Here is a 72089-nt window from a genome sequence, read left to right on the forward strand (position 1 = left end):
GTAAAAAAATCACGCAGACTGATTATAAATTGCGGCACAATTCAGTAGCACAAATGATCCATTGGAATTTGTGCAAAAATTATAATATTAAAACAGCAACAAACTGGTGGGAACATCAGCCTGAAAAAGTCACCGAAAATCAGATGGTCAAGATCTTGTGGGATTTCCGTATACAAACCGACAAAATACTGGCGCATAATACACCAGACATCACACTGGTTGAGAAAAATAAGGTCACAATCATAGACATCGCAATACCAGGTGATAGCAGGGTCGCCGAGAAGGAACATGAAAAAATCGCAAGATACCAGGACTTAAAAATCGAAATTCAACGACTATGGCACAAACCAGCAGTGGTAATTCCAGTGGTAATTGGCACACTGGGTGCTATTCCAAAAGCACTGGAATTACATTTAAAACAGTTAAAAATTGACAAAATCACCATCAGTCAAATGCAAAAAGCCGCACTGCTTGGATCTGCACGCATATTACGAAAATACGTTACGACGTCCTAGGCCCCTGGGTGGGGCCCGACTAGTAACCAATGCCAAATCCGGCGAAACAACTGGCTGCTGTGATACAATTGTACAATAATAATAATTCATTGACAAACACAGTCCGAATATTCAGCACCGATATTTCAATGCAGTTTGGCATGGAAAAATGCGCCACTGTATCCATAAAAAGGGGCAAAATCACTGCATGTGAGGGAATTGAAATGCCCAATGGCCAATTAATTAAATGCAAAGAAAATGAAGCCTACAAATACTTAGGCATTCTGCAGTTGGATAACATCAAGCATGGAGAAGTAAAAACTATTGTCAGGCGAGAGTACACCAACAGAGTTAGGAAAATTTTGAAATCTAAATTGAATGGTGGAAATACAATCAAGGCCATAAATACCTGGGCAATACCAGTTATAAGATACACAGCTGGTATAGTTAACTGGACACAAGCTGATTTGGACCTTTTGGACCGAAAAACCAGGAAACTAATGACAATGCACTACAGTTTACATCCACGTGGTGATACTGATAGACTGTACCTGCCCCGAAAGTCAGGTGGCAGAGGATTATTACAAGTGAAGCAAACAGTTGAAGAAGAAAAACATGCACTGGCTGATTATTTAAAAGAAAGTCAAGAACATCTATTAATCGAAGTAAAGAACAAAAATCTACTGAAGGCCCAACAGACGAAACAAGAATACAGAAAAGATGTGATAAAATCAAGAATGGAGAGTTGGCAGAACAAAGCACTGCATGGCCAATTTCTGGAAAAAATAAAAGATAAAGTGGACAGTGAACAAACTTGGTTATGGTTAACAACAGGTTCATTAAAAAAAGAAACAGAGTCACTAATCCTGGCTGCGCAAGAACAAGCTATCCGCACAAATGCCATTAAGGCCAAAATCGAAAAATCCTCTGATGATGCCAAATGCAGACTTTGCAAAGAAGCTGATGAAACTGTTGATCACATACTCAGCTGCTGTAAAAAAATCGCGCAGACTGATTATAAATTGCGGCACAATTCAGATGGTCAAGATCTTGTGGGATTTCCGTATACAAACCTACAAAATACTGGCGCATAATACACCAGACATCACACTGGTTGAGAAAAATAAGGTCACAATCATAGACATCGCAATACCAGGTGATAGCAGGGTCGCCGAGAAGGAACATGAAAAAATCACAAGATACCAGGACTTAAAAATCGAAATTCAACGACTATGGCACAAACCAGCAGTGGTAATTCCAGTGGTAATTGGCACACTGGGTGCTATTCCAAAAGCACTGGAATTACATTTAAAACAGTTAAAAATTGACAAAATCACCATCAGTCAAATGCAAAAAGCCGCACTGCTTGGATCTGCACGCATATTACGAAAATACGTTACGACGTCCTAGGCCCCTGGGTGGGGCCCGACTAGTAACCAATGCCAAATCCGGTGAAACAACTGGCCGCTGTGATACAATTGTATAATAATAATAATAATAATAACAACAATAACAACAACAACAACAACAACAAGGACAACAAACAACAGTGATAATAATAAACGAATAAACTTTCAGTTGCATGTATATGTGTTACACTTCATTTGTTCTGGCTCCATAGAGTTCATTTTGTGATGGCTGATAAACTCATTGCTTCAAATAAAAATTGCCACAAGGAGCAATGGAATCAGCACTTTGATGAGCTTGGGATCATGCCAAAACTTAGATTCTTGTCACCTTCTTTCTCTGAGGATTCATTTGCAAGACTGAAGAGAACAAATTACTTTAAGGAGTCTTGGGTGAATTGAAACCTCAGTTCTAAAAGCCTTGAAAGCAATTTTGCTGTATTTCTAACATGCTTTCCAAAATAAGCCTAATTAACAAGGGGGAAGAGGGGGATAAGTGTAAAAGGAGTTGGAAATAAAAAGATTTTTTTATTTTGTTTACCTGGAATTATGGAGGAAATACAATTACAAGCCACATTTTTTTATCATTCAGACCAATGGTTGTCTGAATCTAACCTAACACATAAATTCTCAAGTGTAAATAACCATATATTTGAAAACACACAGCATTTCTCTAATCAAATCAGATCTAGTCCTCAAATACCAAAGTCAAAAGTTCTTTTTTTCTCCCTATTTTGTAACAAATCCAACAATGGCCTCCAAGTCACAACAAACTATTGTCTCTAAGCAAAACAGTCAATTTCATTATCACTGCTAGTTCCGTTAGTTTCAAAGTCAATTCTTCCACTGTGACTGTATTTCCTTCTTTCCATCTTTGGCTATATAGCAACTTTGCAGTTGATGTCTTGCATAAAACCAAACTCCCATGTCTTCTTTCCACCATCTGCTACCCCTAAAGGAATAACTGGTTGATTCCAGAAGTTCGTTCAGTGAATAAAATAAACATTATTATTTGAATTTCTCTCCAAATAGTGTCAAAGGTGAATAGTAGACTTCCAAATTTATTAGAGTTGCTACTTTGACAGGGAAGCCATCCATAATAAGTCCAAGTTGTGTTTATGTCTGATAATCATATGTCTGGTCAGTCAGATATTTTTTTCTTATTCTAGACACTGGCATGACTAGTACAAAAACAGAGTTGGATTTCTAATTTTAATCTTATCAATCCACGATAAGACACTGATATCTTAAAACACATAGACATTTTCCTTGCCTTGGCAAGCAGTGGCAACAATCATTTCTGGTTCTACTGTAAGATATAAAGTATATCTAGTGAAAACATTATTTTCCCTGTGTGAAACCACAGGGCCAGTCTTGGCTTTTATTTTTCAACTAAACTTAGAGAGCAGTGATACTTTGGATGGATCTTCCCATCAGCCATGTCAAGACTGCTCTCTAATCACATTATTTTTGTGTATTTTATCCTGGCTTCTGATTGTGGAAAACAAATCTCCATATTCAAGAATGTTGTTTTCTTTTAATTTTGATTAGTGTGGTCTTGCATGCTGACAGTATTTTTTAGATTTCACAGGCTATTTTTTAATTGCTATTTAAAGAAACGTTCTAACTTTCTAACAAGTCTGGAGGCCCTTTCCATCAGCCCAGCTGCACTATGAGGGTATTTTTCTCCCTGAGCATAATCCTTGTTTTTGTGTTCTTTTCTCAATAGCAACTTACCTGAGGCTAATTTTGTACTTCTATCTTATTGTTAAAACAGCTGGTTTTAAATAATATTTGTTGATTTCGCTGAATGAATGACACCAAGCCCTTTTTTTTGGCAATATAAATACATTTGTTAGACAAGAGCCCTAGAGGAGCTATGGAAATTTCTAATAACAGATAAATTCAAGAACAAGAGAAATTCAGCAAATGTTTCTTTTGCGTAATAATTTGGTACTCAGAAAATAAATACTGGAATAATTCTCTTTTCCTCTTAGCTTACAAACAACTGGCAGAGGGAGAGTAGTGGGGGGAAAGGTTGGACTAACACAATGACACACCCTTCAGACAAGTCATTCATTGGTCATGGCGAGATTGCATAGGGCTGTCTTTGAAGACTACCCACATGCTTCAGCTGATCAAAAATACAGCAAGATTGGGAGTTATATTACCAGGCCTCTGCACTAGTATGGGTAAAAAAATGGATAAACCTGAGACACAAAAGATTATTAAGCCGAGGTGGCGCAGTGGTTAGGGTGCAGTACTGCAGCCACTTCAGCTGACTGCTAGTTCTGCAGTTCGGCGGTTCAAATCTCACCGGCTCAGGTTAACTCAGCCTTCCATCCTTCCGAGGTGGGTAAAATGAAGACCCAGATTGTGGGGGCAATATGCCAACTCTGTAAACCGCTTAGAGAGGGCTGAAAGCCCTATGAAGCGGTATATAAGTCTAACTGCTATTGCTATTAAGTCTGGAGGGATACTATGGTCTCCAATTGGGATGGCATGGTTTTCTGTGGTATGGGAAAAACAAAATACATGGATATTTTCAAAGACACTGTTAGAAATGCTTTGTTGCTAGTATGGGAAAAAATCAAAGAAAGACATTATATGAAAATACCAGTCTGGCTTTCCACGATGGAGGCACTGATATATCCGAATGTGATTAATATGGAAAAAAATGTAAGATATAGTGACATTTTGAATGAAAAAGAGGAACTTAAATCTAAACAAGAACTTGCCAATCAAGGAATTGACCTAGCATGGTGGCCACATGTACAAATACAATCAAAATATGAGAAAGACACAAAAATATATAGTTTTTATAAAGAACCAATAGAATTAGATCAGATGAGGGGAGGGACAGATGAAAAAAATTAAACGTATTGAGTATTAAAATGGAAGAGCAAGAGAAAGAAACAATGATAACATGGGAATGACCAAAATTTTTGATTATTTGGTAGAATTAGATAAATGGGATAAATTGTGGAGTAGAAATTGTAAAATAACAATGTCAATAGCATATAAGGAAAATCTATACAAAATGTGTTATATGTGGCATTTACCACCAGCGAGATTAGCAAAGATATTTGAAAATTTGTCAACTAAATGTTGGAAGTGTAATCAGGTACCAAGTTCATATTATCATATGTTCTGGACATGCCCAAAGGCAAAAAAATACTGGACTAAAATACATACATAGTTATAAAAATTGATAAAGCAATACAGAGATTTGAAACCAGGAATATTTTTGTTGTGTATATTACCAGAACAGCATAATAAAGGGAATGCATATTTAATTTTACATGTGTTAATGGCAACAAGAATTGTGTATGCACAACAATGGAAAAATGAAGAGATCCCTGCAGAGGAAAGTGTTATAAAAATATTAGAATGTGCTGAGATGGGTAGATTAACACTTAAAATACAAGAAAAGGAAGAAGCACGATACTTTTTAACATGGGATTTGCTTTACCAATGGCTAACCAACAGAAACAGAGGTTAGAAATGAAAAAAGATTAAAAGGATAATTAATTATATATTGAAACTTTTAAGCTGGATAAGCTAATCGTATTATTACTATATTATTAATATTGATATGTATATTATGATTATCATTATGATTATTGTTGTACCTCTACTCAAAACTAATTGTACCCAGATAATCCAGATAACAAATTCTTCAAATCGATACAGATATTTTAATGTATATTAAAAATGTATTAATAAAACATATATTTTAAAAAATACAGCAATATTGGCAGTGATGGGCATGCCTTGATATGCCCATGTAACACCTCTGCAGCTGGTTGTCAGTCTACTTTCTACATGGCACAGGACCTCGGAACTTGAGGAACTGCCTGTTTCCCATAGCATCTGTCCAACCACTTTGATCTGGCACTCTAGGTTCCATCGTTAAATACTGCCATCTTTTGGGACCCCAGAACTAACAGTGTCTGCCCTCTGAAATGAAATTGGCCCTAAGTGTCTGACTGAGATTCTCAGTCATTCAGGTCATAGTTGTCTCAAAGGTGCTTCTCCAAAAGGCAACTGGACTGTTCTTTTCCTGAGGAAAAAGAAAATGTTACACTTCTCATCTAAGAAGTTTTATCGGAGATTCCCCCTAAGATTTAAATGGCTCTCACCTTCAAAGGGCTCTGGAAATCTCACTCTTTGCCCAGGTCTCGGACAAGGACAACTAAGTCCCCCTTTCTCCTTTTTCCTTGTTCCCATCTGGGTTTTGTACCATTCTTTTGTGTTGGCTTATATTTCTTGTATTGTTATTGGTTTTTAATATTTTTACAATTTGTAAACCTTCCAGAATCAGTAAGAGTTGGGCTCCATATAAAAGCAATACATTGTTATTGTTGTTGCTCTGCTTTTGCTATTCTTGTGTAATTATTACTGCTTAACTCAAATCCTGACTGCTCTTTAGAAGGCCTGATCCTGAAGATGAAATTAAAATACTTTGGCCACCTAATGAGAAGGAAGGACTCACTGGAGAAGAGCCTGATGTTGGAAAGATTGAGGGCAAAAGAAGAAGGGGACAACAGAGAATGAGATGGCTGGATGGAGTCACTGAAGCAGTCGGCGTGAGCTTAAATGGACTCCGGGGAATGGTAGAGGACTGGAAGGACTGGAGGAACATTGTCCATGGGGTCACAATGGGTCAGACACGACTTTGTAACTAACAACAACAAAACCCTTTTATGAACGTTCCTATCTTATTAAGTCCCATGATTTTAGTCAAGGATCTAAAATATGTTACATTTATAGATTATGGGATTTGATTTGGACTCATGTCTTACCTTCTGCAAACAGGGATTCTTTTCTTTTCTTTTTTTACTTTTAAATGACTTTTGATCCAGTGACATATCACTACTGATACAACTGGGGAAGAGAGATGGAGAGAGAGAAAACAGCTTCCCTTTCTACTACAATTCACCAAAGTTCCTAGCAATCGATTTCCAATATTAGAAACTCTCATTATATGCACTGATAATATGTAAGTGATGCTATATCCACATATTATCTCCTCATTGATCTTTCACAAGCCATACAACTACGTACCACCAAAAATAATAACCTTCCTTATTTTTCTGTGAGCTGACATTTCCAGTGGGGAATTCTTAGGATAGCATCTTCCCTCTAGATCTAAAATGCACCCTCTACACACACACACACACACACACACACACACACACACACACACACACACCACATTTCATTTGCAGCTCATATTTTAGAAGTTAAAATAGAACAAGAAAACCCTGCTAGACTTCAGTATGATTTGCCTTGCAAATTACTGTGTGATGGAATTTTGCAAAGATAGCATTCACTTATCTTGCATAATGCTGTTAATGCTTTTAATCATATTTTTAAAAAGCAATTGATAAATTCAGAAATGATTCCGGGTTTTAAGCTTTTTGCAGCCTTAGAGTTTAATAAAAGAAATCTAACCCTTTTCAATGGAAAGGATGACCTGGAGAATCTTAATCAAACCCTTTTCTGTTAAAAAAATATGTATGTGCTTCACCCAAAAAACTGTCAGAACCTTCTGCTTTTGTGCCATGTGAATTTCTTGTTTGCAGTGGTGTATTCACTGTAAATTATGTCCAGCATTAACATGTTTGTAGTAAAACCACCAAAAAAGTTTAACAGGACCTTAAAGAGTAATCAATATATTTTTGCTTTTATTACTGTCTGTTTAAACCAGTGGTAGTCAACCTGGTCCCTACCACCCACTAATGGGCATTCCAGTTTCCATGATGGGCGGTAGGGATTTGCTGTAACTCTGCTTTATAAATTTTATAAAGTAAAGTTATTTCCCTACTTTATAAATCACCATCACTGTGGAACCGGTGGGCGGTTAGAAAATTTTACTACTAACAGAGATACAAAAGTGGGTGGTAGGTATAAAAAGGTTGACTACCCCTATATAGAACAAATCCTGAGAAAGGTATTTTCATATACAATGGACATACTATTTTTATATGTGAAGGGGATAGTAAAAAGGGAGACCAAAAAAGGTGAAACTTATCCAGATTGATGTTTAATAAAGCAGTACTTAAAGGTGATCTGAGAGCCAGTTTGATGTAGTGATAAAGGCACCAGGCTAGAACAAATAGATTGTATTATAATTTATTTGCATTTTTGCCAATAGCAGTTGAAAGACTCTTGGCAGTTTTCAATTTTTATTTATTTATTATTAAATTTATGTACCACCTATTTTGCCAATAAAGTGATAACATACAATTGGCCTGTTTTTCCCCTCAGCTGTTAGGATAGAAAACTGTGTGACTTAGTGCCCGGTTTTGTTGTTTCTAATGTTTTAATGGTTTTTTATGTTACTTTTACTTTTGATTGGGAGTCACCCAGATTTCCTTATAAGATGGGTGGCTATATACCACATTTTTCGGAGGGTAAGACACACTTTTACCCCTAAAAGAGGGTGAAAATTTGGGTGCATCTTATACACCAAATGTAAACCTGTCCACCAGCCAGCGGCCTCCAACCTTCAGCCTCCTCATGTCCTCTCAAACTGAGCTTTTGGAGGTTGAAAAGGGAGCCTCTCAAATGGAGAGACTCTCAAACAGCCTCCAAAAGCTCCATTTGCAAAGGAGCTTCTCTTTGCAAAGGCAGCCTCTCAAACACAGCCTCTCAAAGGCAGCCTTTCAAACAAAGCTTTGGGAGGCTGTAAACTCAACCTCTCAGATGGAGCTTTTGGAGGCTGTTTGAGAGGCTATCCATTTGAGAGGACATGCGGAGGCTGAAGGGTAGGGGCTGGTGGGTGGGCAAGGCTATACTCTCTAATGGAGAGCCTGTCAAACAGGCTCCAAAAGCTCCATTTGAGAGGCTGCCTTTGCAGCTTCCAAAAGTTCCGTTTGCAAAGGAGCTTCTCTTTGAAAAAGCAGCCCCTCAAACTGCTCGTGCTGAATCAGGCTAATGTGCTGAAGATGGCCAGGCTGTTTGCTAAGGCCGCCAGCCAGATGAATATCAATGGTTGCTGGTAGGAAGAGGCACATATTTTTTTTGCTTTTCTCCCCCAAAACTAAGGTGCGTCTTATACACCGGAGCATCTTATACTTTGAAAAATATGATAAATGTTTTACATAAAACATCACAAGAGCCATAATTCAATTAAAGTAGCACTAAACAATACTGCTGTTCCTCCAAACTGAACTACAGATTAAACGAAGCAACCAAAGATCAATGTTAAACGATGATAATACATATCAATAAAATAAATAATCTTGTTCACACTGATTTTCCGAGGCATAGTAAAGTATATAATCAGTATATGAGGTCATTTTAGTCTCAGCTCTTTAGTTTGATGTTTTATCTGTTTTTATGGTTTGGGGAATCCATTGAAGTTAGGTAAATGAAATAAAGGAAAGATAGATAGATAGATAGATAGATAGATAGATAGATAGATAGATAGATAGATAGATAGATAGGCAGGTAGGTAGGTAGGTAGGTAGGTAGATAGGTAGGTAGGTAGGTAGGTAGGTAGGTAGATAGATAGATAGATAGATAGATAGATAGATAGATAGATAGATAGATGATAGATAGATAGATAGATAGATAGATAGATAGATAGATAGATAGATAGATAGATTCTATTGATCCTCAAAAGCCTTGTTTCAGCCATTAGACGTGTCACAAAAGAGGTCTGTGATGGTATTGTGCCGCTTCTGACCGATTCGCTCGAACCAGTAGCAGAAATCGTGGGTGGCCCTGTCCACCTGCCCTGGTTCTACATCATCCCATTTAGGCCCTTTATTTAGCCAATGCACATGCATGGAAGGTGGACGCATGTGTGGATGTAGAATGTATGAGCGAAGTGAGTGCACACAAGCTCACATTTGCGAACTGGTAGGGAAGGTACTGGTAAGTGAATACCACTCCTGAGTCTGTGCACGTGCAATGCTCACATATACTAGTAACATTCAGCTTTAGGCAATGCCACAGAAGGCTGCAATGAGATATACCAGAACTGCTTCACATAGATCTCTGCCCTGTAGATAAACATATATTCCCTAATTTATCTATATATGCATAAAAGAAGATGCACTTTCTCAGAATTGGACTCTGTGAAAAGCTACATTTTCTCAGTGAAAATGTAGCTTTGTCAAGATAGATGATAACAGACTAGCTGCCTGAAGACTTCCATTTATTTTTGAATCACAGATTGGAAGGAATCATCACACCAGCCAGTCTGTATAACTGGTTAATCTATGTTACATACATTATGCAGGCTTAGAAATGACCTCCTAGTCAATATGATTTCTTAGTCTTAGGCATCTCTAAAGATTTAGAACTAAACGAGATAATAACAGCTATGGCATAAAATGATCAGGGTAATTTAACTCTTCATCCTTGAAACATCTCCATCTCCTCCTAAAACAGCCTAACAGGTTGCACAAAGAATTAATAGCTAGTCATGAAAGTTCACAAATAATGAAATCAAATGATGGCTTTCAAATCCTCTCTCTCTTTCTAGCTGGCTTTTCAAGATAAATGACCACATCCTATCCCCCTGCATACAGATCTGCATTTAAATCAGTGCTGTTAGGAAATTATAAGAAATATTTCTTTCTCTAATATGAGATTGCATAACACTGTACTTGGATATCTTGGAGAGGTCTTTGGACAGACTCTAGAGTCTCTTTTCTCATAGCCTTCTACCAGAAGGCCAAGACCATACATTGCCTTCCCTGATAAATGCCCATTGAATCACTAACAAAGTTTTTAAATCTATTTTTGCAGGTATGAAAATACCGTGAGGAAGGTTGAACAGGGTTTTTATGTATTTATGTACCAATCTGTATTATTATTTTTACAAACAACTCAAGATGGATAACATATCCATCTTCCTCCATCTGTTTTCCCCACAACAACACTGTGAAGTGAATTGGGCTGAGACAGTGATTGGTCTAAAACCATGATGGCGAACCTGTAGCACACATGCCCAAAGTGTCACATGAAGCCATGTCACCCGGCACACACGGGCTTGCCTGTTTGTGTTCTGAGTTTCTGGCGCACATGAGCACATGATGATTAGCTGTCCTTCATATGCATGGCAGTGCTGGAAACTGGTGTGTGAATGTGCACCGGCCAGCTGATTGTCAGGTGCACATGTGCGCCGGAACCCGGAAGTGTGGTTTTTCCAGAGTGCGGCCCTGATGCACATGACATTTCTGTGCGACCTTTTCAGCACTCGATGCTGAATATGTTTGCCATCACTTGCCTAAAGTCACCAAGCTAGCTTTCACGCCTAAGGTGAGACTATAAGTAACAGTCTCCTGGTTTCGAGGCCAGCATCTTAACCACTGGCTCTCACACAGAAGCATTTTTAGTCATATCCCCTTAGCTTTCTTCACACATATTAAATATATTACATGGAAGGATTAGGTACTGCCAACAAGATAGATAACAATGGAATAAAATAGCATATACTTATGCAAAAAGAACATTGTGTTTAACTCTCAGGATAGCTTTTTTAGGCACCATGGAAAATGCATCAAATGCTCAGTCAGTTAAACCAAAAGATATTTAGAAGCATGTTAAAATTGTACAATATAGGCTCATAATCAATGGCCCTTTAATCAAATGCTGATCATCTTCTCGGGGCATTTTTTCAGCTTGCAAATCTTTAACGCAAATCTCTTAGGAAAATTTAGACCTCGTGTCTTCAATGCTTCATGCTTGCTATGGATATTGCCAGGCAGATTTGCCTCAGAGTTAGCATTTATATTTATACTCTGTGCAATCTGAATTAATTTTTGTCCTGGAGCCAATGTAGTCCATTATTGCCCTCTGATGTAACTGAAAAATCCAAAAGGTGCTCCATTGGAGTTTGCAAAATGATGCAGTAAGCTCTTTATTATCATGATTGATGAATCACTACATAAATGAAGTTCATCCCTAAGCATATGTGCCAGACGTTAAGTATTTTGAATAATTGCTAAAAATGAACCATTCTAGCAAGGTCTTTTAAAGCAACGGGTTGCATGCCAAGCAATGGGCTAAACTAGCTTCTAGTTATTGTATGCAAGTGCTCAGATTAAGAGAGAGAGAGGGAGGGAGGGAGGGAGGGAGGGAGAGGGAGGGAGGGAGGGAGGAAGAATATCCTTCATTGTAAAATTCAATTTTCCTGATTAACATAATTTAACATATAGTTGATTACCCTTGTTAGTGTTCTGTGACAAAATAGGCAGCAACAAACTCCTTGTAATTCAGCTTAATCCATATGAATGCCTATGAACCTTACTGTATATTATTATTCTGCCCTACCCATAAAAGTTACAAAGCAACAAATTAAGCATGTTTCCCTATTCCCAGTCTCCATCTGGAATTCTACATGCAACATGTATACCTTATACTAGCTGCCACCGTGTACTAAATACTGCAAGGAAAAGAGAGGCAAGGGACAACCTCACTATTCAACCATGGTTTCTTTTTAGAGGCTTCTTTTAATATAGGATGTTGCCACATGTTGTTATGGGAAGCAGTAACTTCTCCAAAGAAGACCAATCAGTTTGCTACCAGACCCCTTTCCTAAGATATGAAGCGTTATCCCCAGCTTGGGAGTACTTACCATGGAACCAGATGGATGCTTTGCTCCACCCTACGGGTTTCCCCCTCTCTGAATTTAGTAGCATTTGTCTGGACTCAGAAGCTACGCTGAGCCAAGTTAGTAATTGGATGGGAAACCTCCAGAGCATATTAGAGCTTTAGACTAGACCAGAAGTTAAGAGAAGAGGAGAAAGATCGACAGCATATCACTTCCAAAAGCATGTTGTCAGTAAAACTTCACTGATCTGTCCATGAAGTCACCAGGAGTCAAACTCAATTTGAAGGAGATTTTTACCTTCAAGTAAAGTTGCTATAAATCTTGTTAAACCTTCCAAAAGATCGACATGAAATTGTCCCTGCTCTTTATACTTCACCCATCAGCAGCTTGCATTTAGCAGAATACTGTCTTGGCCTCTGAGGATTATAGTTAATTATCCAGTTAATAGCTGTAAAGTAACCAATTTGTTTTACTGGTCTTCCACAGCTGTATATAGTCTATACCTAAATATCTAGTGACTACAAAGTTAGGCATTGTTATGCTTTCTGCTTGATTTTCATTTGTTGTTATTGTTGTTTGCACCTACCGGTAGTCTCAATTTATGACCACAATTGAGCCCCAAATCTCTATTGGTAAGTGAGACAGTTGTTGAGTGAATTTTGTCACATTTTATTACTTTTCTTGCACAGTCATTAAGTGAATCACTGTAGCTGATAGGTTAGTACCACGGTTGTTAAGTGAATCTGATTTCCTGATTAACTTTGCCTGTCAGAAAATCACAAAAGGTGATCACGTCACCCTGGGACACTGCAGCCATCATAAAGCCGAGGTGGCGCAGTGGTTAGAGTGCAGTACTGCAGCCACTTCAGCTGACTACTAAGCTGCAGTTCGGCAGTTCAAATCTCACCGGCTCAAAGGTTGACTCAGCCTTCCATCCTTCCGAGGTGGGTGAAATGAGGACCCAGACTGTGGGGGCAATATGCTGACTCTGTAAACCGCTTAGAGAGGGCTGAATGCCCTATGAAGCGGTATATAAGTCTAACTGCTATTGCTATTGCTATAAATATGAATCAGTTGTCAAATATCTGAATTTTGATCGTGTGACCATGGGGATGTTGAAATAATCCTAAGTGTAAAAAACAATCATAAATCACTTTTTTGAGGGCCATTGTAACTTTGAATGGTCACTAAATATACTATTATAAATTGAGGATTATCTGCAATTCCAACTTCCTTCCACATTCTGTTAACATTACAAGTCAGGAGTTTCCACAACTCAACTGAAAAAAACCTGAAAGAGGACACTCATTGAAACAAGTGGCTGACCTATACTTTTGTCAAATTGAATGGTCTTTTGAGCATATAGGATTGAAGGTCCATAAAAGCACTTATTTCTATTGCTGGCATTGTATCTAGCAGTAGAGTAGTGTTACCCAACCTTGGGAACTATAATATGTGTGGACTTCAGCTCCCAGAATTCCCTATCAGCTTGGTGTCTACAGTCTTTAAGTTGGTAAAAGTTAAAAAACAGTGAGATATTTCTTGATCCAAGTTGCTTTCATAAGCAAAAATCTTGCAAAAAAAAGTATAGTGGAACAGGGATTTTCTTATACATTAAGTATTTTTAAATTAATTCTAGGGTGTGAATTGACCTTATTTATAAAGTTTAATATCCCTGTTTTTGTGACAAGCTTAATATACTGTATCTAATTTTTATTTCAAGAGAATTCAACAACGTTATTTCTATTATTCATCGTAGTCAATTCCCTTAGTTAATTATTTGAGAATAAATGTAATATACATTTTGGTGGTTTGAATCTCTAGTGCCACGTAAGGGAGTGAGCTCCTGTTACTTGTCCCAACTTCTGCCAACCTAGTAGTTCGCAAGCATGTAAAAAATGCAAGTAGAAAAATAGGGACCACCTTTGGTGGGAAGGTAAACAGCCTTTGGCATTTAGTCATGCCAGCCAAATGATTATGGAGACGACGTCTTCGGAGAATGCTAGCTTTTTGGCTTTAAAACAGAGATGAACACCACCCCCTAGAGTCGGGAACGACTAGCACATATGTACAAGGAGAACCTTTACTTACCTTTACATTTTCTTTTTAGTCTAACAGCCCAGTCAATAAGATAGAGAACTTGGTTCCTTTTGTAGTCATCTGCTCTGAATTATTTGGTTTTCTTCAACTTTTTCAATTCTACCATCTCTTCTTTATCCTCTAGTTTTCAATTCTGATTGGCTCCTGGTTCCTGTTTAGACATTCGTCTTTAAAGTAAGATGTTAGTTTCATCCTATAGTGTTGGTTCTTGGTTATTGTTTTATCTTCCCCTGCTGCCAGTTGAATGATAAATCTGGATTTCACTCCACATCATCTCCAACATTTGCTGTTTCATTTTATGCTGGCATCATCATTTCTGCCTGAATAATATTTGGCTCATCTCTGAGAAAGAATGAGAAAAATAGTACTTTCAGGCTTCCAATTAAAATATAATACAGATAAAAACTAAAAAGTTTTATTTCATGGCTTACTTTAAGATAAAAAAATTATGAACAACAAGATTAGTATTCTTAACCATGCCTGCAAAGGTCTAAGTTTATTAACAACTCTAAAGCTTAAGTAAGTAGATAAGACAACAGTAGAAAATGGTTTGCAATTTGGGGGTAATTTAGATGACATGGAATCTTAGCATTGGTGGAAAGGAACTTTTAATTCTAATACTAACCATTTTCAATCTAATAATATACCATATAGCAGGATCCGTGTGCCCTAATGCAGAACCAAGCCCCTCTTTTGCATGCTTACAGAAGATGAGAATATGCTACCAGCAATCAATGGTTAATTTAAGAACAATAATAGTGGGATTTTCTCTGTATTATTCCTGGGAAGTGAATGAAGTAAAGTGTACTAAAACTTACGCTTTGCTTAGTATCAATTTAAAAACAGAAGCTCCTCTCCCCCATTTTATTTTAAAAATAGAAGCTTCTTGAAATCTTTTTTTTAAAGTAATCCAAAAATGAGGGTGAAGGTTCACTCTCCGAGCTTGTGGGTTCGTTTCTGAACATCTCATTACCAGGCCAAGTAATATCTTCAGTGGAGTTTAGGAGAGTTTAATTCAAAAGTGCCACCAACTGCTAAAAATAATAGTTAACTTCCTACCCCAAAGAAGTCATTTTCCAAAAAGCTATTTATTTCTGTCCAACAGTGATGGAAACTTAAAACAAAATGCATACAGAAGGAGAAACCCCTCATTCATTATCTCCAAATAGGAGAAGGGAGTTAGTTGTTGTTGCCTGTTTCCCCACCCTCTTTATTTTGTAATTAGTGATGGCATTTATTAGAATGCTTTAAAACCCCAGTGCAGCTTCCTTAACAATATATACAAGGACATTCATCAGAGAACAGATGGTTTCCTAAATGCAAAACTAAACAGTTCTAGAATGATGACAATACATTTATCTTAATGTGTACATCTTCCAGCAGATATCTAATCCAGCAATAACAGATTTATATCACACGGACTGTTTTACATGAAAGTTTCTGCAAATTTGGTGTTTTGCTTTTATTTTTAAGATAAAGCAAATTTATTACCCTTTAGTGGTCAGGGCTCTCAGCAACAACAAGCAAATTCAACAGAAGGCTGAAGTAAAATCATGACAGCCCTCTACTGTGTCCCTGTGATAACCCGCAATGCACTAGTTCCACACTGCAGTGCACAATTGAAAACACATGAATTATTATTGGAGCAAAGGGAGGAGAGGTGATCAAGGTTATTTTTCTCCCACCGTGTTTGAAGATATATTTTCAAGTTCCCAGTTGAAAATTTGAAGGACAAGTCTCAAGACAACTTCTCGGGGTCAAAATATATACTCCAGTTCTTCTCTGATATCTCTTTTTCAGAAATAAGCAACAGTTCCTGGGCATCTTAGAAACCCTGTGGACAGCGACAAGAAAACTACTGAATCCTAACACAAAATTGCATTTTGAAAAAAGTTGGCATTTTTCTGAGCCCTGCCAGGAAGAGGCCAAGCTTTGCTGGGTATGCATGGTGCAGTTGTTCTTCACAACCAAGGATAAGAAATGAGCAGCAAGAAATTCATTATCATGCAAGAGCAAGAAAACAGATGCAAGATTTTAAATCTCTGGTTTTGTTACACATAGAATAGTGATGGCAAACCTTTTCAGCACCAAGTGCCAAAAAGGTTGCATGGAAACATTGTGCGTGCTCATTGGGGTCACACTTCAGAAAAGCCAAACTTTTCAGACACGCATGCTCAGGCCAGTTTTCGGCATGGTTCATGCCACAAGCATGAAGAACAGCTGAACCCAGAAACCCAGAAGGCAGAAAGGAAGGTGCATGATATAGCTTCACATGCCACTTTGGGCACGCGTGCCATAGGTTCGCGTGACATCATGGTCATAGAATGTTTAGCTACTTGATTGTGCAATAACTTATATGCATCATTAGCATTTCTTATTTATTTATTCATTTGTTCCTTATTATTTTTCTGCCTCTGATTGAAACAGACTGCCAGCAAATATCAGGCCACAAACTCAAAGGTTATCATACCCTCTTTGAATTGCAAGTTTGCAACCTGAATTGAATCAGAGCTACTTTAAACAAGCTCAGGGATCAAGGGAGGGTTTGAATGACCAACATTTAGGTTGTTATTTTTCTGGGTAAAATTTTATGTTAAGCTTTAAAACAGTTTGATTATAGCCCCTGACATTTATATGTGTAATCATTAAAATGTCTTTATCTATTTGCATAGTTTTTACAATCATAGACATTACCCAATATCCATTACAGTTCTACAATAATATTACGTGCATTTTCCCATGAATGTGTTGCTTTGAAATGCCATTATAAGATCTCAGCCTAACCCTAAGCCTGTGTTTGTTTTGAGAGACATACATTGCAATCCTCTAGTAAAAGCTTCCACAATTCTCTTTCCCAAAGAATTCCAAAAGGTACAGAATTCCTGACATAGGCTTTTTCCAGCATCAATTTTTTTCAGGAAAATATATAGAGGACACATTGCCCTGAATTTTTAGGATAAACTTTTATATAAAATGAAGCAGATATTCTTTTTAAAAAATGTTGTTACTTGGAAATACACATTGCCAAGTTTGTAATGAGAAAGTAGATGGTAATTTAGGTCCAATGAAAATAAATGTACCATACGTAATGTTTGTATGTCAACAATTCAACACGTAAAATGATCTTTTAATTCAGAAGTAGACAGCCTTTGGTCTCCATAACATTTAACTTTGCAGTGCACTCAACATGCACTTAATTTTGCAGGGGGGGGGGGGGATTCATGAGCCAGATGGGCTATATTATTCATTTAGATAGAGTCTGATATTTTTGTATTTTTTTAAGACTGGGAATTAACTGTGTTATTTAAGGACAACTACTTTATTGCCTCAAAAGAAAAGGAAACAGTACTACCAACATGTAACATTTGTTCCACAGATATTGAGATGACCTAACCGGAAAAGAAGATAGAAGAAAGAAGATAGAAGAAGAAGAAAAAGAGAAGTAGAGCTATAGGAATAGAGGAGTAGATATCAGAGGTGGAATAGAGGAGTAGAGAACAAAGGTGGGTTCCTACCATTCAGACCGGTTCGATTGAACCAATAGTGGTTTGCCAGCCTGGGTCACTGGAACCGACAGGCCACCAGGACTGCCACACCTTCAAACTGGTTCCCCAGTCAGCACAGCATGTTTTTTTTCCATTTTTCATGTTCTGTGCATGAGCAACTGTGCATGCACGCAGAGGGCACGTCTAGCACGCACACAAAATTTCACGTGCAATGAACTGGCAGTAATGCCAGCAGCAGCCCACCCCTGGCAGAGATGTAGAGGAGTAGAGATGTAGAGGTATGGAGATATAGAGAGATAAACATGTAGAAACATAGACATAGACCTTATGACAAATAATAATGAGTTAATAAGTAGCCCATTCCCACCTTCTGGCTTATATTAAGACAGTTAAAATAACAGTCTAACTGTGTTATATTTACGTAGCACATAGTCATGAAGCATTTCTGAGATCAATACAAGTCAATTTCCAAAGTATGTAAACCCAGAAGCTTTGTCTTGAAGAAATAACTCAAGACCACATTTCTGAGGCTTCCCTATCCCTATCCACCTCATTCCACCCCTGCACCACTAATCCATACTCTTTGGAGTGGCAGGTAAACAAATAAGGAATCTCAGTATTTTGATCAGAAACAGAAATTTTCTGAAAGTCACCTTCCTAACAAATTACATTTGCAGCAGGGGTGGGGAGCATCTTTCCTCTAGAAGTGAATGATTGTGTTCTATTGTGGATGATTTTTTAAATTATCTTTACATTTTAACAGACATGAAGAGAAATGTTTGTGTGTGAGAGAGAGATAGCATTGCCCTCAATGGCAGAAGAAATGTGTCATAGCTAAAGTTGCAGAACAAGAGTTCAAAATCAAAAGCATTGTTATCCTTCTAAAACTAGATGCCTTGAATTCAAAGAACATTACTAGCTTTACACAACCAAGAGATACTTAAGGTTGTGGACACATTTATTATTTTCTTTGCATGAATCAGAGAGAAAGAAAGAAGGCAAAGAAGAGGATCACATCTACTGTAGAATAACACAGTTCTCCTCTATTTTATTGACAAGTTAGGTGTCTTAAGCAATCACACAAAATGGAGAGGGAGCAAAACTGAAGCATTCAAGTTGTTATAAAATCTCACCCAGAATTTCAGATAGACAGTTTTCTTCCAGGATGCAGTTACCGGTTTCGATCTCCAAACTGCGTCAAGTTTCTGTGTCCGTTTTTAACCCTTCTCCAAGTACATTTAAATCCCATGTGTTGAGGCTTTCAATCAAAGTCACACAATTCTTCGGCTACAGGGTAACTGTCACTCAAAAACATCTAAGCCCTGGCATTTCTGTCTATGGTTTACACAGGGGGCAATAATTTTTAACCTATAACATTCACAAAGAGCTACGGGTTTTTGAGACAACAGCTGAACAAGTGTGATTTCAAACAACTGTGTTTCTGATTCACATTTTAACCCATAACGCATTGAACTTGCTTAGGCTCTGGGTAATGGTTTTATAATGTAATCCTGCAACAAGAATTGACAGCTTTTTCTTAAGAAATGTATCAGCTGCTTAACTATAGTGCACTTCTATTAAAATGGAAATCAGAGAATCTAGCACGTAAGAGTAAGGAGCCTTGGAGAGATTATCTAGTGCAACATTTTTCAAACTTGGCAGGTTTAAGATGTATGGAATTCAACTCCCAGAATTCCCCAGTCAGGATACTTCTTCTGGCATTGTTCCCTTCTTGAACAATTTTTACTATTAGTAAATTCTTCCTGATGCTCTAAAGAAAAACTGTTCCCTTGAAATTCAATTCCAATTGTTTTAATATCTACTTCTGAACAAGTCTATCCCTATGTTTTATATGACAGCCCTTCAGATACTTGTAGACAAATATCATCGATGATATTTAAGAGAAGACCTTCAACTGATCTTCACTTCTCCGGGATACAAATTTTCAATGTTTCCAATCAATTGTCATTTGTCAAGCTTGGACCTAAAATGTGATGTCTGAAATTGACTTAATATTCTAGGTAGGTTTCAACCAATACAAAATAGAAATGAATACAAAGTTCTGTTAATTTGAACAGTATGCTTCTCTACAGAGCTTTTGATTGATTTTTTATGTACCATACAGTCATGTCAACTCTTAGTGACCATATACTTAGATTTTCTCTGTGATTATCTGCCTATCTTGATTTTTCAGGTCTTCTAACAGTGCATTCATCACCATTGTAATTAAACCTACCCACCATGCTTCTGATCTTCCTCCTCTGTTTCTTTCTACCTTTCCTAGCATAGAGTCTTCTCTAGAGAGATAGGTCTTTTCATAATTTTAACCTGGTCATTTATGCATCAAATGAATATTTGGAGTTGATTTTTTTTTTAATGGAAGTCCAATTTTCACTTCCACAAATTTTCATCAGGAATACCATGGCTTCCACTGTTCTGATTCTGGTAGATACATGCATGGATATCTTTTCAATTCCTTTATGGAAACTCTATCCACATAATTCCATTTTAATCCCTTATCCAGATCATTTGTAAATACTAGATATCGGCCAGTAGTGGATTTATAACAGAGCTCTGGGGGTGCTACTTGTCACCATTTTCCTATATGGAGCCATTTAAACATATTTGATGGCTACTATTTTTCAACATCTTCTGTATCTATTTAATGGTAGTATGGTCCATATTACATTTTGATTTGTTTTTCCTATTTGTAGCCATGAACATTTTTATGATAGAGTTTCTCATTCCTGTGGTCAATAAAATTGGTCTCTTACAAAAAAGAAAGGAAAATAAAAGAAAGGAGAAAAGAAAAAGAAAGATCAGGTTGGTTTAGCATGACGTGTGTGTGATAAATCCATGTGGGCACTTGTATTCATTACTGAATGCTCAGAAACTGATTGCATAATAATTTGTTCCAAAATTTTGTCCAATATTTGTGTCAAATGGACCAATTTGTAGTTACCAAGATCCCCTTTCATTTCCTTTTTGACAATAATAACATTTTCTCTTCTCCAGTGCCCTGTCCATTTCACTACATGTGATTGTTAGTCAAAGATCATAGAATGAGTCTCTGCAAGCACCTTTATGATTTTCAAATGCAATTGATCTAGTCTTGGAGACTTCAACTTATTCATGATATCCAGGGGCTCCCTTATCAGCTCTTTACTTACCTTGGGTTGCCTCTCCTTACCTTCAGGGAGAAATAAAAACACCAAGTAAGTAACTTTACTAGAATTAAGTGACTGTTGATATCTTTTTCAAGCCATGGGCTCACAATTATTTTTCTTCTTATTGCCAGTGACGAAGCCAAAAATATTTTGTTGCTTTTAGCTTTCTTTATAGACTGAGTTTGTATTGTATATTTTAGCCCTTCCGACTTTCTTTTTTCAGGTATTATTCATTTGCTGTTTTATTTGTGGTTGCAGTTGTGCTCTATTTCTTATACATGATATTTTAACTCTTAGCTCACTCAAAAGGAGCCCTTAACGCCAACATTCAGCCTCTGAATTTCTATCCATGGGATACTGCTTAGTATTTTTAAAATAATTTGTTGAAATCGGATCTCCTGCAATAGTGAGAATGGTTTCTATTGGTTCTATTCTGTTTCCATTTCTTTTTCAGTACTATTTTGAAACACTGTATTATTAATTACATCATCCCATATTATCCTTACCTCCTGAACTAGCTCTACTGTATTGATGAAATTCAACTATACTGTATGTTATTGGATCCCATTATCTCTTATTTAAGCTTCTGCAAAATGAAGATATAATCAAGATCTGAGGTTTTGTCTGAGTTGCTTTTCTACCTCCTTTCCAGGGATTTGAAGTCCCCCCACCTTTATTTCAAGGGACACATATAGGTGTTCCTCTAACTTCAGCTCATGCTGTTGTTTAATGTCACATCTTTATGCCATAACCTTCTCTCAATCCTGGTAGCCAAGGGTACATTTCTTTAGGCTTTTCTGATCTCATATGAAATTGCATTTTTCATCTCTTACTTACACAGTCCTTGCTACATGTATGAGATGTAGCACACTAGTGGTGACTGGGAAGAGGGGTCTGCTAGCTCTCAATGATGGCTTCAGAAGGTAACATGGAGAAGCAGCAGATACAGCTTTGTCCACCTTCTTTGTGACTTGCCTGTCAGATTCTTTTCTGCACAAATTGAGACAACCTTGGAGTCTTCTACAATACAAAAGTATTTCCAAGTTCTCTACACTTTTAATCTTGTCTGGACATTAGAAGCAGGTCTCCTCTCTTGCAGGTGAACTGATGGCCGGGTATTGGAATAAAACTCTTGGCACCTCTATGCCCTGTCTAGCGCATGAGAGAGCTGTTTTATAAAAATACTGAGCTAACAGATCTGCTTAGACTTCCAAAGCATTTGGCCTTTGCAATCAATAAAATTGACATCTTGGCTGTTAGATCTTTCTAAAGCATCATCCATTGTCCCAAACTGTCACTTAGCTGGGCTTCCTTATTCAGACAAATGATACATTTTTAAGCAGGATTCCTAGCAATGTTACGCTTAAAAAATAGCATAAATTGACAAAATGACTAAATAAAGACTCACTTTTTTATAAAAGAGAAGAAAAGAAGATAAAGAATAAGGATGTTATGTTCCAGTAATTTCTTTACTTAGCTAATGGACTCATTTGGATAAATTGGCTTCTAAGAACTAAGCTCGGTATCACATCCACTCTAGAACATCAATGTGCCTGAGCTAGTTTTGCTAATAAAGTGGGTACACCTTCCAAAAAACCTCCTGTTTTTAATTGTAGTGTTTCTCCAATAAGATTCTTAAGCCATTACATTTGGAGTAACCAGAATCTCTATATATCACAAGAGATAAAAATCAAAAGGAAGCATTTTAATGCAAAAATTATTATCTAAGCAATTAAATGAGTTTTCAAAGTTGAGGCCTTAAAGCCTACGGAATCATTAGGTCAAAGTTCATTGAGAAATCTGGATCAGATTATTCATTTTTCTGTTCTAAAACTAGCTACAGGGCTAAGATCACGTTCTAAATTATTTAATGTTGATGAACGGATGTGCATTTTTTCCATATAATCAGTTATCAGGGTCCTGATTAGGCTGCTCTATCGTATTTAAATATAACTTTGGTGACTATATGGCATAAAGTAAGAAATGCAAATGGGGTTGTTGTTGCTTTTTTGCTATTATTAAGAAATTTCAATAACTGATTACTGCAGGAATTCAAATGTGGTGCAATCAAATCAAATAAGCATCCAAAATCTATATAAGTATTAAACTAATGCATGCACTTTGCAGCTATCTGTACAAATTTCCTACTTGTAGCAGAACCTTTTCAAATACATAAGTGATAAAACCTCAGTATGAAAGTTACAAAAACATCATTAAAAAAACCTAAAGCTGTAGTGAAACCGCTAGTACTTGATTGGTTGGGTTTATTGGATAGAAGGAAGGAAAGAAAAAAGTCTCTGGTTTTTTATCTGCTAGTCTTGTCAACTCTACAGGGTGAGTCTTGTCTCTATTTCCAGGCCATCATCCAATTCTGTGTGAAGACATTTCTTTGGTTATGTGGTTATGGAGCACTGTCTCCTCCACACTGAAGTGATATCTATTTATCTATTTGCATGTTCATGCTTTCAAACTGGTAAGTGAGCAGGAGCTAGGCAAAAACAGGTGCTCACCCTGTTATACAATGCTCAGGTCTTGAACTCAGCCTCTTAACTGCTGAGCCATCATGCTTTCTATTGGATAAATATCACTTTATTGAGGAAAGTCTGTGAAGGACAAACTTCTAATTAATGTTATGGCATATCAAACTTGTTAAGTGATTTCTCAGTGTTAGAACTTGGTAATTTTAAGGCATAAAGCATTAAATTGATATGATTAGAGAATTTTAGTAGGCAAATAACATTTACAGAAAGGGTTGTTTCAGCTCCATTGCATCAAAAACAGGAAGGAAAATGAACTATTACATTCAAGCATAGGATCAGACAAAACATATGCTACTACAGATATTTTAACTACCCAGATTCCATTGATCTACAGTAAAGCTTTTTTCTTAAATTGATTCTCCACCTTGTCTCCTCACTCTTTTGACAGCACACAGCAGGAAGCTATGTTGACATGCAAAAAACAGGATCTTGCTGTAGGCAGGGCTAAAAACCAAAAAGACACTGATTAAAACAAAAAAAGAGTCTGGTGCTACAATTTGATCTTAAGAGTGATCTTGTCAGTCACGTATGGATGCATAATGGCTTGTTTAAGACTGTAAAACTCCAAGGTTAATTTTAAATTATTACAATTTTAAAAAAGCAAAAAATTCTATAAGATTAAAACACAACAACATCTAGGTTAAAGACCAAATAATCTTTAGCGTTTCAGGAATTTGATGCTTGCTGATTTGTTGTTGATTTCTCTCAAAGTTGTTCTGGCAACTTCTCTACTTCTAGTAACAGGTTTAACCAACCTAAATGTATACACATTTCAGGTTACATTTTTTTTTAGAGAAAGGGCAAATATGTTTCTATGCAATACACTTGTATCTATGGGACATATGACATACCATTATGGTAGAATCATGCCCTTGTGTCATATGTTGATATAATTAAGATAGTGACAGGTTTTCTTTTTAAAAAGTGCATGTTAACAAGCTTCTCATTTCATAAGACAAACACTTTAAAAGCAACAATCAATATTTCTAATTCTACATTTGGGCAGAATTGCAGTTCTTTTTCAAGCAGTGACAAAGATCACAGGATCTAGACATTATTCTCACCTGACATTTGTAATTCTTATCGTATTCATGTAATCAGCCCTGCCCTGTTGGCCCATTAGTGGAAGATAGTGTTAAGCATCAGGAAAATCAGGCGCTCCAGACTGTTCAAATTAAGATTTAGTGTAAGCTTGAGTTCTCTACAAGAATCTGAACTTCTAACAGTCAAGGTAAATTAATGGAAAATAAGAGTAGAAGGAATTCAAGGTGGACTGGGTTTAGATCTTTTGTGGGAGCGAAGGGACTCATGACTGTTGATGTGTTTGATCCCTTCCTCAGGCTCAGCCTGGCCTCTACCACTGGCAGAAATGAATAGTATTTTCCTCAATAAATCCTGGTTCATCTTCAGCGTGATCTCGAGAATTCTGCTCCACTTCTGAAGTACACTTTGTCAACATGAATGCTCCTCTCTGCTTTGAGTAATAGTGTAATACATTGCAAGCTAGCCTCAGGGGCAACAACAGCCCTTCAACTGAGTCAATGATTTGTATAGTCTGTAATGCCTTTTCTAGTTACCTTTTACCAAGAGTAATGTAATATCATAATGGCTGTAACAATTGCCTTATACCATTCCACTGGTTTTTTGTAACCTGAGGGAGAAAGTTTTCACTTCCTGTTCTCCAACAGCCCCGATAATCCATTATCAACATGTCTTGATCTGAACAGGTTTTTCTTACACCATCATGGAGAGAAGGTGGCAGAGAGTGCAGACATGGCCAAACGTTTAAAACTATCACGTGCAATCATCACCATTTTCATTTACAAATTAGATAGATTATATATATATATATATATTATATATATATATATAGATAGATAGATAGATAGATAGATAGATAGATAGATAGATAGATATAGATATAGATATAGATATAGATATAGATATAGATAGAGATATGATATAGATATAGATATAGATATAGATATAGATATAGATATAGATATAGATCTAGATAGATATAGATAGATATAGATTATGATATAGATATAGATATAGATATAGATATAGATATAGATATAGATAAGATATAGATATAGATATAGATATATAGATAGATATAGATATAGATATAGATATAGATATAGATATATAGATAGAGATAGATAGATAGATAGATAGATAGATAGATAGATAGATAGATAGATAGATAGATGATAGATAGATAGATAGATAGATAGATAGATAGATTAGATAGATAGATAGATAATGATGGATAGGTAGGTAGTAGGTAGGTAAGTAAGTAGGTAGATAGTTAGATAGTTAGATAGTTAGATAGATAGATAGATAGATAGATAGATAGATAGATAGATAGATAGATAGATAGAGTAGATAGATAGATAGATAGATAGATTACACAGGGGTGCTCAAAGAAATGCCTTTTTTTACTATAAATAGATGTTGAACATGAATCATATGTATCTGTTGTGTAGGAAGTTAATATAAATATGAAACATTTACCAAGAAATTCCACATCCTAGTATAGCTGTTTAATATTTCTGAATACCATGATGAGAGCTGAAGTTTCATTAAACAGTTCAGAAGAGAAACAGAATAGAAATAGGATGAAATGCCTTTTATAATAAGCTAGCTTAAATAAGCATCATAAATATTTTCTTCACAAATGTTCATACTTATCAAGTTCTCCAACCCTGCATTTATTTTATAGGTCATCCAGGATGAATGTTTTAATTTTAGTTTGAGTTTTGTGTTTGATCTTAACTCTTCATTATATGTAACAGTGTACACTTTTAATCCAATAATATCATTTGGGGAATTAATTTGATGATGTTCAGATCAACAGATATTTTATCAAAGAAGATCTTAAAGACTAAACAGATTTATAACTATTGTGAAAAGGAGTTCTGTTCTGAGATACTAATGCCCAGTGGTGGGATATGACTTGTACACCCCTGTATGGGCATACCGGTGCCGGCTGGGAGCACCAGGTACCATTCTGTACGGTGCTCCGGAGGGACCACCTGCCCACCCACCCATGCTCCTTGTATTTCAGCTGTTTGGGGCTTCCATGCATGGAGCATATGGTCCCTGCATGACACTCCCACCGAGCAGCTGGAGTGTCGCAGAGGCATCGTGGAGTGTCGTGAGCATCGAGGGCGGTAAGTACAGATGTGGGTGCTGTGTGCGTGTGCTCATGTGCTGCGCACATTCATGTGGTGGACGCCCGGCCCCGTTGCACCGTACCAGTTGCACCGGGATCCAGAACCCACCACTGCTAATGTCCTAATAAACCAAGTCCGGAAAATGCTACTAGAGTCCATGCCTGTTTTGTTGTCAAGATTAACACGTTACTTCCCCATTGTTACCAGCTAATTTAGCATTTACGGATTGGATACAAAAAAAGGTAAGCATAAGAAAAAAAAGCCTGGTAATTACAATTATAAAAATTTATTAATGAAATCCCCATACTTACAACATCAACAAGGAGGAAATGACATAGCATCTGTTCACAAAAGGTTTGCCTTTGTAGGGCAGATCTTATAGTTTCCCCTTCCTCTCTCCACCCCTTGGAATGCTCAACTCAGTCTGTGAAAGATTAGCTAGAATATTATATTTGCTTTGATTCTATAATTTAAAAAATAGCTAAATAACACATAGGCAAATAGTGGAAAATCTGCATGGAAAGAGAGACAATTGAAAAATCTGTTTGATTTGCTAAGCCATTTGGTGGTAAGACATAAGCTCAGTGATACAGGAAGTAAAAGCAGTAAAAAAAAGCCTATTAATTTCTTAAGATCAGAGTGGGAAAAATATTTAGTTCCCAGCTCTCATGTGATAAGCAAGTGGCACACTATTCTGGAAAACATCTTAGGAAGAGATAACTTGTTTAAGCAATATCTTCCTGGTATAAATTGAAAAAAAGTAGATCAATTACAGGAACCCCCTATTCTATACTAGTACCTTTTATATCAAAGACTTATTCTTTGAATATCAACCTCAAGTGAATTTGGTAGGAATATGTTATATGTCTGGCATAGTTTATCACTAACCTTGTCCTAGAAGCAAAACCACAGTTTGGATCACAGCCAGGGATAATAGACCACAGTTATTTATGGCAAAGAACACAAGAAAAATCATTAAAGATTCTACTAAGTTATACCAGCACATCTGGAGGACCTCAGTGGCCAACAATTTGGAAGAGGTCATTGTACATTTCAATTTCATCCAAATAAAAATTAAGAGAATGTACAACCAACCATATTACATCCTTTATTTATGCTTTCAAATATAATGATTAGGATCATCCAGAGGTGGTATTCAGCAGGTTCTGACCAGTTCTGGAGAACTAACAGCATAAATTTTGAGTAGTTTGGAGAACCAATAAATACCACCTCTGATTGGCCTGCCCCCATCTATTCTCTGCCTCCTGAGTCCCAGCTGATCAGGAGGAAATGGGGATTTTCAGTAACCTTCCCCTGGAGTGGGGAGGGAATGGAGATTTTACAGTATCCTTTCCCTGCCAACCAAGCACACCCACAGAACTGATAGTAAAAAAAAATATCCAACATAGAGTAGAGTCCTACATGGAAAAAGAGATATCAGATGTTCAAGCTGGTTTTAGAAAAGGCCAAGAAACATGAACATTTTTGCTGATGCATACTGGGTAACCAAGAAAGCCAAAGAGTACCAAAATAAGTCAGAACATACTTCGCAGATTATAGAAAAGTCTTCAGCTGTATCAATCATGTTAAACTATGGAATGTGGAATCCTTCAGAAAAATGGGAATCCCAAAAAAATCTTATTGTCTTCATATAGTCAATCACAGCTCAGCAAGCCATGGTACAGGTAGAACATGGGGAAAGAGGCTGGTTCTCTGTTGGCAAAGGAGGGTCCATCCATCCATTCATGTTAGAAGCATTTACATAGTTAACCAAAGAGTGCTGCTGGGTGGAAAGGATTTGCCAGTGACAACACCGTTGCCCATGGGATCTCCAATTGCCAAAAATAATGCAATCTTCAAAGAGGCGCCTTTCATGATTCCTGGCAAAGGAGGGTGACAAAACTATAATTTCCCCTTATTTTTTGAAGCTAAATGCTGAATATGTATTAAAGGAAACTGGATTGGAAGAAGATGAGCACGGTTTTAATACTGGAGGAAGACACATCACATACGCTGATAACATGTATTTATTCATTCATTCATTCATTCATTTATTTATGTATTTATTTATTTCATCAAGCATGAATCAGATAATAGATATAAGTATAAGCATGATTATGAATACATGAAATGAATATGAATACAAGGGAATATTAGGACAGGGACGGTAGGGACACTGGTGGAGTTATGCACACCCCTTAAAGACCTCTTAGGAATGGGGTGAGGTCGACAGTAGACAGTATAAGGTTAAAGTTTTGGGGGTTTGGGGAAGAAACCACAGGGTCAGGTAGTGCATTCCAGACACTGACAACTCTTACTGAAGTCGTATTTTCTGCAATCAAGTTTGGAGTGGTTTACCATAAATTTGTATCTATTGTGTGCTCATGTGTTGTTGCAATTGAAGCGGAAGTATTCATTGACAGATGGGATATTGTAGCAGATAATTTTATGTACTATGTTTAGGTCAGATTGAAGGCGGTCAACAGTGCAGATGGTCTGCAAGATCTAGTAATACAAATCAAACGGCATAGTGAAGAAATGGGATTAAATTCAAATATAAAGAAAACCAAACCAATTATGACAAGTACAACAACTAGCCTTCAAAATGACAATGAAGATACTGTTAGACAGCTTTTGTTTATCATGAACCATCAAGAATACAGGAACAAGCAATCAAGACATGTCATACACTAGCATTTATTTTTGTTCTAAAACTTGTGTAGCCATGAACTGCATTTCACCCTCACTCAAAACAAGGATTGAGAACAGTTTGGAATCCTCCTACCCCCCCCCCCCGGTCCCTCCAAGCATTGTCCCTAATCTGGAATGGGTCACAGCTACAGCTCAAAACAGCACAATTTGCAAATGAGAAAGAGCAGTACAGATTAAATGTATCATGAAAATCCTCCCCTCAAAAAAACCCAAACAAATTATTCAAGAGTATTTTGTCATGCTAACATTAAATATTATACATAGTTTTGATTACAGTGAGAAAGATTTAAATATAGTGTGGATGGTTTTTCTTTATGATATGCAATGCTATTGCATTGATGGAGTTAGAACTTAAACATTTAACTTTGGTTGGACCATGTCACAATTTTTTTTAGCATCACAGTGAAATGTAAGTGAAGTTATTGTGAACTACATTTTTTTTTTAAAAAAAGGGCAGATAGATCTTTCTAAAAAATAATTGATTTGAAGATTTGGTCTAATTCCCCAGGATCCCTTCTTATTTTAAATTTCAAAATAAGGAAATATTTTGATTATTGTTAAATTGAAGATGTGTGAGAGCTTAGTACCAAAACACAGGAGAAAAAGAGCAGGGTGTATTTTCTTTTTACATCCCTGTCAGTAAAATCAATCATCAAATGAATCAAAATACGGTACTTTCATCTTCTTATATGGGGGGAAAAGTAGCTTTTCTTGTTTTACTTTTTGTTACATTTTCCATATTCTGTATATAGTTTCTATATTCTATATATAGTTTTCTATATTTTCCTAGAGCAGCACCAATGGTTTAAGATGTGGAGAGTTCATACTATTTTTCACACAAGGTTGTGAAGGATCCTTTTCTCATTAGCAAAACACCTTCAGGTTGAGAAACTATAAGTTATAATTAATCTCCTTTTTAGAAGGCTATCCTCATATATTGGATAAATGATGCACTATATCAGTTGTTTAATTAAAATGATGATAAATAAATAAATAAATGCAAACCAACCTTGTTAATTCCACCAAAATGCTTTTCTCTTTTTTGCTTTATAAGTAAGCAAAAGATGAGTTTCTAAAGTCTTCTGCAGAGATGTGACAATGAACATTTGCTGTGGAAAGACAAACACCATTACAAAAATAACACTCATTTATTTGAAATGAAAGCAAAATAACAACTTTTGCTAGCAATAAAAATAATAATAAATAGAAGCAAGAAACAAGGCAGAAAAACTAATTAATGGACAAGGAACTGAGACAGGCAAAGCTCAAACAAATGAATGACCTATTTATGGGTTATACAGTTTGGTTGGACGAGGTAATAGTGGACATTGTTGATATTGTTTTTATCAACAATAATTGCACAGCAATCAAACCAGTGAATATTAAGAATGTGGAAAAAATGGGAAAACAGCAAGAATTTGTTGGAAAGAAGCTCATATATGACTCCTTCTTTGAAGAACAAGATTTCTTCAGTATGGGTAGATAAATTTACTGGATAGAAATAGTATCATACATCGTGGAAGCAGAAAAGCTTCTATATCTTTATGTAAATAGAATTTGATGCCAACCTTAGCAATATGAAGCTTCAACCATTTTTTTATTCATTGGAAAGCTCATAGTAATTAATTCCTGAAGGCAATTCCTTGTTTTCTTTGAAGGTTGGTGCCAACATCATTCAGGCAATTTCAGGTCAACTAGAAATGTTTGACTGTTGTGCCACAAAGATAAAGCCACTGTCATTTTCTTTCCCAAATAGTTCTTAAATGCAGTAATCAATACTGAAAACCTTCAGAAGTCAGTTGTGTGCAAGTCATGTAAGCATTTTTCCCCCCACAAGCATAATAGATAATTTATCTCCAAGTCTTCCAAAAAATTTTTTTGCAATATTATCTTTGAATAGACATTGATAGTTTTATTGGGGCAAAGAAAAAAGCCTTCTTAAAGGTTTTTACTTTAGACAATTCTAGCTATTATGGAGAAAATGCAAATCATTACTTTATTGTGGGAATCTTTAGCTTGCTACGTGCATTGTTGTATTCCAAATTTTAATTTTTAACTTCTTTTCAGGGAAAAATAACTTGATCTGGAACATGGACAATCTTAAATATAATATGTACTAGTCTAATTTCAGTCTGCTGATTGATCTTAAGTGAGTTTTCTTACCCTCAGTAAAGTTTCAAATACAGATTTTTGATGGAAATTATGCATGAACTGAAAGTGAAAATAAATTTAATTTTTCCCCTGCCCTTCCCCTGGTCTTTTAGACTTTAAATTGATCTTGGCTAAATTGGAATATTATCGCAATTTATACCTTATGTCCCATGCCTCATTCTTGAAATAGAAAAATTAGTTCGCTTGTGTAAGAGTAGAATTTTTTTATAAAATTATATTAAATTATTTTAAGGAAGAGATTTATTAGGGGGTGTGTGCTCATGTGCATATATATTGGTATATGTCTGTGAAAAAAATGTTTAAACATATATTGTTACCAATTTTGCAGTTTATTATCTGTTTTCACTGTTCTTTTAACATTTACCATGTCATGTCGACTATATATGCAACATTTGTTTTGTAGCATTTTAATTATTATTTTGGCTTCATTTGTTTTACAGATGCATCACATTTTAATTATTCAAATATATTAAGTGTATACAGTAATTTGCTTTTAGTCAGGGTAAAATAAATTTGATTTTATAATGGATTTATAACTCAAAATAATTATTCAGCAACTGTCTACTTCACAGTAGAACATAGCAGAGTCAATATGAAAAAAAAATGAAAAGCTTGTGTTATTTTTTCCCATCTTCACATTGTTAAGTAACTATGATTTTCATAAAGTAGTTGATGTTTTTGTAAAAACTCACAGATATTAATATTGGCACACAAATATGAATCTAAATATTAAATATGGTGCCCTTAAACGCCAGGAAAACATTCAGCAGTTCTAGTATTTAGTGATATTTTTTTTTAAAAAAAAGGATAATGGTGATATAACCATTTAGGAACATTTTCCTATCTGAACTGAACAACATTTTATAGAATTTGAGAACATTTAAACACTTTGCTGCTGGTGAACATCAAAATCCATAGAGGAATGTCATCTGGACTGCAGGAAATTACAATCCAAATGAAATCCTATTTTACAGTCTGAATAATGCACAGCTTCATCCAGAATCACAATATAAGAAATTATTGACATGTATACAGAGTGGACTTTCTATATCAGGTTTTAACATTTAGCCTGTGTACTTATTCTTATCTAAATACATTTCAGTCAATTTGCCTCATTTCCGAATATCCATATTGTGGAATGAGAAGTTAAAGGATTTAATTTATTACCACATCTGAGATTCTGAAATAACTGCTAACAATTATTTTACAGATTTATTAAGAATGCAGATTAAAAAAAAACATTTTAGTTGATGCACTAAAAAAATAATAACAACTGAAGGTTGACTAAACTAAACTAATTTGGAAAGTACTATGCATCTAAATAATTGATGCTGAATACAGGGGAACAGTTGGTTTCTCTCAACTTCTGCACTTTCAGTATTCTTGTCAGCTTTAAAAAGCAAGCTATATTGATTATCCCAAGGCACAGACTTGAAATGTTGATCATCATTTTTCTTGAAAATTAGTACAGCTGAGACACAGCCTAGTGATCCAGAATTACATCCTTTGCTTCTGAAGTTCGGCTTCTGTTTCCGTGGAGACCTTCACTACTTCTCCAACAGATAATGGCTGCCCTCTAGTGACATAGATATTTCAGCTAGAACAGGAAAAAGATACCCAGATGTTACTTAGTGGAATCTGTCTTAAAGAGTAATATAAGAAGGGAGGGGGGAAGAAGAAGAATACTTAGAGTGTAAAGAGATTTCTACTACCGAATATGATAATTCTGTTCCTTTAAAAAAGGAGAAAAAGAAATAAGAATACATTTATTATCTCACACTGAAATGTTATCAATTTTATCATCTTCCTGCTTCATTAAAATATTTCCCCTTGTGATAGAATGTGATAATTCTTGTATATAAGTACAGTATTGTTAAAAGTAACATTTAGATCAAGATATATCTTTAAATATTTCTTCCCTTCATTGTTCCCCACCATCCCTCTCACTCTTTTTAACTCTATCTCAGAAAAAAAATTAATAATTTTCACTAGGCTGATAAATGCTTCCATTCCTAGTTACATTCAAAGAGTATAATTCAGAACCGTTTCCTGACTATTTTCTTGGGAAAAGTAAAGGATAAACCTGAAAAAGAGGCAAATCTGAAAGAGCTTCAGAAGGATTAAAAATATGTTTATAACTTTGCTTTACAAAGGAAAATTCAAGAGGAAAATTTTAAAAAAGATAATTATATTGAATAAAAACAGTTTTCTGAAATAAAGGACATATGATCATTCTAGCTATTATGGAGAAAATGCAAATCATTACTTTATTGTGGGAATCTTTAGCTTGCTACGTGCATTGTTGTATTCCAAATTTTAATTTTTAACTTCTTTTCAGGGAAAAATAACTTGATCTGGAACATGGACAATCTTAAATATAATATGTACTAGTGGTGGGTTCCGGACCCCGTTGCAACCCGTATGATTGCAGCGGGGCCCAGCGTCCTCCACATGAACGTGCACAGTACGTGCATGCGTCTCACCATCCAGCGACACATCTGTGATGCTCCAGCTGCTTAATGAAGTGTCGCACAGGTGCTGTACGCGCCATGCACGTGCACGGAAGTGCTGAAGTGTTTAAAGACAGGTAAGGAGCGCAGGCGGGTGGGTGGGGCCCTCAAGAGAACCATACCAGAATGGTACTCAGTGCTCCGGGCAGGCTCCAGTACGCCCATACTGGGGCGTACCGCCTGCAACCCACCACTGATATGTACCCTCATGTAATTGTCAATATCACTCCATTTCTTGGTAGAAATGAATCAAAAGAGAGACATTGATGATCTTTATGTGATTTCCCCTTGTTCGTAAAAGACTATTTAAAGAGATACTACCATTAGAGAGATGAGCCAACAAATCTTCAATCAAAGGAATAAATAGTATTAATAAGTTGGGAGACAGACTGAAGCCTTCTAAATTAGTCTACTGCCTACAAATAAAGCTGGCTTATTAGTTTTGAACCAGTTCAATGCTAATGTAGTTCTAGTTCTGATCATAGATGACATCTACAGTTATAGAGTGTCCCTCTCTGTGTGTGTAATGTATTGAGAGGGAATCTTTTCCTTTGTATTAATCAACAAAATGTTTGGATCAGATTCTTGGAGAACATCTTCTGTCTGAACTTCTCTTCTTGGTGTATGTTGCAATGATTCTCTGGCTGCTATAAATGAAATTGTTTTAAGTTCTGGACTAGTTGCAATAGAACATAAAATAGCATGGTTTCAGGTCAATTTTCAAATATTATCAATAGCATTAAAGGTTCTTTTCTAATAATCATCTAAAGCAACTTGGATTATTGTAAACAAGAACGCATTTGTTTTAAATAAAATCTAAAACTTGGAAAATGGATTTTTTTAAAAAAAATCCCAGAAAAATAGAAAGGTTTAAAGAATTTTCAAACCTGTTTTTTCTATATAATTTATACACACCGCATATGCATATACACATATGTGTATGCATATATATACTTATATGAGTATATGTGTTTGTGTGTGTGTATGCATTTTTGCACGCATAAAAAGCCCTCCCTCAGCAAACCTGTAGTAAACTGGTTAGGAACCCACACTGGTGTTTGTGTGTGTGTGTGTGTGTGTGTGTGTCTGTCTGTCTGTCTGTCTGTCTATGTCTGTATTGTCTTGGATCTATAGCTTAACATTAACCAAATGACTGTAATATTTGTAACTTTTCTTCACTAAACCTTAATAAAGATTTTATATGAAACATCCTTAGATATTTGCTTAGTTTCCTTGCTGAGAAGGCGATGATGTCAGTACATTTGGGATAATGATGCCATAGGTACTATATAATGATGTTGTAGCCTGGATAGATCATGGTATTTAGAATCAAACAAAATCCACGATCAATTTTTTAGACATTGCTGAATAGAGTACCTATGCTGAAAACAATTTTCTTCATGAGGAGGTCTCTGTCCCATAATTCTGATCAACATATTGTGTAAACCTATTTTGGGTTGCCACCTATTATCCCATAATTTATTACTATACATGACCACATTGATCTTCTGAAAACTTGAAGGTATTTTTTCAGGATTCTGGTCTGAAATAAGCTATGTCAAGGATTCTTTTTTTAAAATCAGAATCTCAAAACTGTTCTTTCAATTTAATGTACATTAAGATTTGACAGCACTGTAAATATAGAATCTGCATGCAGTGTGTCCTCTTCCATCTTTATGATCTTGGCAAAAGCATTGAGTACATATATCGCTACATTCAGTAAAGCTTTCCCATTCAGCGCTCTCATCTTTGTGTTTTAAAGAAACCCAAGCTCTGAATTTGCATCATCTGGGAAAGCTGGCTGAGCATATGGGAAGCACACATAAGCCATACAATCCTGTAATGAGCATATGTGGAATTGCACATTTACTGGCTTGGGGATATATAGCCATATAATCCTAAAATCCTGATCTTTGCGACGAGACCTAAACTGGGCGCCTGGAGGATAAATGGCCAGAATATTGATCAAGTGAAATCTTTTAAATATTTGGGCATGGTTTTTCATAGTTCCACCAAATGTAGAGCACATTATGTGATATAAAATGCTCCAAAAACAATGGCCACAATTTAATGTTTTCATTTTATCAAAGCAGTACAGCATATCCCACCAGCACTGAAACTATATTCAGCTAAGACTATTTTTTAATGGCCAGGTGAAACCTTACACTTCATTTACTCCTCTTGAAATCATATTTTTGGAATGGAATGGAATGGAATAGAATAGAATAGAACAGAACAGAACAGAACAGAACAGAACAATAACTTTATTGTAACTTTGAATGTCCACTAATTGGCATACATTTTAGTAATAATTTGTTTCTGGAACTTGGCACTTTGATATGGTCCAAGGCTAATCAATAACAACTCAATGTCAATGTCAAGTGGCATACATTAAAATGAAATTTTTGAGAGTTTCATACAGCTCTCAAAGGGTCACCACCTCCAGTAAACACTACATAAAAATGACTAAATAAATAAATAAATAATGAATAAATTCAAAATCATGCATATACCCACATATATTACATGATACAGAGAAACAACATAGTCTAGTTCAGATGTATGCTTGTACATGGTGAGAAAAGTTTGCTAGACGGATGGTATAGGGAACAAAGCTGTTACAGAACCTGGTAGTCCTGCTAGAAATACTTCAAATCCTCCCCCCAGAGAGAAGCAACAGAAACAGACAGTAAGTTGGTGTGTGGAGTCTCTAACAATGCTTTGAACTCTAAGCACATAGCACTTATAGGCAGTATCCCGAATAACAGGAAGTGAGCTTCCTATAAACTTCTCAGCTGTCCTTACCACTCTCTGTAGGAACTTTCTATCTGAGGCATTGCTACTACCAAACCAAACAGTGATACAGTTTGTTAAAACACTCTTAATCTTAATCGTGCCTCTATAAAAAATGACCAGGACAAAAGGAGAAAGATGTGCTCTCCTCATCTAACATAGGAAATGAAGATGCTGGTTTGCATGCTTCACTAAGGATGATGTATGGAGAGACCAATTCAGATAGTTAGTCATCTGCAGATACTTAATACTGTTTCCCACTTCTACAGCTGCATCCTTGATACTGAATGGTATATGACTGTTGACTCTTTCTAAAATTTACAATTATCTCCTTTGGTTTATTAACATTTAGAACCAGGTTACTTTTATTTCACCAGTTCACCAGGGCTTTCACCTGTTCCCTATAAGCATCTTCATTGTCATCTCAAATAAGGAAGAAGGTAGGACTATCTAAAGTTGAAACATGTATCATGGCACATTGGGTTATTTCCCACAGGTTTGGGTTCTTTCCTTATTGAAACAGGTCAGGTCATACTTTGCAATTACAAATCAGTATGGTTTGTAACCAGTCTTACAACATCATCAGCATATCAGGTTCTCCAGGGCAGTGTTTCTTACAATGAGTTATAAATATGTAGTAATTGCAGTTACAGTAATATATATATATGAGGTTTTCGCGGGTGTTAGTATGTAGGTCTCTAGTTGTTCGGGTTTTCTCCCGCGTAGAATTGGAGATGTCTTGGCGACGTTTCGACGAAGTCACATTCGTCATCTTCAGGCTGCTGCTGACTACTTCAGGTTTGGTGTTTCCAGGAGTAGTGTAGCAAAGAGACCTACATTATATATATATATATATATATATATATATATATATATATATATATATATATATATATATATATATATATATATATATATATATAAATATAGTGTGTGTGTGTGTGTGTGTGTGTGTACAGCAGGACCAATCTGCATTACCTAAGATCATTTTTCTCAGCAATCAAGTCCCTTTTTACAAACCAGTTAGATTGGCATTATGGTCTGGGTTTAGTAGCACCTAGGAGATTTTCTAAAGTCAGAACCTCCCAAGACACTCCCAAGTATTTTACTGCTTACAGGTTCTTGGGTATCCTTCTGACAGTTACATGCACAGTTAACAATTTATGAGGAATGAAACTGGAATTCTGCCTGGAAATTTGTTTGTGTCACAGTAACCTGATGATAGTACCCATCTTTCTTGTTCCTATTCTTCCTCCTCCTCCTTCTCATTATTATTAGTTAATATCATGTTGATTGCAAAGTGTGACATGACCTGTTTCAGTCAAGAGAGCTATTCTGTAAGAGTGACTCATACCAGTCATGAAAGTTCAGCAGAGGTTACATTTTTAAATTGTTTTGGGGGATTTTTTTTTAACTTTCCACCCTGAATTATCCCTGGTTTTTCTCACAGGTTCTGTCAGCAGAGAAACTCTTGATGACATCACCAAAGGTATATAAACCTTTTCTCATGTGGAAAAGGGAAGTGAAAATAAATGGATGTGGGGCTGTAGCTACAAAGAATGCCTTGAGAGATAGACTTTGAATATGAAATATACTTGAGAACTAGAGTGGAGGGGAGAGGAGAAAGAAAATGACCAAGAAGCAGAAATCTACAACTGGAAATAGGCTATGTTTATTTTCAATAAATAAATGTATTAATTCAGGTGGGATTCTGCAATACTAAAATATGGAGGGCAAAAAGAGGCAGAAATGGCAATTATTACTTGTCGGGTCTGCTTAGAGATAGTTGTGGGAAACTCTTCAACTTTAGTGTGGTCTCCAAGGGCTTGGAGTCAAGCACTTTGATTGTTGTCCTATTTCATCTGTATAATATAGATCACAGAGTTTTTATTTGCTGTATCACAAGGTGAAGCTCACATAAATTACATTTTCCTAGCAGTCCAGTGCTTTTTAGAGTTGATAGGTGAAAGGCTAAATAGGTTCAGGTTGCAAGCTAATAGCTATACATGCCAGGATATAGGAAACAAGATGTGAATCTGTAAACTCAAGTACAGATCTGGAAAGAATGAGGAATATTTTATTGTGAAACATGCTCATTATAGGTTGTAGTTTAACTTACCACAGCTCTAAAGTTCAGAAAACAGAAAAGGGGACAGAATGAAGATAAAGAAGATAATTTGGGAAAGCGGAAAAAGTGTTTTCTCTCTCTCTCCCCTCTTCCTCTCCCCCCTCTGTTCTGTATCTCTATATTTCTATCTATCTATCTATCTATCTATCTATCTATCTATCTATCTATCTATCTATCTATCTATCTATCTATCTATATCTATATCTATATCTATATCTATATCTATATCTATATCTATATCTATATCTATATCTATATCTATATCTATATCTATATCTATCTATCTATCTATCTATCTATCTATCTATCTATCTATCTATCTATCTATCTATCTCTATCTATATCTCTATATCTCTATATCTCTATCTCTATCTCTATCTCTATCTATATCTATATCTATATCTATATCTATATCTATATCTATATCTATATCTATATCTATATCTATATCTATATCTATATCTATATCTATATATATATATATATATATATATATATATATATATATATATATATATATATTCTTTCTATCTCTATCATCTCTACCAACTCTATCATCTCTCTCTCTCTCTCTCTCTCCCTCCCTCCCTCCCTCCCTCCCTCCCTCTCTCATCTCTCTCTCTATCTCAATCTATTAGAGGTGGTATTCAGCCAGTTCTGACAAGTTCCGGAGAACCAGTAGTGGAAATTTTGAGTAGTTCGGAGAGCCGGCGTATAGGCTGGTCCTGCCCGCACTGCTTCCCAGCCTCCCAGCTGATCTTCTTTTGTTGCCCTGCACAGGAGAATGAAGCTGGGGTGGGAAGGGAATGGGGATTTTGCAATATCCTTCTCTTGCCACACCCACAAAGCCACACCCATAGAACTGGTAGTAAAAAAAATGAATCCCACCACTGCTGTCTGTCTGTCTGTCTGTCTATCTATGATCTGTATCTCCCTCCCTCCTTCCCAAATCTGAGATAAAAAGAATGTGAATGGTACAGAGAAAGAGGAAAGGAAGAACATTTGAAAGTTCCCCTCTCTAATGCAGAAATAACACTTATGATCAAGTTGACACATCTCCCCATGAAGCTTGGTGTAAGCTATTAGCAGAACAACAATTAGCAGCTGAGTCAATGTGGTATAAGAGCTGGACATTTCACCTGTGAGAAGAAGCAATGTGGAGCTCTAGCTCAAGAAAAAAACTGAATAGGGTGAGACACTGGGGGGGGGGGAAATCAATTGGAAGTTCTAACTCAGGAAGATATACGAAACACTGATCAAGGCTATTAAAATGAGCACACTGAAAACAGTAGGGAAGAAAAGCTGTTACTGTAGTTTCATTCCATAGCTTAATACAGAATTTCTAATGTATCAATCTGTATACAACTCATGCATCTCTGTGTTATTACAGTAAAAGCTGTAAAACTTTGCAGTTAGAGATATTTGTTTTCATACTGGGTCTATTCAAGAGAAGTGAAGTCTCTCCCTGGAGTGTAGAAAGGTTGGTATTACCTCCAATAGACCGATTAGATCCCACAGATTAGGCCTCCTCCGAATTCCATCCACCGACTGGCGACTACCCGGAGGAGAGCCTTCTCTGTGGCTGCTCCGACCCTCTGGAACGAGCTCCCCGTGGAGATTCGAACCCTCGCCACCCTCCAAGCCTTCCGCGAAGCCCTTAAAACCTGGCTATTCCAACAGGCTTGGGGCTAAAGAGCTTTTGGCCCCCTTCTCGAATGGTATGACTGTTGTGTGCTTTTAAATTGTGTATTGTTATGTTTGTATTTTTTATTCCCTGTCTGTACCCCCATCCCTGATTTGAATTGTGAGCTGCCCTGAGTCCCCTTCGGGGAAAAGGGCGGCATATAAATGTAATAAATTAAATCAATATTCAAGTTTGCTGAGAACAAATTTTATAGGAGCTGAAAATATGCTGCTTGGCAGATCTGCTGAATTAGCCCTCCAGTTCAAGACTGCCTCCTATGTTTTAAGTGGGATTGTATTCACCTGCTGTTTAGCACAATTGTTCAATTGTTTCTGAAGGCAGATTTTTTGAATGAGCACAATAGCGAAGATTGCTGCATTTTTTATAGTCCATCTTGTTTAATGAGAATAAATTATGTATTTGCTTGTGTAGAGAGAAAGCCCAAATACAGTTGGCTTTACTTTTGTTGAGTAAACATGCATAGCATTTCTCTGCAGTCCTAAATAGGGATTCTAGTGACTAACAAAAGTGTTATTCTTTTATCGCTGTCAAGTGACAGCAAACATTTAAATGACATATTCTGAAGTGAATACACTACTCTTGCCCAATCCCATCAGCCTTCTTTTTTTTAAAAAAAAGAAAATAAAATACTCCATCTTTTCAAGCCTCATGTAGTTCTAGCATGCATTTTTTGAATGAATAACAATTGTTAATGCATTTCCATTTCCTTCTGACTTTGCAGGTATTTGATGTGAGTTACAAAAACTTAGCTTGGCTTCCCATAAATCCTCAGTCAAAATGCAGAACACTGCAGCCGCTGGTTGCTGACTTGTACCAGGAGATATATTGCTGTTAACAGGGAGCTTGAAGTCTTGATTAGTTTGTTGTAAACACTACAATCATGTTTGCACGCTTCCATTCACTTTGTGTGCTGTGTATTAGATGGATGATATTCGTGCTGAAAGCTGCAATTTAATTACAATAAGTCTGTTCCCTATACAATTTTGTCAGTGTCATCCTATTATACTGGTTGTGTGAACTATTACAAGGTTCAATACATTGTGCATCATCATGTCAAGGATTTAATGTCACACAATGGATCAATTTTAGGAGTTTTCTCTCTCTCTCACTCATTCTCTTTTTCTTCCCTGATTGTTATTGATTGTTAATTATTATTAACTTTACAACTTCTGGTGAACTGAAGCAATGAGAACGAAACAAGAACTCATTTTTAAAAATAATACTAATAATATTGCAGCTGATGTACCAAGAGGGATTGGTGTGAGGAGAATTAATTTCTGAAATGGCTACTTCTTTCAAACTTTAGAATTCCTCCAGAAAATCTGTAAAAAAAGAAGAGAGAGAAAATTACTGTATAGCTCTCAAAGGTTTGCACATAACATTTCCCACTCAGACCTTAAGCAACACATGAATTTTGTTTTTTGTCTTCTAAGATGCAATCAGCAGAAATAAGCTTTTAGGAACGAGAAGTCTAAAACTGCCATGTGAATTGTAAAGTATTAGACCTTGATGACTGAAGAGACAGGTAACCACAGCAGAAACACAAACATGCTCAGGAATACTTTTATCTCTAGTAAGAGTTTTTTTGTGAGGCTGGGACTTACAGTGCATTCCTTGTGAACACAATATTGTTGCAAAAACGGCTGAAGGATTTTACACGACCAAGGGCCATTCTCACTACATTAACATCTTATGTGAGAAGAAAAACCATTAAAACTACCTAATGTGGTTTTTTTTTTAAAAAAGTGAAAGGTCAAGTTCAGCTATTTGACACCCATTAGATGCATATTTGTAATAAAGGAATGAAACAGAATACTTCAAGGACACCTGTGAAAGAAGAAAATAATCAAGGATTTAGTTCTGTTGAGTCACCAATATAGTGAAAGAAGCTTCAGTTAATGAAACAGGCAGCTGTTTAGTACATTGTAAATTGGTGTAGAAGTATTTCATCAACTTTTGTCCCAACAGTCTTTGTTCCCTACTTGGGCTCGGTGTTCCATTCCTAGTAGTAATTTATTGGCTTTGAACTATGTACTATAATGGCCACATGCATTATGCATGTGTGGAGGTTACCAACTGTCCTCCATGCCATGCAGGAAGAAGCTGTTAGTTATATAAAAAGTCCCAGTAGGAAAAAAACAAAGTGGTACATATGAATCTGTGGGATTTTGATGCCAACAGCATTCATTTGTCAATATCAAAATAGTACAGTATGTTAATTCAATAATTTTAGAGCTTTAACTAAGTCATTGTCTCAGTTAAATTATTGAACCGTTGTAGCTTTAGCCAAGTCATATTTTTCTGTTAAAATACTAAATAGTTGCTTAATTTTCCATTTACATTCTAAACCTCATTAGTACTGTAATACTGTAATAGCTAGTTTTAATTTTTGTTATATTATGTGTTGCCCTTGCTTCGGTTTGGAGGCTAAAGAAATTTAGATCTGGCAATGATGTGAATGGCAGACCTTCATTATATACCTGTTAAAATAACATAGCTTAGCACCCCTTCCCCAAAAGATAAAACAGAACATAGAATAGAACATAGTATAATATATAATAATACAATATAATATTATAACATACTGTAATATAATATGTTAAATTATAGAACAAAATAATGTTATTCTATAATACATCATTACACATTCTAATAAGATGTCAGACTAGGAAATTTTTTTAAAAAAAACATCACTTCCATACTGCTACCCAAAAAACTCCCAGCATGGATGTGATCATGAAGTCACCAGACATTAAGGCCCCCTGTAGAAGAAGATTTGGCTTTAACTATAAATATAAAATGAAGCTACCTTCCAAAGCATGTTTGTGTATGATTATCTTCTGAAGGTTTCCAGATGATCTGTATTTGTCCTTTCTATTATTTGTAGATCCCAAAAATTAAAAAAAAAAAGTATTCTCAATGATAATGCCATTCTTTAATCAAAGTAGGCAAAATAAGATTGTTCACACAATGAATGTCAGGAAGGAGTTTGAATGCATTACTTTGAAAATGACTTCACATGAAGAACACAGAAGTTGGCAGATGGTTAAGCAATCAAGCAATCCTGCATTTGATAGATCCATACATGTACGTAACTGTCAGATTTCTGTTAAAAACAAAATAGCTAAACAATGCTGAAATGAGATATCAGATTTCTGGACAACTGAGAGATAGTTGGGATAAGTTAATTTGAAGACAATTTTTTTAGAAGATTCAATGGTCTTTTTTCTCCCTTTGGAGAAAGATGAAACAATAACGTTTATTCTATTCTGCTTTTTTTAAGGTAAAAGGTACCTGAAGGTAAAGGATTTATATGCAATACTGTATTTGTTAATATACTATCTACAAGTGTTGTTAATACCCAAGTAAAAAACAGTTAAAAAAACAAAGTTAAAATTTACAAGGTAAAATTTTAAAAAAATCAAAGTTAAAAGTTAAGGCTAAAAGGTGGAAGGAGCACCCTTAAGCCACTAGCCAGCTCCCATGTTTCCTAATAGAGTGACATCTTTGGAAGGGCAGGAATGTAAGGAGTCAGTCACCTCTGAAAGTAAGATTTTCTTTTTTTATTTTTAATAAAAATATTTTTTTAATTTAAAACAAATACATCATCATCCTTTACATGCTATAGAAAGTGCATCAGTTGGTTACAAAAAAACTTTTATGCATCTCTTCCACAGTCAACAAACATAGTTCATATTAACTTAAGTATTTTAACTCAAATATGTATACATGTCACCATCATTATATCTCCATTTTTATCTGACTATAATTGTTTAAACGTCCATCATAAAATATACCAACGTTAAACACATAACCACATACTGGCCTTTCAATTACTATTTCTAAAATCCTCCACTAACACTAAATCCTTATGTCCTATTCTAGCTAAACATCCATAATATTTAATAACAAAGTTTTCTAATCTTCCTTTCCAAATCACTGTTCAAAGTTTACATCCAGTTTCCTTATATTATTCCCTTATGTTATTGTTGTTGTTGTTGTTGTTGTTGTTGTTGTTGTTGTTAATCTTTATGTACAATAAAGTATGGAAATAAGGCACCAGTACACTCATACAGGGGCATAGTGGTCATATCCCACACTGGTGTGTGGACATACCTGAATGGAAGATGTGGAGAGACCAGATCCACAGACACACCAAGGGTAAGAAACAACTGAACGGATAACATCATCTTCATTAATCCATATGATGATTTTATATCAGCACTCTGGTCATCACTCACTAGAAAGGGTACATAAATTGATGGACTAGAATATCTACTGAAATATGGCAAATAACTAAAGAATCAGTAAAGATTGTAAGCCAATATGTCCCCAAAAAATCACACAATCGCCAATTAAATGGAAGTAGTCTGAATATGATTTGCAGACTTAATAAAGTACACAAACAATTGTATAACATAAAATTCACTTGCCAGTAAACTAATGCTTAAGATCATCCCATGCAACTAGAGCTTTATGTGGAGAGGGAACTTCAGGCACTCATGCTGGTGTAAGAAGATTAAGGAACAAGCATTGCTAATGCACACTGGATAACTGATAAAGCAAGGAATACCAACAGAAAACTTAATATGTGCTTCATTCATTATAGAAAAGCTTTAGTTAGCATAGGCTTTTGTCAACTATGTCAAATTCAGATGTATTTAAAATGTCCTTTGGAAATTGGGAACCCAGAGCATTTAACTAACCACATACAAAACCTATAAATGGATGGATAATTACTCTCTAGAATGGTGCAATGTTCTGTTACCAGGTCAACAAAGGAACAAGACAAAGCTGCTTACTCTCTCCCTGATTATTCAGCCTATCTATTGAATATCTATTGAGAGAGGCTGGTTTGGAAGGAGATAAATTTATAATGAGAAATCTGAGGGACCAGGTTGGGAACAAATTGCCCAGGAGAGAAATCTGTGTAATTGCAAAGAGTCAACAACAACCTGATGGGGCAAATAATTAATCAACACTTAAGGAACCAGCAGCCAAGAAATATGCCACAGACTAGCACTTGATAGAGCAGTAAATATATCCAGATGCATTAATCAATCAATTAATTATGCCAATATTGTTTCTGACCTGTCTGAGCTGTTTAGGCTTTGGAGCTTCATGTCTTCATTTTCATCTTCATTGGTGCAAGAGGATGCTAATGGCATAGTTATGTAGCTTAATCTTTATTACTAAGCTGATATGCTATTATCATGCTACCATAAAGACATTTTTAGGGTGTAGGAAAGATAAGCAGTTCAATTGGACTAGCATTGTATCTGCAGAAAACTAAAAGTATAAATGTCTTAGCTGAGCAATTCCCCATACATAGGGATTCTTTTTCATCTGACCATTTTGTGTGTGTGTTGGGAGAGGGAGAAGAAAGGGAAAATAGCCAATCTGTGATGTAATGTGCCTGAGTAAAATGGTATTTTGGTTAAGACAAGACTGAGCAATCTAATTAAAAAAATAAAGCAAAAATACGTACTGCCTACCACTTCCTTGTCTCCCTGGCATCCTCCAACCATTTCCACTTAGCAAAAAACACACCCCATCAATCATTTTCTACCTGCCCCAGCCATTTATATAGTAGCTCACTTTCTTGCCTTTCAGTGCCATGTGTGCACCACATATTTTGTGACCATTACAAAATGGAACAGCTGTATCTTAACAAGTAACACTCCGTAAATCTCATTCACACATATAAAGTCAGTTGCAAATGAAACTCATTTCGCAGACAAGCTCTGCTGTCTCCATTTAAATATGGAGCTAAGGAAGCAGACCTCACCGCATGCCTTAAGGTAGCTCCTACTTGTATTAGCGCTTTTAAAAATTTTATAGGGCTATCTTTGCTGCTATATCAATTACATATCATAAAAGAGTTGAATAAACTAGAAGCTGTTTTTTGTGGCCTCTTTTCTTCAGGCAGCTCCTAGAACTGGGATGTTCAAAGGAAAGGAGACTCGATATGGGATGATGATGTCATTTTTCGGGCACCAAAAATTCAAAGTTCCCATTACCAAGGTACTTATGAAGAGCCTTATTGCATCACGAGTTGAGAACTGCTTCATTAAACAAACATTTAATTGAATGAACTTGATGCACATTTCCGTAATTAATTTGTGGGTGGAATACTACACTCCATTGTTTCTCAGTGCCAAAATGTAAGTAGTTTTTTTTTCCTTATGTGTGGCTATTCTAAAAGTGCTTCCCTCTTCCCCAGTAACCATATAATTGGAGGAGGGCTGTCTCTTTTTGGTATGGTTACTAGCATTCCGTAACTTGGTTTCTCTGTTTCTTTCTGTATATCTGTTTGCAAAATGGAGGGGAAAAGGTCAATGTATGGAACAAACTCAGTATATTTATGTGAAAGAATCTGAGAGCTTTGGGAATAAATAAGTAATGTTGTGAAAACTGAAGCGCAGAACCATAGAGAGTGAGGAATTCAAGTGGCTTTTAAAATAAGCAACCATTATTTCAAACAATACCCTTGTATAACATAATAATATATAATGACTGTGCATGTACTCTTGGGTTCAAGCAAGAAGGAAGGAAGAAAGATACTGCAATCAGGAATGTCACAAAAAAAAGGAAAATGAAATACGTTTAAATGAAATACCATATCAATTACAGGAAAATTTACAGCTGAGGTTAATACAAGAGTAATAACAAAAGAGATCGGTAGAGGCATTTACATTAAAAGAAGATGAAAATATTATACCAAAATTATGGAGTGACAGAAACATGTGTAGAGAGAATATATATGCAGGAAATCAATTGCATTTGGGGTGCTATACTAGGCTGAAATCCAGCTGTCAAAACTAGGAAATAATCTGACCCGCATGAAATACCCAGTGAATTTAAAGCTGCAGGAGAACACATAATTAAAAGCTTAACATGTGCATGCCAACAATTCTGGAAGGAGACTGGAAGGGATTGAAATAGTTTGGTTTTATGTCTATACTGAAGAAAAGGAATGCAAGAGAACATGCTGTTTCCAAGCCATTACAGTAATTTCAATTGCAAGCATACTTTTGCTTAAGATGGTAGAAGAATAAATGGGCAGCAAAATTCAAAATGACCATAGAGAGTCCAGACAAGGCAAAAGGGCACAAAATCTTGCGGCTTAAATTAGGTGAGTAATAGAGACAAAATAAAGGAACCAAGCTTATCTATGATTTTTATTTACTAGAGCAAATATTTTTGTGGTGTAGCATTTTTCAAACTTGCCAACTTTAGCATGTGTGGACTTCTGCTCCCAGAATTTCACACCCACACACATAAAAACAGATGCAGAGACCTTTAAGTGATGGGTCAACCAGCCAACTGTACAACAGGCTGACCACTAGGGAGCAGCACAAAATCAGAATCATCCAGATTTCTGCAGCCATTGAATAGATGTCCTTGAAGAGTTGGAGTATGAGAATTGTGGAATGTGGAGTTAGCCTTGAAGAAAAAATGTGTTAACAAAAATATCAGCTTAGGTCAGAAAAACAGGAGTGAGGGAGGAGGCAATTCAAGATTCAGCACCTTGATTCTTATGGGTATAAGAGAAAGGGAATGAGGAACTCAATCTTTCAAGAGAGTGTGATTATAATAATCTATATTAATAAAGAAGTGTTTCAGTATTTCTTCTAGTGGCTGTTCTTGACCTGGTCTCCCTCACAGAATTGACAAAAAGGTTTAGCTTTAGGGAGCTAAGTGAATTATCCTGTGAACATTTTGTTCTGCAGTGTTTATTTTAAGCACCCAGATATATCTTTCTGTTTAGGTTAATTCTTACAAATGGAGGGGAAATGATTTGGGGGGGAGGGGGGAGGGGGATGTGTAAGATTTACAAAGTCCAGACACTTTCTGCACGTTCCTTCAAAGAATAGTTTGCCCATAGTCATTTAAAAGCATTAAGGAAAGATTCTCCACTGTTAAGCGTAAGGGGTTAAGAAGTTTTATATTTATTACTTTTTATTACTACTTCAATCAAACATTGAAACTTTTTCGTTCCTTCATTAAAAAAACATGAATTCTTAAAAAAACATTTTAGGTCACACAAGTCTTAATTTAAATTTTGTAAGCCAACTGAAACTTGTTGCAACAGTAAGCCTTTAACCTGTGCTCACTTTTGAGATTGCCATAATAAAAGCTGACATTCTCCTGAAATTTTATCCTAGAAAAGCTCAATAAGTCTTTAGGTTCTCTGCTTCCTTTCTTTCATGACTTCTGAGGCACTTTTATATGGAGAGATTAAATTTACATATTAACCTTAAAACATTAATATGCTAGGAGCATAAGGTTTCAGTAAAATGTTGTGTGAAAATAAGCATTCATGAGTTATAACATGCATTCCTCAATCTTTTCCATTATTTATTTATTTTTCAACTGCCACTTCTGGTGGGAGTCTTACAAAAGATTCAAATTAAAATTAACAATAAAAATTGTGTTAAAATAATCTAACGAATGAAAGAGATCTGTGTGTAGAGATTTCATCAATGCTAAGGAGTACAGTTCTCAGCGATTTGAAAACAACAAATGCAAACTAACAGGATAAATGAGAAATCCCTGCAAATGTAGTCAAAAACTTTCCAGCAGAGAAATGATTTGTTTCATATGATTTGTGTCATTCAAAAGTTCATTCGACAACTGTTGGAAGAGGCTTCTCTGCTACTTTGTCTATGAGAAGGAATATCTTGCAGCTATCTGAAAGGTCTTTAGAAGGAGAGAATGTGGTGTTTGAAAAGGGCTTTGCATCCAGCTCTCTTAAAGTGATTTTTGCAAGAGTTCTAAAACACAATACAAGCAGTCCTCGAGTTACAACCACAATTGAGGTCAACATTTCGATTGGCAAGTGAAACATTTGTTTAAATAAGTTTTGCCCCATTTTATGACCTTCCGTGCAACAGTTGTTAAGATAATCATTGCAGTTGTTAAGTTAGTAAGTTTTAAGTTAGTTAGTACAGTGGTTAAGTGAATATGACTTCCCGATTGACTTTGCCTTTCAGACGGTTGCAAAAAGTGATCACAGAATCTGGGATGCTGCAACTGTCATAAATATGAACCAGTTGCGAAGCATCTGAATTTTGATGATGTGACTATGGAGATACTGCAATGTAAGCATGAAAAATAGTCATAAGTCACTTTTTTCAATGCCTTTGTAACTGAATGGTCACTAAGGCAACAGTTGTAAATTGAGTACTACCTGTAATGAAAAATTTAATATCAGCATTTCTGGCAGATGCACTGACCTATTGTGTACATATAGTGTGTCAATCAAAGTAAAGTTTTAGAACTTCACAGAAACAACTAGGAGCTAAACAACTGTTTAACAATCAGAATCCACTATATTTTTGTTCTGACCCCGCCTTAGCAGAACCAAGAAACAGACTCCTTGTTCAAAAAAACTCTTCTTTATTTAGCTTCTGTGAATTACTGGCATTCACACACTGAAAAGTCCAGGCAATAATCCTTCAAAGGCGTTAACTGCAGTGTCAGACTTTATCAGTTCCTTGGGATACTTGCCAGGCCAGGAGCTTCCAGTTGCAAAGCTGTAAATTAAGTTCTGTCAAGCAGTCTCTGAGGCACAAACCACGATATGCAAATCTTCTAAAAGAAATCAAAATGGTTGTCTCCTGCAACCCTCCCTCCCCTTTCCTCCTATTTATTCCCCATCCAGGGAATGGCCATTCAGCATCAATGTGTGCCTTTCTTCCTGAATTGGCTCCTTGTCCTCAGTTGTTCTCCTCTCCTAACAGCTCTGTGCATGTTCACATCTGGAACAGACCCCAGCTGTTTGTCCTCCCCACTTATCTCTCACTCCGAAGGCAGCTGGGAACTGTCGGACGGCCCTGGCTCTATCTCTGCTTCCAACACAGAGCATATATCAGAGCCTTCCCCTGACTCCAGGACTGGCCCAAGTTCCTCCCCAACCTCCTCATCTTCCGAGTCTGCCACCAGCTCCACTGACAGCTGGCGGGCCACAACACTTTTAACCAATCCTCATTCTTTCTTCTATTAATTTATTAAATCAACGAATTATGAGTGGACGTGTTGATCTAACTTCTCTGAATTTTGAAGAGTAGATCGGCTTTCACTAAAAGAGAATCACACTTTTGAGAAAATAGTATGTGGTGGCAAGAATGCAATTTGAATGCACTCTCAAATAAAGTGAGCTGTAAATAAACACAGATGCAAATTGGTAATGGGATGATAATGGGATGATAAAACCATACTGTTCAATATATTTCCATTTAGTTCTGTTGTAAAACTTCACCCTGATCTTAATGCAGTTGGATAGCATCAGTAATTTGCAAAGTTGTGTTTAACTACCCTGACATTTGAAGATTTTTTTTTTTTTTACTGACTGGTGTTTTAAAATTAGTATGCCTAAAATGAACCTTAAGACCTGCTTTTCTTCTCCTCCTTTAGTGTTCTAATTATACTCTGTCATATTCTGTCTTGGCACATTTTTAGCTACATGTACCTTTCTGCAATGACACCACATTTTACCTTTTGTCTACTGTCTTTGAAATTACAACAATCTTATATGTAACTTTAGATTTCAATTAACGTTGCTCTGCTCAACTAAGAATAAAAATAGCTTATGACATTCTGCAGTTTCCCACTGGGAAATGAATGACCTCCATTGTCTTTTAGCAATGAACTCGTTGGTTTAAAAACTATATAGTTAGTTTTTCATTGGAAAAAAGTAGACAGTAATTCCTGATTTAAAGATTAGTTATTCATTTAAGTTATCATCATCTCTTATTGGAAATGTGAAAAAGAAAGTGCTCTGATTGTTCTCTGAAACTTTGGTTGGGATGACATATTATGTTGAACCACCCTAGGTTGAGTGATCTTCTCTTAAGGAGCCTTGGTGATACAGTGGTTAGAATGTAGTATAGCAGGCTAACTCTGCCAGCTGCCAGGAGTTCAATTCTGACCAACTCAAAGTTGACTCAGTCTTCTATCCTTCTAAGGTTGGTAAAATGAGAAAATAGTATGTGGTGGAGGAACACAATTTGAAAGACACTCTCAAATAAAGTAAGCTGTTGGGGGAAATATGCTGACTCTGTAAATGGCTTAGAGAGGGCTGTAACCCATTTATAGACTAAGTGTTATTGCTATTAATGTGATCTGACATTTTCAAACCATGGTTTATAGCACATGTGACCCAAATCACAGGAACATGATTACAGGAATCATGGCTTAGTTCAAAGCCTGAACTAATCTATATTGTTAATATTTATGTATAAGTGCTATATATGCAGGTTTATATGTACACACACACAGAGAGAGAGAGATGCATACACATGTATGCATACACATGCATAGATTTATTTTATAGCAATTATTTTATAGCTTGATCTACACATGCTTACACACACACACACACACACACACAAACAAACAATCCTTGCAAATAGATATTGATTTCTATACAGCTATCACTACATTATAAATATCTGTAATTTAATGAAAGAATTCAAGCTGCCACTCATGATGCAACAGTAGCAGTTGGAATAATCCTTAACTACATTATAAATGAAAACCAGTTTTCCAGTTTATAAAATAATTTCACATTGCAATGAAAATACATTTGCTGTGAGCTGCTTAATGCAGTTTATTTTTGGTGGTTCATCATTGTCCCCTGTTATTTATTACTCTACAGCAATTATGAAAAAGAAATACCTAGCTTCACAATTCTTGGAACTCATAAGGATGACTTGCATAATCTCAATGGAACAAAGATGAAAATACTTTTATGGATCTGTGCAATATGCTCTAGTACATGACCCTGTAATCCCTTAATTTGGGTACAGTCAGAGCGACTGGATGGAGCTAAGCATTTACTAGCTAGATGCCTTTCCTGATGCCTACATGGAGTTCACAGCAGATATATTTTCTTTGCATACTAGGAGAGAAAATCTGCTACTATCAAGGATTGAACTCTTAACCTTTCGGGTGGGTGGAGAACATCTTCACAACCACCAGGTTGCCCATGTGTGAAATGCACTATCTCCAAATATTTCCTAATTTGCATCCTGTCCCACACACATCCCACATCATAATTTCTTTGGACATCTTTTGAATCATTTGAAACATTTGGATTATTTCTTGGAGACAGAAATTTAGTGGTTCCATTATTAATCAAAACAATTCCTTGAACAATTGTTCTTTTCCTTTTCTTTCTTTCCTATTTGCTTATTAATACTTATTATTTAGGTTTCTGTGTCATTTATTTCAGACTGACTCTAAGCTGGTCCCAAAGAAAAGAGACTATATTAAACATAATAGAAAATAAAAACACTTCCAGATTGTTATCAAATGGCCAAGTTTTAACAAACTAGGGAAGAAGTGGGCCAGATGTGCAAAACCAGCTGTGTTACAGAGATAGATAGGATGTTATATTATTTGCCATGGTGTTTCCCCAAGGGAGAAAATATTGTGTTTTTTTAATCTGTATGCTGATGACTTTTCTTCTGAAATTATGAATATTACAACACATTGCTTGCACACTGTAAGGGATTATAGAACAGGAGAATAGCTGCACATACGATCGTATCCTTTCCCTTAAACGTTTAAATATAGATATTGGCTTACATAACTAAATATTTCTTTACTGAAAAGGATAAAGTTAGATGAAAATTATCAATGTCACCTGGATACAAAAAGTTCACTCCAAACACAATTTCAACGTACACCAATTCTGCACATGAGCTTTAAGCTGGATGTCTCTTAGGCTCCACCCAGCTGGAAATTAAACCAAAGAATTCTGATCCAGGTTTCAATACATTCCTTCATTAGACCAATGATGCCAGACAGATGTTCAATGCAACAGCAGTCAACACAGCTCTTCAATGATGGGTGTTCTTCCCACCAGTGCTGAAAAGGCAAGTACTAATTGTTTTCATCTTTGTAAGTGGATCTTGGAAAATATGTCCCAAGTCCCATCTGCAAGGAATTCTGTCTGCAAGGAATATAAATCCTTCCATTCCTCCCCATCCAGTCAGAGATGAAGAAGCTTCTTTGTTGAGAAGCAAAATATCTTCAAAGAAATACAAGAAAGCCCAGTGCCACTTTCAAAAGCACTTTTGGGACAATCATGACCTTTAGCTATGCATTTTGGGATGAACACTCTTTAAATGGTAGATAATATGAATGGATTTCCAGAAAAATTGCAGACTACAGAAACCATTTGCAGTTCAGTTTGAGATGCAGACAACACAGGCACATCTCCAACACCCTGTTCCTGTGTTCAACAGTAAAGGGACACAGGGCAGAAAACATAGTGCAGGAAGCACAGCTCTACAACACAGTCCTTTCAGTTGTTCCAAGAAAGCTTCACACCCATTTGCACCACTCAAATGACCCTGACGACACAAAGTGCCTCAACGACTCTCTAACAGAAAGCAAATGACCAGCTGTCTGCAAAGAATATAAAATCTTCCATTCCCACCATCCAGTCAGTGCGAAAAGTTTTGAAAGAAAAACAAGGAAGTCCAGTTGCCTCTTGAAAAAGCACCCTTGGGACAATTGTGATCTGGATGACTGAGAATATCCATAGATCTCTTGGAGGATAGCATTTTCCTTTTTATGAGCTCTCAGTTCTTCTAGCTTTGAGGCACCATCTTGCCCAATCAATGAAACCTACCCAGAATCCTTTTTTTATTCCTCCAAGCCCTAACGAACCTTTTAAAATATGAATTCTCCCTGCTCTATTTTTTTTTGCCTCCTCCTGCAGTTCCACTAATCCTAATCCTAATTCTAACTTTAACCCTCTTCTGATAAATTCTAGCTCATCTTTTTTTGGGGGGAGGGGTATTTACATATGAGAAAGACAATGAATGTGGTATGAATGAATATTTAACAAAATGTGCTTGTGTTCTGCAAAGTCAACAGCCCAGATTCAAGACCAGAGCACCACATAACAGGGACACCTCCTGTTCTCACCCCAGCTCCTACCCACCTAGAAATTCAAAAGCATGGAAATGCAAGTAGAAAAATAGGTACCACTTTGATGGGAAAGTAACAGTACTCTGTGACATGCCTTGCTGGCCACATGAACATGGAAATTCTTTTGAATAGCACTGAGGCATTGGCCTTGAAATGGAGATGAGCACCGACCCCTACAGTTTGCAACAACTAGTAGAGTAAAATCTTCACTCTTTTTTAAAACAAAAACAAAATGTGCTTTCAGTTAAAAAAATGCATAGGTTTTCAGTCTAGTTTGGATTAGAAGAATTAAATTCAAAATTTGACATCTTAGAATTTGAAATAAAAGCAATCTGGGTAAAACAAGCTCCAATATAAAAGTAACATGATAGAATAAAATTGTTCTAGTTCCTGCTTTTAATGGGAAAGATAATTTAAAGTAAAAAATATTAAGAAAAAAAGGCTTTTGAGCCAGTGGAATGATGATGTGATGTATTCTGCCATGACAGTTTCTCTTTAATAGGTTTATAATCTATCTGTAAAACATTAAGCACTCATGTATTAGATGTAAAAAATTCATAGATGGAAAGCACTTGGGATAAATAAAGTTTAGTAATTATTCCAAGTGTTAATTCCTATCTTTAAAAAAAAATCACTGGAGCAGAGAATACATCAATTTCAGTAAAAATGTATTTGTTATTTTCAATGTTTATCTTCAAAAATAATATAACAAGTACTATTTTTCTCCCCCAGATTATAGGCTTCATACATTCATTATTTCACAGAGTAAGAATTTAGTAGAAACTCTCTACCACTTTGCGAACAAGCTCAAGGTAGGTAAGATTTAAAATGAAATCCAGAAGTTTTCCTGTAAATGTAATTATGTTCATAAAGAACTGGTTGGGTTGGAGGCTATAATACCCAGTTTTCCCCAGGAGAATAGGATTAAACATGAAGCAAAACTGACTTTATAGTCAGTTTGTAGTCACTAAAAACCATCACTCAACTTGTCAGCACATTCCAACTATATATAATTCAGTTATTTAGCCTTTCTGACAAGTTCTAATCAGGAAGATTTAGGCTTGCTAACGTTAACCCTGAATTACTAAGGGCAATGTTCAGGAAGACTGTGGTCATTGATCTGATGGACATCTCCACTATATATTTTCCATAGAACAAGTCTTTCAGAGAAGGCCAGCCCACCGTTTCTCATGAGCAACAAAGTAAATTCAACAATACATAATAATAAAGAGAGTTTGTGTCTTAGCTAAACAAATTAAGAGCATTAGGGTAGAAATAAACACTGAGGCCCAAAGGTCTAAGCAACTAATACCTACTGTCAAAGAGAAATCTAGGCTACTCACGACACATGGTAAAACCATTTTTGAAACTTAGGAAACTTCCCAAAGCAACTTGTGCATGATATAGACGTATTTTCTTCATGGAAAAATCTATAAACAGTTCCAGAGAATGCACTACTGAAACATAATTAATCTCTTGGTTCGACGTAATTTCTTAAGAACATCAACAGACTATGTAGTGATACTCTTGTTTAATATGATTCATTATGCATCTGGTCCACTCTACTATCAGCTGTGGCTTTCTGGGTCCTACCCCTCAGCCATTGTGGAAAGATTGGCACCCTGAACAACTTGCCACTCTTGACTCCATTGTTCACTATAAACAGTGCATTCCTGATTCTGTGCTCTTTTCAGCTCACTGCCATCCTTTCTCTTTTGAAGAATGGGATAGCTCAGATACCCCGCATGTAAGATAGCTTACACACAGATGCTAGGAACCTCCTCACAAATGCATTAAATAGAAATATAAAATATAAAATCAGGATTTGTGAACTCCAGAGACCACCTGCTGCCAATTACCTCCCAAAGACCCATTAGATCGCACAGGGTCGGCCTCCTCCGGGTTCCATCCACCAGCCAATGCCATCTGGCTACGACCCGGGGAAGGGCCTTCTCTGTTGCAGCTCCGGCCCTTTGGAACGAACTCCCCGCGGAGATTTGGACCCTCACCTCTCTCCTGGCTTTCCGAAAAGCTGTTAAAACCTGGCTGTGTCGGCAGGCCTGGGGTTGATGAGCTCCCTTCCCCTCTCGACAGGTGTGGTTGTTGGCCATTTTTAATGTCTGTCTGTATTTGTATGTTCCCCTCCCGTTTGAGTTGTTCGCCACCCTGAGTCCCTTTAGGGAATAGGGCGGAATATAAATAAAATAAAACTTCAAACTTCAGTGTTGACTTCGGTATTTATAGAAATAGATCGTTCTTTTCAGTTCTCCAAAGACTGGACTACCGTATTTTCACCCATATAACCCGCCCACGCAAATAACCCGCCCACGCGAATAACCCGCGGGTTTTCGGGATCGTGCAAAATATTTTCCGTATACCCCGCCCACGCATATAACCCGCGACGAGTAAGAGAGAAGGGAAACAGCTGAGATGGGGGGGGGAAGAAACGGAGAAAGAAGCCTGCGCAAGCTGGGGAAGAGGAAAGGAACGGAGGAGAAGGAAACAGCTGAGATGGGGGGGGGGGGGAAGAAACGGAGAAAGAAGCCTGCGCAAGCTGGGGAAGAGGAAAGGAACGGAGGAGAAGGAAACAGCTGAGATCGGGGTGGGGGAAGGAGAAAGAAGCCTGTGCAAGCCTCCATCGTGTAAAATATTTTCCGTATACCCCGCCCACGCATATAACCCGCAGGGGGGCGCTGTGCATGTAAAAACCCGCATATAACCCGCGGGTTATATGGGTGAAAATACGGTAGTTACAATTCAAGTATACACAAAAGGTGGTAAATAGAATCTGGGAAGCTGCTGCCAATTAGCCTATTAGATATAGGGAACAACTTGTATGCTACACACCTTTAGGGTAAATCACTTGACTGGATAGTACAGAACAGTATTTTTTACAGATTTAGTAAAGACATTCAATGCTTTTGTCCTGCATTATTTAGTAAAAATGTATATCAGTGATTCTTGAGACTGAATCTCTGTCATATTTTGTGACTGGAGTATTTTATTCAGTTCTAAAAGACAAGATTTAAGACAGATTGATTACAGATAACCCTGCTTGATTTACAACCATAGTTGAGTATGGAATTATAATCGTAAATTGATGAGGTAGTTAAACAGGTCAGCATGTGACCAAATCCATTTTTATGACATTTTTGTGGTGATCGTTAAGCAAACACCATGATCATTAAATGAATGTGTGGTTTTTAAGTCAATGTTGCACTTATTACATAAACACTGCGGTCATTAAGTGAACGTTGTGGTGGTTAACTGAATCCATTTTACCCAATGGGACTTTTATGACAGAAATCAGAAGTAAATACCGGAAATTGGCAAAAAAAACCAAAAAAAAACATTGAAAATCATAGTCATATGACTGCAGGATGCTGTAAATAGTCATAAAAGTGAACTGTTTGCCAAGTGCCCAAAATGTGATCATGTGACATGGGGTTATGTCTATGAGGCCATCTTAACTTCAAAATCAGTAGATAACTTTTGAGGAGGTCCATTGTAACTGGTTGATAAGGATTTGAGATTGTAACGTTTGACTGCCAGCCGGCGTTGGTAGATCTTAGGTTTTAATTGACATGATGTTTGTCGCACATAGAATTTTTGTGTGTTTCTATGAATTTCTAACAACATTATTTGGTTTTTTAAATATGATGGACAGGTTATATCCACAGGAAAGATAAGGATTTTCCTTTCAAAGAACAAGTGGTTTGAGTTAATAGTTCTCAGCATTTGATGCAAACAACATCATTAATGTAACTTCTATCAGCTAAAAATACATCTCATATTTAGATTTTGGGCATTCCAAAAATAATAATTTCATATTAATATTCTGGCACATGACAGAATAGTCAAAGTACTAGTCCTCATTCATATAGGTCATTGTGGTTTTTTCATATAAAGAAGATTTTGATTATTAAGTTCCTAGTTGCTGCTTTTATTGAGGTCTATTTAATTTTAATCTCAGAATTTGATTATTTAGCAATGATTTTCCCTTGTTTTTGTAAAGCATTCCAAATAGAAAATGAGAGATTCCACATTACATTTCATTTCCTTCCTCAGCAGTACATCCTGAGACAGAGACTTCTTTTCTTAGGTAGTTTGTCCTTCAGTCCAGTGCAATTATATAAAAGAAAGACATTTTTTTTTCCTTTTCAACTACAGTAAGTCATATATTTGTCCCTCCCTTAAACTCCCAAAATAAAATATGAACAAGTTTTGAAGGGAAAAGATCTTGAAGCAAGGCACAAAACATATGTTTCATGCTTCCAAGTACAACTCCAATGCTTGGAGATAATATTTGGTATGGATAAACCTCAAGCATTTGAACTAGTTGGCCTAAATCTCATGAATCTCTGGAGTAACCAAGTACAAACCAATAGTTCTGTAGATCCTGCAATTCTGAGACAGATAGGTTGCTTGTATGCAATTAAATTATTTGTGTATTCATACATTTGAGGGACATGCCTACCCAACTATGTAGGACATCTTTAGTACTGAAAAGGACTTTTGTGTAGGAATCTCATCTGGCATGGATTCTTTTATAATTATATCCAATTTTGTGGACTCCCATGAGCAATTAACAGCACAGGTCCTTACACAACACTCATAAGTAGTATTTCCTACTACCAGCCACATAATACCCTATACTTCACAATATTAGTTTAGTTTAGCTTAGCTTAGCTTAGCTTAGCTTAGCTTAGCTTAGCTTAGCTTAGTTTAGCTTAGTTTAGTTTAGCTTAGCTTAGTTTAGTTTAGTTTAGTGTCACTGCACATAGTACAATGAAATTAAATGTTGTCAGTGTACATTACCAATACTCCTTATGAGTATTGCCACAATTTGGACCCTGGACTCTTCACACACAAAGCAAGTACCTTGCTACTCCCCTTTATAAAGCGTAGGCCTTTTTTTTTTAGTTCTGCAAAGGACTTTTGGGTAGGAAGCACATCCAAGAAACATGTTCCTGGCTTGCAGGTTGCTTACACAGCCAAAGGTTCCTGTCCTCTCAGGTTGCCTAAACAGTAGAGAAGAAAATAAATGGGGGATTAAGGCCCTTGTATTTAGATAAAAAGCTACATGGCAAAATTAGAAAGGTTATGTTTGATTACCATTGGAAGAATCCTGTGCTGTTTTCTTCACAGTCTCTGTGCATTTTACATGAGGGACAAGCATACATCAATTGCAGAGGACATTACTATGTCCAGGTACTGCAAGATAGGGAAAAAAATGATAGCTCTGCTTAAGGTAATGACTGCCATTGATTGGCATAATATTAATAAATGTAGAAACCTGTGATCAATTCACAACTCTAGAAAATCATGCAAAGAACAAGCAAAGATTAAAAATAATTTATTGGAAAGTGGATATGAAAATCAAGCAGCTTCTACAGGGTATCTCATAAACACCGACTCCTTCCTAAGTTTCTGTAGACAGTTCTTTGTTAGAAGACAAAAAACCCATGAAAAATGGTTAAATGAAGGCAGCTTATAGCAATAGAAAGAGAGGGCTATGAGGACATCTAAATACGGAGCACTCAAAATGGAAATCCGAGAGCACTTTCAAAAAGACTGTATTTGGATGATAGACAACATACCCCTGTGGAGTTGAAGATAGGATAATCAAACCTAAGTAGACATAATTCACACACAATGTGCCAATGTAATTAAAAATACGAATGCCATTTTGAAGAGGGCCAGAACTCTTGAAAAAAACAGTGCAGGAAAGAACAATCTTAATTGTTTACATTGGGAAAACACCCACCGTCTCAGACTGTAGGATAGTGGAGAAGAGAAAATAATGGGTAGTTTTCAGACATGGTAGTTCAAGAAATTCATAACTGAGATGGAATCTGGAGAATGAATTGAAACTGACACTTCTAGCCATTTCCTTTCATTTTTAGGCTCTCCATGTTCCAGTATCAAATGAACTGACTGCTTGCCAGTTCACAGAGGAGAATATCCTTAGATCCAATTTGAAGAATTATGAGAAGACTAGGACTTGACTCCATTGAAGTGTTTATTGTTGCAGTGGTATCACACCATCATTTTGCCTTAAAGTTACTCTTCAGAGTTTGTCAACATGGTTTTGTGTGAGTGTTCTAATCCATACCAATCTTTTTACTGTATATTCAGTTGGCCTCAGGAAAAACACTCATGGAGTAAAGCCAAGCATGGTGATAAAAAGGATATTGTTGCTTAGCTGTATGAAACTGCAACTTCAAGGCAAAAATAATAATAATAGAGTGGTGCTTCGTTTTGATTTGTCTTTTCCCACAGAAAACCTGAATAAGCTATGGGACTATCATGATGTTCTGAGCTTTTAGGAAGAGGGTATTGTGAGGTAAACTCTCCTCCGTTTTACCCTACTTGCAACTTTCACTATCCACCACGGTAGGATGCTGAAAACCAGAAATACAATTCAGTCTAGTTCATCTTATTCTGGATGACCAATTTATCTCCTCTTGGAAAAGACAAATGACTGCTAACCTGTTTTACCATGGACTCTCAGCCTATGGTGTGTGTAGGATAGGGCTAAAGCCAGGCAATGAGTATTTGACTCATTCTCCTAAAATGATGTGGCAAAATTTTCACACCCTTATTTTGAATGAAGTCATCCCCAAATGCGTCTATAACATCATATCTCTCTCTCACACACACACATAGAAGGTTGTTCAGTTAGATGAGATTTGACGTCTACTTTTGAAATAGCTATTTTGGAGAGGATATTTTCTATTGCTGGCAAGTGTTGCTAACTGTAGCATTTCAACTGTCCTGAGACTTTTTTTCCCTTCACTTCAAAGAAGTCTGTTTCATCTTTCATCTTTGTGACCAAAGTCATCTTCCAGCATTTCTATAGCATCTAAGCCTATATTTATGGAAACCTTGACATCCTTGAGACCATTCAATCTGTCAGAGACATTCTTGCAGTTCCAACATAGATTTAAAATACTAAATTTAACTTAGAAATGGGCTCAGTCTCCACTGATACTAGAGATCGATGTCATCTTTTTAAGCTAAAATTATCTTCCGTTCTTCTCCATCCTGCCTCCCACTAGATCTGGGTCCATCGATTCTCAAAGACTACTTTAAGTCAATTTGATTAAACAAAATGTTATTTGCAAGATTCACTATGAAGGATTCTCTTTGGAGAAACTTTACCCCTTAGGTTTTGACAATGCAAGAAGTTTTTTCTAAAAGTCTATTTGAGACATTGATTTTCAAATTGGCCTAAATCTGCTTCTTAGCTTTGTAGTATATGAGATCACTACCTATATCTCATCATTTCAGAAATTCTGCTGGGCTTTCCTTTGGTTCAGGTTATTTTGTTCTGCCATCCTCTTGCCAAATATTCTCCTATATCAACATGTGCATCCACATAGGAACAGCTCATATGTCCTTGGACCCTATGTGCTTCCATCGCTTTCTCTACAGCAGGGACATCAAACTCAATTTCATTGAGGGCCACATCAGGGTTGTGTTTGACCTCAGAGGGCCAGGGGGTGGGGGTAGCCAGGGTGGGCATGGCCAGCTCAACATCACTCATGCTGGTTGCACCTGTACTGACCAACTGCTAAGGCAGGACTTCCCTCAGACCCTCCATCACTCTCATTATAATCTCCTTCCTGCCTTCCTTCTTTTTCCTTCCCTCTTCATTCTCCTTTCTTTTTCCTTTCCTTTTTTCCTTATTTTTCTTTCCTTGCTTGCTTCTCATTTTTTCTTATTTTTCTTTGTCTCTCATCTTTCCCTTTGTCCTTTCCTGTCCCTTCTTGCATGCTCAAATGTTTTGTTTTTAGTTTTGTTTTAGTTTGTTTTGTTAGCTTTCTGCCAGTGAAAATGGAGCTTGGGGGGGGGTGCATGCAGCTTATCCCGGGCCCCATTTTAGGCTTTGACAGCCTCTTGAAGCCCTTTGCCAGTGAAAATGGAGCTGTGGTGGCCAAAAATGGAGCCCGGGAATTCCATATTCTCTGGCAGAGGCACTGTGGGCCAGTCTTTTGCTGTTTCCAAGGCAGCCCCCTGGGCCAGGTCTAAGCACCCTGTGGAACAGATATGGTTCATGGGCCTTGAGTTTGACACCTCTGCTATATAGGAAATCTTGAGTTATACTGATATGGAGAAGTTTTCTTGCGGAGCGTATCACTTTTGTATTTTCTCCTGCCAGACCATTGCTCAGATATCTATCTGAACCGAAGGAGTTTCTTGGGATGAGAAATGAAAGGTTTCCAAAGGAGAAAAATCAAGAAAAACCAGTTGCCTTTTGAGAGAGAAAGAGAGAGAGAGAAAAGCCACCTTTGGGACAACCATGACCTGGATGATTGAGATTCTCTATAGACAATATCTATCCCACTTGCCCAGCTCTGCATCTCTATAGTATATAAGCACTATCTAGTAACTGTTCAAAATTATGATGATACTAAATAAGGAGACATGGCCAGTTTTCGAAGTTCCATCCATCAGAGTGTCCACGGTCACCTGATCTCCATTTGCAACCTTCACTGCCAGCTTCTGATGAGTAAAGTCAATGGAAAAACTAGCAAAAAGTCACAAGTTCCAGTTATGTGGCATTGTGCTTAATCACCATGAGTGATTCACTTAAAAGCCACAATTGGAACTGCCAGAACTGCTGTTATAAGTTGGCGCAGTCATGCTTTTTTTTCACTTTAAGACTGCTTTGTTTAGTGGTGGAATACCCACTCCTATTTACAGTCATTAGCTGAGGACTACCGGTATTTATCTCATAACATATTTGTATTTTGGAATAGTCACACAATGATTAATGTAACTCATCTCTAGGAATTTCAGAAGATATACAGGTATTTACTCTAACTTTCTGACATTTTTCAACTGCTTTAATGAATAGGAAATGTCTTGATGAATTATCTAATATAATTATAATGGTTCCATAAATTTCCTAACTCATTCCTTACCCTTACTTCATTTTTTAGTCTTCATACTTAAAATCTGACTATTTATAAAAGTCAAGATGATGAGGTATGCCATTTACTTTTTAAATAAATTAAAATTGTTTGTGTGTAATTTGGAAAATAAAATGTTCTCACTAAAATTGCTTACAGAAAAATAATTGGACCCCGCTGTGAAATTTGATATGCATATAAATAACAAGAATTTTCCAATCCATATTTGTTCCAAACAACAAAATTAGATAATTGATGCTTCCAATACAATTTAATAAAATTAATGTACATGCAATTTTATTTTGCATGAACGTAAGTCATATATGATATAGATCCAAGAAGAAGAAGAAGAAGAAGAAGAAGAAGAAGAAGAAGAAGAAGAAGAAGAAGAAGAAGAAGAGGAGGAGGAGGAGGAGGAGGAGGAGGAGGAGGAGGAGGAGGAGGAGGAGGAGGAGGAGGAGGAGGAGGAGGAAGAAGAAGAAGAGGAAGAGGAAGAGGAAGAGGAAGAGGAAATAATACACATTCAAGCTGGAAAGTAGACAGTGATGGCACCTGCTCTAAGCACCCAGTACAGACCTTGAACATGTATTAATAATAAGCCTCACATTTCCACCTTCCATCTCTTGACTGCCAGCTTGAAGTACTTTACTTCTATGAAGGAGAACAAAAAGATTTCTCCTTTTCAACAGGCAATGTCTAATTATGTAGAGGAAAAAAGTGATTAACTGATTATGATGAATAAATTAATCTCCAAGGATTTGTACAAATTCAAACATTTCTAATTAGTATGATTTTCATGGGGCATCTCAAAACATCCTCTGTTCCTATTAGCAATGATTAACAGAACAATAAGTAATTTTTGGCAGCTCTTGCAAAATTATTAGTATCAATTTGGGAGATTGAGATTAAGGCTTCATGAAAAAAAATGCTACTGATTGATGATGACATATAGGTACCTCAGTTCTCATTGATGAAGGAACCTTTGTCTAATGGCCTCAACATCAGGTTAGCAATAGCAATAGCAATAGCACTTAGACCAGTGGTAGGTTTCAAAAATTGTTCGAACCTACTCTGTGGGTGTGGCCTCCTTTGTAGGAGTGACTTGCTGCCCATGTGACCGGATGGGAGTGGCTTGCCGCCCATGTGACCAGATATGAAGATGCTGACGACACTTGTCAGAACCACCTTAAATTATCTCATACACAGCACTGGCATGCATAAGAATATGATGTAAACTTGTTTTTTAAAAGGCATCTTTGGTTTGCGTTAAAACAACTTCAACACACGCAATGTTCTGATTGCACCGCAAACGCAGTAGTCATCCTTACATTTCACAGAGGCACTGAGTTTTATAAATATGAGCATGATAGTGTAGAACAATCATATCCAAGGACCAGTGGTGGGTTTCAAAAATTTTTGGAACCTCTTCTGTAGGTGTGGCCTGCTTTCCGGGTCCATTGGTGGAACCTCTTCTAACCGGTTTGGTAGATTTGACGAACCGGTTCTACCGAATAGGTGCGAACTGGTAGGACCCCACCTTTGACTTAGACTTATATACCGCTTCACAGTGTTGTTTTACCAAGTTAGCATATTGCCCTCAACAATCTGGGTCCTCATTTTACCAACCTTGGAAGGATGGAAGGCTGAGTCAACAGTGAGACAATCAGGATTGAACTCCTAGAGTGAGCAGTTAGTTAGCCCTGCAATACTGCATTCTAACCACTGCGCCACCATGGCACACCACGGTTAGTGTTCTCCATTCATCTTCAGGCTTCTTTTTTGTTTTATTCAGGAAACAACAGTTATATAACTTAGGCAATATTAGGACCTACTGATTGCTCCAAATCAACTTTCCCCCCACTATCTAGGAAAGGGTACAAATTGATCTATTCTCTGACTCCATTATTCTTGGAAGTAGGAGACATTTGAGGAGAACCCTTTGTTGTTGTTCAGATGCTAAGTCATGTCCAACCCTTTGTCACCTCATAGACATAGTAGGCCAAGTCCTCCCCTGTCCTCCCCTGTCTCCCAGAGTTTGTCCAAATTCATGTTCATTGAGTCAATGCCACTATCTAACCATCTCATCCTCTGCCATCCCCTTCTCCTTTTGCCTTACATCTTTGTCAATATCAGTGTCTTTTCCAATGAGTCCTCTTTTCTCATTTGGTGACCAAAGTATTTGAGCTTCAGCTTTTGTCCTTCCAAACCCATCAGAGAACACCAGATATAAATCATATTTTTTTTTTGCTTGTAAAGGAAATGTCCTGCCTGCCAAAATGCTTCCAGACAGAATTCTAGATGTTAGTGATTATATGGAAATTTTCAGCACAGTTAGATACATCTGCAGCATGTAGTGTTTCTCCAATGGATATTAGGTTTATGCATATCCTTCAAACCATTGGTATGCTGATGATGGAATGCTTTCCCCTTGCATACAAAGCTGCCATCAGTATTAGTTTTGTGTCAATTTAATTCTTGTATTTGTAATTTGATCTACACTCGACTGATGATTAAATAAATGCATTGGGCCAGTTTATTTAAAGAAAACAAAATTAATACATTTATACTGTTTATTTTTTTCCCAACTGTTGGTTTCTGGTTGTACCTTTTTATTATGAGACAAATGTGTCACCTAACAGATAAGAATCGCAACAGATAAAGTGTTAACACTACTTTATAATGCCTTGGTAAGGCCACACATGGAATACTGCATCAAGTTTTTTGTTGCCACAATATAAAAAAGATGTTGAGTGCAGAGAAGAACAACAAAGAAAATTAGGGGACTGGATGCTAAAACATATAAAGAACAGTTTCTGGAAATGAATATGTCTAGTTTAATGAAAAGAAGGACATAGGGTGACATGATAGCAGTGTTCCTATATCTCAGGGGCTGCCACAAAGAAGAGACAGTCAAGCTATTCTCCAAAGCACCTGGAGGCAGGACAAGAAGCAATGGGCAGAAACTAATCAAGGAGAGAAGCAACCTAGAAATTTCCTGACAGTTAGAACAATTAATCAGTGGAAGGACATGCCTCCAGACATTGTTTTTAAAAAGAGATTAGGTACAATTTGTCTAAAATGCTATAGGGTTTCTTGCCTAAGCAGGTCATTGGACTAGAAGACTTTCAAGGTCCCCTCCAACCCTGCTATTCTGTTCTGTTCTATTTTATTCTATTCTAAATTTAAGAGGTCTTGCTATCTACCTTATAAACATTGTTTTTAAAAGGAATTTTTTTATCCTTCAAAACCTAGGAGGCATCTGTGAATTGACTCAGTGAAGGTCATTTCACTCTCCTATATTCTATCATACTGGAATATGTAAAGTTATTGCCGGGGAAAAAACCTCAATATCTTCAATGTCGAGCAAGAAGTTGTCTTGTCAGGGCTGTACTGGACAAAATGGAATGGATGAATTGCACTTTCAGCTGAGGTTGACTGAAAATAGACATTTTAATGGATGTTGAACTCTACAGACCCCAAGACTTTATCATTCTTTAGCTTTTAAACACCACCCTATAATTCAGCACTATCAGCCACCACCTCTTTCATTTTATCATCCACAGGTGAATACATTTGTTGAAAACATGATTTTCGGGTGCTTTATGCAAGTTGGAACTGTCAAAAAACACAAAAGGAGAGAGGAATATATGACAGTTGCTCAAGGAAAGGGCATTTGTAATAGTGATTCATACCATGCGACTAAGTAACAAAGAAGGCGTATCTAAAGGGCAAATATGAAGTCACTAGGAAAATGTTTCTGAATTTATGACCATGCATCTAAATGATGTTTTCCAGGCCTGCATTCTTATATTTATCTGAATAGAATGGCGAACTTAATAGTATGGTTGTTTATTGCTGAAACCTTGAGAAATAAGGATTGGGAACCAAATGGATTTGGCAACTCTGCTTAGTGATTCTCGTTAGTGATGTAGGAACTCCTCTGAAATGAATTGGACTTGGTATACCACTAGACAAGGTAAGAAGCATGATCCCTTGGTGCTTATTCTGATAAGGTAATGAAAGCCCACCTTAAATAAGGCTCCATAATTGTAAACACCAACCATCACTTGAGAGGTCCTGGTGCTTTCTGAGCTTGATTGTTTTCTTGTAGGCATTTCATTCCTCAAACTAGGTAACATCATCAGTACTATTAAAGAATGGGGTTTGCTCTACTTATATTTGAATGTGTTGCTCTGTCAGTGTTGATGGAAGCAGTCTTGGAGGTTCTTTAGTTGGGCTGTTTACTGTTGGCTTGTTTGGTAGTTCCTTGATTGGGGTATTATTTACTTGATTGGTGGACTGATGTTAATCCTGGAGTTAATCTATGCTCTTCTGAGTGCTGATTGCTGGTGGAGAGATGTCTGGGTCTTTTAGTATATAGAGTATGTAGAGTATAGTAGCTCAGAGCACAAAGGACCCCTCATTTCAACCCTGAGCTACAAATATTGTCCTTCATTGGAATCATCACTTAATCATTTCAGGAGAATACATAGGAAGGATGGTATTACAGATATGCAGTTTAAGTGCAACCTCTAATTTAAACAAATATCAGAAGCCAACAGGAGGGTACAATGACTACCTTCCCATGTCAAATACTTTGTAGATTTTTTTCCCTCTGAAACTCAGCCAAGTTTAAAAGGAAATGCTGGGGCTGGGCCCCAATTCAACCTGACAGAATAAAAAACACAACGGAGCTCAGAAGATCAAATTTTAGGTAGGCTTTACTATCCTTTCCCATACTGTTGTAACTGAAAACCGTGGGAATTGACTCCACATTAATTAATAGCCATTTTCACTTTCCTTCTTTCTCACCCTTCTATTAACCAAATAGAAAAAAATAAAAGTGAATAGAAATGGAGAACAAATATATAGGGCTCTAAGAGGAGAAGTTCTGTTTGGATTTCTATAGCAGCATAGTTCTCACTATGGCTTAGAACAATTTTGCTTTACTTTAGTCCAGCCAAAGTAGCCCAATTTGACACAATTTCACCCAATTTGATATTCTTTAATAATTATACTAGAATAAAGGATATGAGAGGGAGGAGGGAGAGTGACACACACACAGCTGCTGCTGCATATTTAAAAAGGTAATAGCAGCATAATAAATATATTTCTTTTAGGTCATCTTTCACTGACATGTTTGTGATTTGACACTAATCTAGCGAGGAGCCTAGGAAGGAAAATTGTCAGATATATATATGTGACAACCACAGAAGAATTAGGAAACTGTCATTGTTATCAGCAACAGATAATACAAGGCTGAAAGAATTAATTATGATGATTGCTTAAAGTGTACCTTTTTGTGTAGCAGCTCTAATTATTAACAGCAACACTTTATAATGGGAAGGGGGTAATCATTTGCAGTTCCTTTAGCATTCATTGCAGTAACATTAATCACAATGAGCTCATTTGGTTTTAATGTGAATATAATATGTGATACCGCAGGAATCCCATTGTAATTTATCAGTAAATAATGTTGAGTGCTATCAAGAATTCCTTTGTCAAATAATGTATGCTGGTTTTTGAACCAAAGCTCATTGGTATGCATCATCTCTCTATTGCTCACTTATATGCTCAACCATCCTTTCAAACATTCTACATAATGCTTCTAGTAGTTAGACAAAGGATTACATTGGAGACCAAATGGGAATTCCACTGCTTTTTTTTTTTTTTGACAAAACTTAATAGATAACATCCAGATATTGTTCTGACACAGAAAATGCTTTTGGTGTTTAATCAATGATAATGCTATGAAAATTATTATACACTTGCATAGTCATTGTATTCATTATCCAAAAGCAAGATTCCCTTTATAAGATTACAGCAGGGATGTAGAATCCGTCCTGAGTATGATAAGTATGCTCAGAACACAAATGGATGATTGCAATATTTTTTAAATGATATCAGAGATAAGCATAAATTTGTTTGAGCCATTTGGGAGCTGGAAGTAAAGCCTTTCTTTCTCAGGTGACGGGAAGAAATGGTAAAAACTTGGAGTTATTTATTTTTCAAAAAGCACATGGGAAAACTGGCTACTCAAAAAAAAATCATCACTGTCCACCAGGTTTTGAACCCACAAACTTCCATGTGCTAAACAAAGCACATTTCAACCATTATGCTAATTCATCAGTATTAACAAGAGGAGGTATGAAAATGACTAGAGGTTGTTGGCTCATTTGAAGGAGTAGTCTTTTGTTTGCAAAGTAGCCAAAAAAAGCTGCTGAAGAAATTTCACATGCAAAAGTGTTCTTTTCCAAACAGATAGAAATAAGGCAATTGAAAGTGGAAAAGTGTATTTTGCAAATAAAGAAGACAAAATCCATCTGAGGTCATTTTGAAAGTGAGTTGAGGCTCAACAGAAGGCAACATCCATTTCTGAATGGGTTAAATGAGCAGTACAGATAAGCCATGAGCAAGTAGATCTATCTGGCTGCATATATATTTATCAGTCAAAACAAATGAAGCCAATCTAGAACAAGAATTATGTTGCCTGAACCTGTTAAAGTGCAAATTTACAAAGAAGCACTTCATTTAACATTTTTTTTAAAAAGATCAACCTGCCACACCTCAAGATCAAGCTGCTGTTTCCCTTTGAAGTGCTAGGTCACAACATCATCTCCATTTTGATCTGGATGCTAGAAGGTGCTACTGTGCATATGTTGTTGTACACAAAAATGTGATTTTGGAAAAGGTCAGAGATCAATCAAATCTGATCACTGTGTTAATCTGAACCCAGACATTTGACCTGATTTGGTTCATTTGTTTTGAAGACAAGAAGCTTCCTTAAATTGGATCACTCTAGATAAAACTCATCCATATCTGTTTTTTTTCTTTCTGAATATGGAACTGAATTACCAAATTGGGGCAATAGATTGATATTTCCTTTTCATATCTATAGCATTTAACACAGCAGTCCCCCACATTTTTGATACTAGGGACCATATATATGCATATATTCTCCCCTTATTAGAGAGATTGCCAGGGAACGCAGACAATTTTTATCTAGGCTTTCTCCTCCAGGACACTAACCCGGTTACCACGTATGCAGTGGCAAAGTTCTGTGCTGCTGCAATGTCCATAAGAAAAAAATTGGCTACAGTATAGTACCATCTTGTACCAATTATCTGGACATACCTTTAACAATCTTTGGACCATAATGTTATTATCCACTTTTAATGTAAATACTTTTAATTATATTTTAATGTTAGTATTTTTAATATAGTGTAAAGACAAATGTATATTGCTGGTCTTTGACCGTAATAAAGATCTTACTTACTATGCAATATAGATGATAGATAGATAGATAGATAGATAGATAGATAGATAGATAGATAGATAGATAGATAGATAGATAGATAGATATAGATATAGATATAGATATAGATATAGATATAGATATAGATATAGATATAGATATAGATAGATAGATAGATAGATAGATAGATAGATAGATAGATAGATAGATAGATAGATAGATATAGATATAGATAGATATAGATAGATAGATAGATAGATAGATAGATAGATAGATAGATAGATAGATAGATAGATAGATAGATAGATAGATAGATAGATAGTGATACTAGGGACCAGTTTCATGGAAGACTACCGTACTTTTTCCACAGACCAGGGGTGGGAGAGGAGCACACAGCCTAGTTTCCTTACATGTGCAGTTTAGAGGAGATTCTGCACCCCTATGAGAATCTAATGCCTGATGATTTGAGGTGAAACTGAGGAGGTGATACTAGCACTGGGAACCAGCTACAAATACAGCTGAAGTTTCACTCTCTCCTCCTCTGCTCACCTCCATCTGTGCAACCCTAACAGGTCACCAACAAGTTCTGGTTTGTGATCTGAGGGTTAGGGACCCGATTTGCCATATTTTTGGTAAATTAAAGCAGCGATGGCAAGTAAATAAAAACTATTGTTTAAGCATAGTCATTGCTTCAGAATCTTGCCCTATCAAAAAATCTTGCTTACAAAGTAACAGAATGGCTAGTAAAGAGGTGATAGAACATGATAGCACAGAGTGTACTATTAGCTCATTAAAGCAATGAGTAAAACCCCAACTGATTCAGTGAAATTAAGATTATATTATAGCTAAAATTTTCCAACTGCTCTGCTGATACAAGCTTCATTAATTTAATGTTCGCATGCAGTGAGTGTCCTGAGGGTTTTTTTCCTAAACATTAAATGGTTTATTTCTAAGCAATTCCTTTTTGCAACTATAACATTC

This window comes from Thamnophis elegans, chromosome 5, assembly GCF_009769535.1.
Source record: "Thamnophis elegans isolate rThaEle1 chromosome 5, rThaEle1.pri, whole genome shotgun sequence".
In the NCBI taxonomy this organism is placed as follows: Eukaryota; Metazoa; Chordata; class Lepidosauria; order Squamata; family Colubridae; genus Thamnophis; species Thamnophis elegans.